This window comes from Coptis chinensis, chromosome 7 (assembly GCF_015680905.1).
Source record: "Coptis chinensis isolate HL-2020 chromosome 7, ASM1568090v1, whole genome shotgun sequence".
Lineage (NCBI taxonomy): Eukaryota > Viridiplantae > Streptophyta > Magnoliopsida > Ranunculales > Ranunculaceae > Coptis > Coptis chinensis.
The window spans coordinates 78,937,635-79,007,969 of record NC_141462.1 but is presented as its reverse complement, the minus strand read 5'-3'; the positions used below and the strand labels follow the sequence as shown (position 1 = coordinate 79,007,969).

The 70,335-nt window shown below is 37.9% G+C and overlaps 7 protein-coding genes and 1 long non-coding RNA gene across 13 annotated transcripts; 4 read left to right on the top strand and 4 right to left on the bottom strand.

Moving 5' to 3' along the window:
* Positions 1-11,977: 11,977 nt before the first annotated feature.
* Positions 11,978-16,570, top strand: LOC147489128 (NAD(P)-linked oxidoreductase superfamily protein). Of its 2 annotated transcripts, XM_086570014.1 has the most exons (10): positions 11,978-12,368; positions 13,238-13,322; positions 13,783-13,899; positions 14,552-14,616; positions 14,707-14,795; positions 14,894-14,973; positions 15,625-15,736; positions 15,808-15,927; positions 16,019-16,194; positions 16,334-16,570. In XM_086570014.1, exons 1-10 carry the CDS (start codon positions 11,996-11,998, stop codon positions 16,335-16,337), a joined length of 1,221 nt encoding a protein of 406 aa, XP_086426140.1. In that variant the 5' UTR covers positions 11,978-11,995; the 3' UTR covers positions 16,338-16,570. The 2 variants fall into 2 exon arrangements, with proteins under 2 accessions (XP_086426140.1, XP_086426139.1); XM_086570013.1 differs by lacking the exon at positions 16,334-16,570 and having other exon boundaries at positions 12,025-12,368; positions 16,019-16,307.
* A 485-nt stretch (positions 16,571-17,055) lies between these two features.
* Positions 17,056-21,731, top strand: LOC147489127 (uncharacterized). Of its 2 annotated transcripts, none has more exons than XM_086570016.1 (7): positions 17,056-17,161; positions 17,610-17,657; positions 18,510-18,659; positions 19,115-19,188; positions 20,011-20,129; positions 21,150-21,233; positions 21,325-21,731. In XM_086570016.1, exons 2-7 carry the CDS (start codon positions 17,651-17,653, stop codon positions 21,416-21,418), a joined length of 528 nt encoding a protein of 175 aa, XP_086426142.1. In that variant the 5' UTR covers positions 17,056-17,161; positions 17,610-17,650; the 3' UTR covers positions 21,419-21,731. The 2 variants fall into 2 exon arrangements, with proteins under 2 accessions (XP_086426142.1, XP_086426141.1); XM_086570015.1 differs by having other exon boundaries at positions 17,088-17,452.
* Positions 21,732-22,148: 417 nt separating this feature from the next.
* Positions 22,149-23,222, top strand: LOC147489126 (uncharacterized). The gene is made up of 3 exons (XM_086570017.1): positions 22,149-22,305; positions 22,735-22,970; positions 23,053-23,222. The coding sequence occupies exons 1-3, from the start codon at positions 22,218-22,220 to the stop codon at positions 23,077-23,079; spliced, it is 351 nt and encodes a 116-aa protein (XP_086426143.1). The 5' UTR covers positions 22,149-22,217; the 3' UTR covers positions 23,080-23,222.
* Positions 23,223-24,470: 1,248 nt separating this feature from the next.
* LOC147489125 (monodehydroascorbate reductase-like) lies at positions 24,471-28,513 on the bottom strand. Its single transcript, XM_086570460.1, has 10 exons — positions 28,173-28,513; positions 27,983-28,054; positions 27,791-27,842; positions 27,307-27,387; positions 27,031-27,149; positions 26,659-26,878; positions 26,205-26,323; positions 26,009-26,134; positions 25,056-25,196; positions 24,471-24,885 (listed from the first exon to the last, which is right to left on the bottom strand). Exons 1-10 carry the CDS (start codon positions 28,221-28,223, stop codon positions 24,562-24,564), a joined length of 1,305 nt encoding a protein of 434 aa, XP_086426586.1. The 5' UTR covers positions 28,224-28,513; the 3' UTR covers positions 24,471-24,561.
* A 1,693-nt stretch (positions 28,514-30,206) lies between these two features.
* On the bottom strand, positions 30,207-39,233 carry CYP71 (cyclophilin71). Of its 4 annotated transcripts, none has more exons than XR_015201084.1 (14): positions 39,013-39,232; positions 38,849-38,934; positions 38,675-38,763; positions 37,694-37,933; positions 37,471-37,592; positions 36,457-36,532; positions 36,122-36,229; positions 35,856-36,032; positions 35,414-35,631; positions 34,380-34,512; positions 33,630-33,853; positions 33,251-33,404; positions 33,000-33,158; positions 30,207-30,538 (listed from the first exon to the last, which is right to left on the bottom strand). XR_015201084.1 is itself a non-coding variant. In XM_086570781.1 (14 exons), exons 1-13 carry the CDS (start codon positions 39,159-39,161, stop codon positions 33,075-33,077), a joined length of 1,860 nt encoding a protein of 619 aa, XP_086426907.1. In that variant the 5' UTR covers positions 39,162-39,233; the 3' UTR covers positions 30,207-30,538; positions 33,033-33,074. The 4 variants fall into 4 exon arrangements, 2 of the variants coding, with proteins under 2 accessions (XP_086426907.1, XP_086426908.1); XR_015201085.1 differs by having other exon boundaries at positions 37,694-37,941; positions 39,013-39,205; XM_086570781.1 differs by having other exon boundaries at positions 33,033-33,158; positions 39,013-39,233.
* Positions 39,234-44,174: 4,941 nt separating this feature from the next.
* On the top strand, positions 44,175-44,989 carry LOC147489123 (uncharacterized). The gene is made up of 3 exons (XR_015202082.1): positions 44,175-44,330; positions 44,528-44,615; positions 44,749-44,989. It is a non-coding gene; the product is annotated as an uncharacterized LOC147489123 (long non-coding RNA).
* A 6,193-nt stretch (positions 44,990-51,182) lies between these two features.
* Positions 51,183-52,865, bottom strand: LOC147489122 (uncharacterized). Its single transcript, XM_086574576.1, has 2 exons — positions 51,694-52,865; positions 51,183-51,582 (listed from the first exon to the last, which is right to left on the bottom strand). Exons 1-2 carry the CDS (start codon positions 52,863-52,865, stop codon positions 51,183-51,185), a joined length of 1,572 nt encoding a protein of 523 aa, XP_086430702.1.
* Positions 52,866-55,325: 2,460 nt separating this feature from the next.
* LOC147489121 (uncharacterized) lies at positions 55,326-55,808 on the bottom strand. The gene has a single exon (XM_086574575.1). It carries the CDS (start codon positions 55,806-55,808, stop codon positions 55,326-55,328), a length of 483 nt encoding a protein of 160 aa, XP_086430701.1.
* Positions 55,809-70,335: the final 14,527 nt, after the last annotated feature.

Sequence of the window (70,335 nt, the reverse complement as noted above, 5' to 3'; positions counted from 1 at the left end):
GCAACTCTAGAATGTCCCGGTTACTATCAACATGCATCGGTTGGAGAGTACAATGTGAACTCATTTCGAGGAGGCCCAACCAAGGTGGTAATAACTTTCAAGGTAATTATTGGAGACAATAACTGGACCCCGTGTTCTCAAGATCAAAGTTATATTCCACGAGACAAGTCAAGCTTCACGGTTGGTTCCTCAACAACAGCGGTTATACTCTCAAAGCCAAAATTCAAATACAAGTGGAGAGTTAGTGCCCGATCCTAGGAGAAATTATGCCAAGACCTGGAGAATGCAATTACTTTGCTATCACGAAAAAATCAGAAGTTTGAAAGTGTTCTAGAGCTTCTTGCAGAGTCTCACTCAATCTCCAGCAATCTCAGGCAAGTCAATGTTCTAGAATGGAGTCTCTAGAGGCTAAGGTCGACCAACTCACCACTGCTTTGTCTGTAAAGACACAAGCCACTCAACCTAGCTTATTGGAACCAATATTGAAGAGTGAAGATGTATGCCACATTGGGACAACTTCTAGTACTGATCACCTCCATAATCATGTTAGCTCAGTTACTACTCTTAGATCAGGATTGAAGATAGACAACAAGGTTGACTTACCTTCTCATGATGACATTGCTACAGAGTAATTGGTCAAGATTTCAAATGAAGTTCAAAAGGAAGTGGGGGAAATCCTTTCCACTCCCATTTGTCAAGACAACCAAGACAAGATATGCAAGAATGCCAAAAAGAGAAAGAAGAGCGACATTATCTTGATGTGTGTTTGTACCGAAGGCACCTTTTCCTATATTTTTGCTCAAAGCAAAAAGGACAAGCAATTTTTAGAGATGAAGGAGGCATTTGAGAAAGATAACATCAATATCCCCTTTCTCAAAGCGATCAAGCAGTTGCCATCATATGCCAAATTCTTGAAGGATGCATGCAACATAAAGAGAAGTACTCATGTTCCAAAGCGAGCATTTCTAGCTAGACAAACAACATCTATTATCCATCAGCAAGCTCCAGTCAAGCTCAAAGATCCAGGAAGTCCTACAATATCATGCAAGATAGGAGAAAAATTCACGGGTAATGCTCTCTTAGACCTTGGTGCTAGTGTTAATCTCTTGCCATATCATTTGTACCAAGCGTTGGGCCTGGAGAACCTAAAGCCTACACAAGTCAAATTGAAGTTAGCTGACCGTTCTACCAAGATTCCAAGAGGCATAGTTGAGGATGTTCTTGTTCAAGTAGCCGATTTCTACTATCCGATGGATTTCATTGTGATAGACACCCGGAAGCCTTTGATAAAATACCAATTATTCTAGGCCGACCTTTTCTCGCCACCGCGAAAAGCTTTGATAAATTGTCACAACGGTGAAATGAAGATCAACTTTGGTAAGATGTCCATGGATATAAATATCTTTCACCTATTGCATAAGGATTGTGATGAAGCCGAAGGTGGAGAGGTGTACTTCCTTGATAGTATGATACAAGAATTCGTCCCATTCGATGATACAATTGAAAGTGCTCAATCTACAGAAAACTGTGATGAACCTGAGAACCCCACCACAGAGGCGTTACTAGCCATGTTATTGGAATCTCTCGCAGAGAAAATTCAGAATTTAAGTGAGCGGAGAATGGAAAATTGGCGCAGAGAGAGTATCATATCTTGAGAAGATGAACTCTACATTTCAAGATGAACAAACGGACTTCTACCCGGAAAAATCGGTTACTAGAGAATCAGCTTAAAGAAGTTTTGGAAAAACAACGTAATCTAGAAACCTGAAATGAGTCTTCCGGGCGAGAAAGTGGACCATATTGATAAGAAGAATTTGATTGAAGCCTCTTCTACACCATTATTGTCCGAACGAGAAGATGTGATGTGAAACCTTGCCCACCCCGAGTAGTCACCCGGACATCCATTATCATCCTTTGTGGTGGTAAAGGGCACATCAGATACTATTGTCCTATTAGAAAGGAAGATTTTCATCAATCTTCTACACAGAGGAACCACAAGGCCTATCACACAATCATCAGACCTGAAATAGTTCAAGGTAGAGAAGTAACTTCACCAGTAATCTTTCCAGCATATCAAGGAGTATTTTTAACAACCCACAAGGTGAGACCTCCTTGTCCTCCAAACATTCATCAGATTTGGGTAAGAAAATCTGATCTCCTCACTCCAAATTGATAATACATTACGTCTTGGGGATCTGACGTAAAAAGACCTAAAAATTCGTCATCAATGGTAATATCCTACCTTTTTCTCATCCATTTCATTTACTTCTTTATACATTGAGGTCAATGCATGCATAAGTAGGGGGAGGGTGTACTTGAGAAATGAATTTCGAAAATTAGTTTTCAAAAACTAAAATATTTTTGTTTCTATATCAGCAGCATGAGAAAAATGAATTTTAATGATGAGTCTGGGATATAGATTCTATACTGCTTAGTGTAGTGTTGAGTTTGATAGATAGTTGATATTATTGATTTCATTACCGCTTAGACTATTTATTATGCTCGGACATAGTTCTTATTGATAGAATTCTTTATCAAGGCACCACCATAATACTTGGTCAATTTTGTGTACTTTTGCTAGAAGAGAGATTTAAACCCCTAGTAAACTGGAAGTAGAATTTTTAGACTTAGCCCGTAAGACTTAAGCTTTGTACCCATTCTTTGGAGAGTTCTTACGAAAAATCCGAGTCTTAGTGACTCAACATCTTTCAGTTCTTTATGTCGTTGTAATATAGTCTCATTATTTTGTTGATTTGGTTAATCACGAAGTGACATCAACTGGGGAGATAGCCATTAGGTCTTGTAGTCTATTCGAAACAGAGTATCATACTGATAAGCCAAGTAGTGAACCCATTCAGCCTTTATCCCACCTAGTAGGACCATCATGTTAAACTTTTTTGCGCCTTACAATAAGCCATTTTCTTTCATAAAACCCCCTACCCTTCACCCAACTCCAGACAAGGAGTATAGCCAAAATCTTTATCAGCCATACCCATATGTTTCTGAGAATACGAAGGGCACAAGGAGGAAGAAAGACCACAAAAGGAAGATTACAAGGAAATATCAGAGAGATACAATGAAGTCCATCATTCTGTTCAAAGTGAAAGAAGCTAGTGGAAAACAAGCATATCCAGTACTAATCAAGGATATACCAATCGAAGTCTTAAAAAAAAAAAAAAAAAAAAAAAAAAAGCAGAATGGATGGAAAAGCTAAAACTAAACAAAGGAAGAATTTTTCTCGCAATACAGAATTTGAAGAAATCTTCCAAAGAAAGAAGCAAAACCCTTAGTGTTTTTGAAACAACCTTAGAATCTTTTTACCTTTCCTTCATAAACCAATACCCAAGCCAAGTTACAACCCATGACTTATCACTACGGTATAGTGGAAGTAAGTCTAGAATAGGTGAGAGGATGCTAAAGTGAAGGACCCGACACTTCATATGTGATTGACATTCTTTCCATGAGACTACTTTTATTTAGAAGTCTATTTTTCAAGGTAGTATGTGGGATGTTCGTATGCATTATTCTTTTCCCCACATACATGAGGTAAAATAGTAGACCATCTTCTGAGAGATTATTTTCTGAGAGTATGACCGGTGAGGATTGAAAGTCGAGATTATCTACCTATGGTAAACTAGGGATTCCGTTTCTTGGATAGGAGAGTATAGGAGATTGACTAAGTACACACATAAGCCTTGATTGAGAATTTTGTCAATTTTTACTATCTCCCATCATAATCTATGAGTCTTTGTAGAAATGTAGTTAGCAATGGAGATTTTCTATTGGGGTAAGCACTAAGTGGGTAAGGAATTTCTCTCTCTGAAAAATACTATCATTCTTAAACATGCTATTGATTGATTTTGTGGGTATATCACCTGAAAACCCTCACGAGACTATAACTCGTCCTTTTTGGGGAACTTAAAGGTTTAAAGCCTTGTTGCATATGGTAAATGCAATCGCGATGCCTGCGAAAATGAGTTAGGATTTTATTTTTGTTATTAGGATATGATTTTGATCACTTATCTATTTTTTATCTTATTTGCTAAGAGACTAGCAAAAGGCTAGTTGGGAGTTGTGATAAGTGCTCAAAAAGTGCTATTTAACCCTCGATTATGCCTCTTGTTTAGCCATCTTAGTGGACTAATAGTGTTTATAAGTTGTGTTTTAAGATTCTACAGGTGAAAAAGAGAGTTTTGTAGAATATTAGAGAAAATGGGGTAAAACAAAGCAATTCGGAGCATTAATGATCACATGGGAGGTCCGTGGACAATCATGGAGAAGGCCAAGGAATTGGAGCTATTAAATATGCGACTTGGACCTATTTTAAAGTCTATTTGGAAGCCCAAGGCCAAAGGATTCGTTGCTTGGACCAAAACCCGCAAAAGAGGATAGAAGGATAGAAGCGTAAGAGAGAAAAATCGGCTTATCGTGCGGGGATATGGATCGAGCGTCCAGACGCATTGATTGCGTCTGGGACGCATAGATCGAGCGTCCAGACGCATTGATTAAGTCTGGGACTCATGGATAATGCGTCCAGACGCATGAATCGACACTGTAGCCAATTCCTTCTCAGTTTTGAAGACGAAGTCGGACTCTGAAAGAAACCTATTTGTATTAGGAAACAAATGACGGTTTGGAATGCTTCTAGAACTCATTGTAACCCCTATAAATAGAGGACCTAAGTGCCTCATGTAATTTGCCAATTCACCTATATTCTTGTCTCCAGAACTTGAAGCAGAGAGTCTTAATAAATTAGTCTTTCTAGTCTTATGTTCTTCAACTCTTCTTCTTCTCGTTCTTCGTGTTCTTCCTTCTTTATGGAAGGCTAATTGATAAGAGCCCAAAACTGTAGTTTTAACCCCTTAATAATCATACTGTTAGACCAATTATGTGAATAATAAGTAAGAGTTAATACTGATTACGTGTTTTTATGCATTTCAGGCTTGAAAGTCCATTATGTGCGAGAAATGTGCCACTTTAGCGAGATAAAGGAGCAAAAGTCGTGAGAACTTCGAATGTCATATCTTTGGACTCAGACCTCGGAATGAGGCCTACCTTATGTCAAAACGACCGGCTCGGAAAGAGCTTTCCAATGGTCCAAGCCTTGACCCAATCAGAGGAGCAGAAGTGGACGAAAAGTCTGTGGAAGCCAACTGCAGCTGAATAGGCCTTTTTGGACTGAAAGAATTGGGTTTTGGGCCTGATTCTCTGGCCCAAAACATGGCTCCAAGCCCATGCACGATTTTTGGATCTGGATGTATAAAAACAAAAGCTTGACTCATTGTTAATGGCAGTTAGGTTAGGAAGCTAATGTTAATGGAGTTTAGGGTTAGAAAAAGATAGTTAGATCTAGATTAGTTAATTACTTAGTTTTCATTCCATTAATTAGTTTCATTCTTTGTTTTAGATTAGTTATTTAAATCATTGAATATCATTCATTAGATAAATAAAATAGTTGTTATTCATTCAATCATATCTTGTTCTTATTGTTCTATTAGATAAATAAAGTTAATTAGTTATCCATAATCTAGTTTCATTTTCATTTATTTATTAGCTTAAATCCTTAGATTTACTTATTTGTCATTATTAGTTTAATTTAATTATTGCATGAGTAGTTTCGAATTGAGTTTAAACAAATAAAGTTCAAATCTTTATATTATGTCTTGTTTAGATTCAATTGTTGGGAATGGTAGAATAGAAATTTCACATCAAATCATTACTCTCACCATTGTTCCTTTTGGGTTTGATTAGTTGAATTCAATTTAAGTCTTGAGAGTTTAAGAGTGGAACGAATTCCTTACTCATTATATTGCATGAATATGTTTTGAGAGTAAGAAGAATTGATTTAAACGTAAGAACGGTAGGATTACGTATTAGTGTTCTTGTAGCATTAATATTTAGGATTCTATTGTTTTTAAGGTTATCACTAATCTTCTCCTTCAAGGGAGGAGATGAAGCCAGTGCTTAAGGGTTAATGATTCTTCTGGTTCATGATGTTCTTCAATCAAGTTAGTTCTTTATGTTTTTAGTTATTAGTTCCATTGCCCTTTTGGGGGATGGAAGTATAGATTAAAGTTTTTATTTATTACAATTGAATATCATGCTAGTTTAGGGTTTTATTTATTGCAATTGAATATTTGCTAGTAACATGCTTTTATTTATTGCAATTGAATATAATGCTAGAATAGAGTTTTATTTATTGTAATTGAATATTATACTGTTACTCTCTACTTTTCTTCTAATTGTGTAGTGTTTTAGAGTAAGGGAAGTATTCCTTGTGTTTGCCTTAGATGGTGATTCATTGAATAGCTGCCCAAGCTCACATAAAAGGAAAGAAGATACTAGTAACATGAACATAGGAACAACCTTAAGTAGAGTTAATTGTTTAACGATGTTTCACCCAAAAAGGCATCAACACTTGCTTGATTGCCCGATTGTAGTCTACTTGGAGAACAACATGAAGCAAAAGGTCATTGAATCAAAAGCATTGGTGGATTCTAATCTCTTGAATTCCCTCTCTTATAAATTCTCAATAGTTTAGTTAGTTTAACTTAGTTTAGTATCTACAATCTCTACAATATTAGTTTTTAATCCCTCAAACCCCCTTTCCAGTCATGTCCTTCATATAAACATACACTTAAAAGTGGAACGATACCCTACTCATCCTTTACTTATTGAGGGATAATTAGGTTTTGATATGCTTCTTTTTTGTTCAACGACCATACCACATCTCACACACAAAAAGAGGCAGTGTCATCTTTCCAGATGGTCTGACATGATATACCAATTCCTTCTATTTTTGTTGTATTTCGATGACACCATATTTCATATAAGAGATAGTAACAGTAAAGACTTTTTAATCTTTTAACTTCCTCAGAGCAGTTGAGCCACTCCATAAGAATGTCTATAACCTCCTTGCAAGTGTTCACATTTAGGCTTTCTATCCTTACAGATGCTAAGGAGCCAAACTAGACAACTCTGGTCCAATCACATTGTATGAACAGATGAGTGTCTATCTCTACAGCTTTCCCACAGAAGATACAGGTTGCATCCCTTTTGAAATTCTTTTTCATCAGACATTCCCCAGTGGGCAGGGCATATCTATACATTTTCCAGAGAAACAATTGTATTTTTGCTGCAGCTTTCAAATTCTAGATCCTTTTAAGGGTGAGGGGGTTTAAAGTGGAGCTTTGACCATGACTCTCTAGTAAGCTAATATTATAGTGTGCAAATTTAACAGAAAAAATGCCTTTTCTAGAATCCAACCAAATAAGCCTATCTCTAATAACATCAAGTCTGATTGTGATAGATGTGATGAGGTTTTGAATTGGGTTAGGAAACAACTCACCCTGATAGAATCCCAAGAGTTAGTTCCTAGAATGAGGAAGTGGTTGACTTTGACATCTAAGAGATTTGGTTTGTAATGGTGGTCCAAGAGTAGGAAAGATTTGTTGCTGAAGGATAGCCATGGACCAGTAAGAATGGATATAGAGGATCCATCTCCCACTGCCCAGAGAGAGTTATCTTGAACAAACTGAAGCTGCTTACAGATGCCTCTCCAGAAATAGGAGCAATCCCTTGGTAGCTGATATATATCCTTGTGTTGCCACCATTTCATATAAACTAACTTGAAAAAACAAGCCCAAGATGAGCTATTGTTAGTGAGCAATCTCCACATGTGTTTTGCTAAAAGAGTAGAGTTCATATTCCTTGAAGATCTGAAACCAAGTCCACCCATGGACTTGTGAGTAGCAATGTTATTCCAACTCACAGTGTGATAGGCCTTAGAGTCTGTGGTGCCATGCCACCAAAAATCTCTAGCCATCTTGTCCAAACAATCACAGGTTTTGAGGGGTAACCTATAGGTACTCATGGCATAAATAGGGATGGCCTGAGCAATTGCTTTAATAAGGATAGTTATTCCTACTTGGGATAAAACATTTGCCTTCCAGCCAGCTAGTTTTCTCTAAACTTTATCAATAATATATTCAAAGCAAACACTCTTCTTACTAGATATGAGAATGGGCACTCCTAGATATTTCTCCTGCTCAACAAAAGCATTTACCTTCCAAAGCTTTTTCAACATCTTTTAGTGTTTTGAGTGTACATTAGAGCTGACATAGATACTAAATTTATTCCAATTTATGGCTTGACCTGATGCTTGGTAGTACTTGAGAAGAATATTCTTCATATTATTTGATTCTTCAAAAGTAGCTTTGCAAAAAATGATTAGATCATCAACATAGAGGAGATGGGATATGGGATATGAGTATAGCTTCAACTTGATGCCATGAATAGCTTGAGATTGTTCAGCCTGAGCTAAAAGTCTAGATATTACTTTTGAAGCAAGGATAAACAGGTAAGGGGATAAATGATCCCCTTTTTTTCGCTAAAAGGTAATTGATTCAAAAAATTTAAAAGGTTACAAGAAAAAAGAATATGAAGCGTGAGACCTGTATAGTATGGGTTTCATCATATGTGAATCCACCTATTACATCCAAAATTTAGCTTATGAATCAGAAATAAGTAGTAAAATAGTTTTCCAAGTTCCTCACAAATGGAGGCTTATTATCCCACCATTTACTTTCTCCATTTTGTAAAGCAGCACCATGTCTCGCACAACTGTCTGCTCCTGAATTTGTTTCTCTCCATGTAGTTGATATATTGATCCATACTGCTTTCTCTCTTTGTTGCTTCCATTTTGATCTTACTCTCCAATGCACTTTATCCTTCTGGAATGTTTGAACCATTGAGGATGAATCTGATTCCACCCATATATATCTCTAGTCTTGATCCAGTGCTCTCTAAATTCCTTCTATAATAGCAAAGGTTTCTGTCATATAGTTTGTTGTTATCCTAAGTCCTCCTGCTGCGGCACCCAATATATGCTCCATATGATCCCGGAGAATCACTCCCCAACTTGCCATGCTTGGATTTCCCATGGAACTTCCATCAATATTTATTTTTATAATGCTCGGTGGTGGAAGAAGCCAGTAGCATTCCAAAATTTTGGGGGCACTTCTAAGCTTGTGCTGGAGATTAAATATGTGAAGGGTTTTCACATCTATCATCGAGTTGTTCATGGAACCTGATGATTTATGGTGGTTTTCGATGATGGCTCTTCTAGTCAGGAAACAAATGTTAGAGAAACTAGATGTCTTCTGATCATAGAGAACCTTATTCCTGTTCTTCCATAAGCTTACCAGACTTGTCATTGAGTAGGCTTTCCACATGTCTAGAATCAAAGAGCTGTGGTGCTTCCCCTGTTGCATTATATCATTGAAGGAGTCGATATTTGATTGGATGCTGAAAATATGCCTAGCATGGTTCCAGACTCTCTTAGACAAATCACATTGATAGAGGATATGATCGAGACTCTCTTCTTCCTTCCTACACACACAACATCGAGAGGCCAACTGTGTCTTCCTTTTTTTCAACCTATCATCTATTCTCAAAGCCCCCCGAAGTAATTTCCATGTTATGCCCTGTGTCTTGGGTAAGATTTTCGAGCTCCAAATGAATTGGCATCCCTTATGCTTAGTCGCTTTTCTTCTGATATCTTCATGCGCTGCTGCAACTGAAAATTTACCTTTGCCGTCTGATAACCAAATTCGCTCATCCTCTTTTGAAGAATCCGGTAGTTGCAGCAAGTTGAGATTGATACCAATTAATTGCAACAACTGTGAAGACTTTTGGTAAAGGGGATCCATTTAAGAGAACATTATATGAAACAGTACGTAGAGATACACGTTTTTTATCATCTCTCTCCATTTGGTACAGAAACCCAAGTGCTGGAAAATATCATCCAAAAAGCTCCATTCTAATCTATCAAAAGCCTTGGCCATGTCTAATTTAACAGCCATCTAGCCTTGCTTCTTTCTCTTCATCTTTTTCATATTGTGAAATATCTCACTAGCCAAACTAGTATTATCCCCAATGGATCTTCCTTTGAAAAAAAAAACTCCTTGGAATGGTGAGATGATTTTATGAAGTGGGGGTTTGAATCTATTAGCTATAATCTTTGATATGATCTTGTAACTGAAATTACTTAGGCTTATGGGCCTAAATTTTGAGATGTGGCCAGGATTTGTAATTTTAGGGATTAGAGTGATAAAAGTTTCATTTAAAAAGGGTGAAAGGTCCCCATAGATAAAGAACTTTTGAACAGCTAATATTACAGTATGGGAGATGATATCCCAATATTGTTTGTAAAAAATACCCTGAAAGCTATCTAGTCTAGGTGACTTCAAACTTCCAAACTTTTTGATGACAACATTCCAAATTTCAGAGTTTGTTGGTACTTTGGTGAGGAGAGTGTTTTCATTTTGAGTAACAATAGGTTTGAAGAGGTTTAGAATGGTTTGATCTAGATTAAGATTTTCCGAGGTGAACAGGTTTGAAAAGTATGAGTTTATAGTTTCTTCAATATCTTTCCTTCCCTCCTGCTAATCACCATTGTCATCCATAAGTTTGGTAATATGATTTTTCCTTCTTCTAAACACAGTAGAGAGGTGGAAATTTTTTGTGTTTCTGCCACCCTCCTTCACCCAATTGAAGCAAGCCTTTTGTTTCCAAAAACTTTCTTCTTTTTCCACAAGGCTTTCTAGCTCCTGCCTTAAGATTTCAGCAGCATTATAATTTTCCTCAGAATGGTTCATCAGAAAACATTTTTCAAGATCATCCTTTGTCTTTTTTATTCTCTGAAAAATATTTCCAAAAACCTCTTTATTCCAGATTATAAGGTCCTTTTTAGTATTATGGAGTTTCCTTGGTAAGGTAGCATCATTCCATAGATATTCATGCTTCCAGGCATTATCGACAACACCTCTACAAGTTGGGTCATCACACCACATACTAAAAAATTTGAAAGGTTTTGGTGGACAGGGGTCCACATGATTGAAGTTGATGAAAAAGGAGAGATGGTTAGAAAAAGAATTTACCAAGGTCTTAACACTTGCCACATGGAAAAAAGTTATCCAAGATGTGGTAGCAACAGCCCTATCAAGTCTTTCCAAAATATGATTTTGATACCTTCTATGATTGCTCCAAGTAAAACGGGGGCCTTTTGATCCAAGGTCGAACAGACCCAAGTCATTAAGAAAATCATTGAAATCCGACATACTTTTGGTAAGAATAGAATTTCCTCCAATATTTTCATCAGGAGAACTGATGGCATTAAAGTCCCCAAAAAGTAACTAGGGACCATGCATAAGGGGAGCAAAAGAATGAATCTCATCCCAGACTCGCTTTCTTTTACAAGCACTAGGATCCCCATAGACAAAAGTAAAGTACTATGCAGAATTAATACCAATATTATTAATTTTAACTGAAATATGGTTTGAAGTTGCTCCTAAGATTTCAAGTTTGCATCCATCTTTCCACATCACAGCAAGACCATCTTTTGCTCCAACAATAGCTGATACAAAACAACTACCTGACTTAATTGTAAGTTCTTTATTCAAAGTAAAATTGTACATTTTTTTAGAGCATTCCCAATGCCTGTGAAAAAGAGGGGGATGTGAAAATTTTCACCTCCTTTTGGTGCAAAACCAGTGCCCAATGCAGAGGTGAAAAAGATGGTGACTATTTTCCCAAGTCATTCTCAGGGTGAAACCTTCAACCGAGATAGTGGCTGACTTGTGAACTTCATATGGGATGTTGGATTCCGTCTCGTGTGTGTGTTTTTTTTACGGACGGAATGTTTCATTCCGTCTCGCACGATTTTTCGATTCTTTTTTAAAATTTCAGACGGGATGTTTCATTCCGTTCGGAGCGTTTTTTCGATTTTTACGTCCAGACGGAATCCAACATCCCGTCCGAGATTTTTTTTCACCTTTACATTGCGCAACTTCACCTTGCTTTTCACCAAAACGGTGATAAGAAGGAGAAAAACTGCCTTCGTAGAGGTGATAAGAGAGGGAAAAAATTGACGGGCATTGGGAATGCTCTTATGGTTATTGTTTTGGTGAAGGGTATAATAGTCATTTTAGCGTAAATGTTAAATGCTATAAATGGAAGGAAGGCTCTGTTTTCTTTAGGCGCCAAACACCTTATCTCTCTAAAAATGTCCACTTCTGTAATAAACAAGCATAATTTTTACAACCTTGAAGCATTGAAATCGATCAGAAACAGTAAAACTGAGTTGAGGAGACTGGGTACGAAGAGGGGGATTCGATGTGATGGAAGTGGAGAGAGTGAGCGAGTTACAGTAGTGAAGAATGGGAACGACTCATTGGAAATATGCAGAGTCTTGAATGGAATGTGGCAAACGAGTGGAGGCTGGGGGAGAATTGAACGTGATGATGCTGTTAATGCTATGCTTAGATATGCTGATTCTGGTTTGTCAACGTTTGATATGGCCGATCATTGTGAGTTAACTCACTTCTTATTTAGACCTAACTCACATTTCCCAATTTGCTTTTTTTTAGAACCACAATTAAACGTAACAAATATCATGTGTTGGTCACTTGGTCCAAAGTGCAACCACATGCACCACACTTTTTCAAGGAGTTCAGAGTGCCAACTGCCAAGCTTCCAGGTTACGGAGAATACGAAGTAACTTAATTAAGAAAGAAAGGAACGAATATTGACTCATTAAATAGGCTCGGTTTATTTGCTCTAAAGAGATAATTTTTAGGACAAAAACGACCTTTCAGTTTCAACCACTTCCCGACTTTCTATTTGCATTTTTACATGATATAAAAGGGCTTTATTGTCAACTTATGTGGCCTATTAATCTGAATCTTTTCTTCCACATAGCTGCCATGGCAGTTTCTCTACAACTCCTGTCTAACTTCACCTTCAGCACAACTAAACCCGAAACCAAAACCAAAACCAAATGCCATTTTCGTAAACCTGGTTTGAATCGCATTCGTTGTGAGCAAACTGTCCAGAACAAAAGAGTCATAGAGGTGAAGAATGGAAAAGATTCTTTAGAGATATGTAGAGTGGTGAATGGATTGTGGCAGACAACTGGTGGTTGGGGGAATATTGATCGCGACAATGCTGTTAATGCAATGCTTCGATATGCTGATGCTGGATTCACTACTTTCGATATGGCTGATATCTGTTAAACCTCCATCCATAAACTCTTTTCATTTACTCTTTAAATTTTATCAGTTTTAAACATTTTAGTCATATACTTTTTATTGTGCGCATGTGCCTGTTCTGTGTTAGTTTATTGATTTTGTTATGTCCAATATTTGAGAGCAAATTTTCAGTTTATTTAGTTGTGCAGATGGTCCAGCTGAAGATCTGTATGGGATTTTTATCAACAGAGTGCGTCGAGAGCGTCCACCAGAGTTCTTGGAACAGATTAAAGGGTGAGTTCAACGTCACAAGTAGAATTTAATTTAGAAATCATTTTCTTGGCATCCACTTAACCGTCAGGGGAAAGGGTTACAACTGATATTGTACTATATATTGTAATTCTTAAAAATGTGAATTAGGCTGGAAGTCTGGAACTGTTGATTGCTATTTTATGTCCTTTATTTGTTTCTGTCGGTTATATTAGTGGCAATCGGCTTCACTCAAATTATGAATTTAGCGGTGTCAGAGACTAGTATTGATCTATTTCCTTTTCTTTAGTGATTTTCATTTACTGGAACAGACTAATTTATGGGCATTCTTGTCAGAGAAGGTGTTTATGAAAATGTGTATTGGCCTGTGCATGTTCTATGAATATATACTCCTTTACTGGTGAAAAATAGAATAAGCTGTATTAAATTTGTTCTTTAATTGACATAAAATTTGTACTTATCTGTTTTCTATTGTGATGTACAGTCTTACCAAATGGGTCCCACCTCCAGTTAAAATGACAAGTAGCTATGTGCGCGAGAGCATCAATGTATCACGGAAGAGAATGGATGTTGCTTCATTGGACATGCTTCAGTTTCATTGGTAGTTACTCCTTGCCCTCCCAGTTAGTCATGGATAGAATTGTCTAGTCTGTATATTGCATCGTGTCAACACAGAACCTATGAGCAGCCATATTGACATTGTCTGAAAGTTTGAACTTACACATATTATAATTTATAAGTGCAATGTTTTCCTGACTAACTTAATGTGCTGCTTGTTTTGCAAGCAGTTTATACTTTGTATTTGTAGTAATTCACGTCTGAAATCTAAATGAGTTCAAGATTTTGGATAAGCGTTAAAACAACTTGAGAGTTCAGGCTGTCGAAACCCACAAAATCTTTAACTTCAGTTCGCCTTCAGTATTTTAAGCTTTTAAAACTTGATCTTCTATCTTGTGTAAAAACAGAAACACGTTTCAAAAGGATCACCGAATACGTGTTTTAGACACTGTTAAGCTAGAAGACAGATTGTTATTTTTTTGAGTAAATTATTTATGTATTCTTGTTTCAACAGTTAAATTTTAGTTAAAAGAAAATTAAAAAGGGAAATGGTTGCTCTCTATTTTAGTTTTTTTGAGTGTAACTTCTTCTCCGAATGCTTTCCTATATGAGTGGCTTTGATTAACTTCATATTTTTACTCTTTTCTCCCTGTGGTGTGTTTTTCATTCTAATTATTTAATCATACTGGAAACAGGTGGGATTACTCAAACTCTGGCTACCTTGATGCATTAAAACATCTCACAGATCTGAAAGAGGAAGGTTGGTATTATTTCTGTGGATATATAATGTGTCTAGAATTTCAAAGATACATTTCTTGATTAAATATATTTGTAAGGAAAAATTATGCAGGAAAGATTAAGACAGTAGCCTTGACAAACTTTGATACTGAGAGGTTACAGATAATCCTCGAAAATGGCATCCCAGTCGTGAGCAATCAGGTCAGCAAGTGGAAAATGGCATCCCGTATCTTTTTCAAAAGTTTATCTTCGTGTGTGGTGATTTGGTTGCTAATGGAATTATTTTGGGACTTCTCTAGGTGCAACATTCTATTGTTGATATGCGTCCTCAGCAGAAAATGGCGGAGCTTTGTCAGCACACAGGAGTCAAACTAATAACGTATCTCTCTCTCTCTAAGAGTGAATGTCTTGGCTTCTTTCATACTCTTAATAGCCGTTTCAGTTTTAGCATGATCAACATTACCTTTTACATATGATTCCCATGAGTTGAAAGTGAAATTGTGTGGTACATGGATAACTGTGTCAGTTGGACTAAAGCAAGGATGTATATACACTAGGTATCACCCTTCAACCCTTCGAGCTAAGCTGTTGTGAGGTGCTTCACTGCCATTGATTGATTTGAATTGAAACTGAAATAACATGTTGAGCATAAGAAGAAATTATGTATAAAAAGGAAAAAGATGAAAGAAAACAGGAATAACGATAAGAAAGAAATAAAAGACAAAATAATAATAAGAAAACATTATGTCTTCAGCAAAAGATCCCCCCCCGGTACAACATCCTTTGACCACACGGTGTATGAACCTTGAAGATGTTACATAGAATGTGCATCTACCATCATTTATGTGTGTGCTGTGTTTTGGACAACGTCGTCATACCACCAATATGCTTTTTTGCAAATTACCAGATACAATTCCAGTTGGGAAGACTGACAGTAATTTATTATCTTGGGAAAAAAAATCATATGCTTCGTTAGTTATTCCATAATGCTTTTTTTTTTATAACTTCTGACTGTATTTGACAACTGCAGATACGGAACGGTGATGGGTGGTCTGCTTTCAGAGAAGTTCCTTGACACAAATTTGTCCATTCCTTTTGCTGGCCCCCCTCTAAACACTCCTTCCCTCCAGAAGTATAAAAGGGTATGAATATCGCGTCAGACCTATCATTTCAATCATTACAGTCATAAATTTATACTTGTCATATGTTGCAGATGGTGGATGCCTGGGGTGGATGGAGTCTCTTCCAGGCTCTGCTTAAAACCTTAAACCAGGTAGCTATAAAACATGGGGTATCCATACCAACTGTTGCTGTGAGATACGTACTGGACCAGGTGAAGTCTTCTTACCAAACTATTCAACATCATATGCCTTGATTGAACATATAATTTAACAGTGATGTTGATGCTTCAATGCAAACTGCAGCCATCAGTAGCAGGATCTATGGTAGGTGTTAGACTTGGTCTATCAGAGCATATCAAAGACTGCAAAGCTGTGTTTGCACTTATTCTTGATGAGGATGACATAAACAACATTCAAGAAGTATCAAAGAAAGGAAAAGATTTGTTGAGAGTAATCGGTGACTGTGGAGATGAATACAGGCGAGCATAAATAGTTACTTTCTTTTTTTTTTAATCTTGGCATCAGTGTGAAGAACTTTGGACTTGGCATAAATGACGTATTTGGTTAATTATACCCTGCAAAATTACTGAAATTCGAAAGTTTTTTTTTTTTTTTCAGGTGAAGTGTACATGTTTCTGATGGTTCTGTTACTTCATTTTCATCCAGTAGAAGTCATTGGGTTATCTCTCATCTTCCAAAAACAAAATAAATGGTCCATATTATCTTCGTAACTCTTAGCATCGTACATATGATATGAACTCTTTTTGGACATTCTGAGCCAGTCAGATTACATCACTTGTATCTTATTGAAATACACTAGTCTGGTTTCTATATCATGAGTTTTTTTAGGAGAAACTTAGAGGGAGAGAGTTGGACGAACTGAGAGACCGCATTGAAGCAACTTTAAACAAACGCTTCCGTATTTCTTGTATACCAATAGTAATATTTGGAATCGGCTACATTACCGCCTCACTGATTCTTCTCTAACACCGCATCAGTGATATACAGTTCAACTAGAGCAGGAACTAAGTGAATTAGTCAGCATTATATATGGAGTGAAGGATCCATGATTGGGATCTTTTATTTATTACACATACCGTAATCAAATCAGCAACAAAACTAACATTTTAGTGTGATTACCAAGTAATGCAAGACATCTTTGATAAGATCTATGAACTTTTTTCAAGTCAAGTTCAAGCTCACCCAAATTATGAACTCGAAACCCCTTCATTCACAATGGTAATACTACACGAAATCACAGCTTCATTATTCCGAGGACAAAATTTTATAGAATCTTTAAACTCAATTTCATTACTTCCTCACTACACCATTTTTTATATGCTAAGCGTTCCTAAAATGATGGCACATATTTGGTGCGTTCCCATTTAAAATTTCGGAATGGACTACACGTCCCGGGACATAACACAGCTTTTTCAAATTTAAAAGGTAGAACACTCTTTAAGCGTTCCAATATTGTTGCAGAGAAACTAGAGCTACGACACATAAACAAGCGCAAGTAGTCAAAATTATCCAGAAACAAAAACAAAAATTTCGGGTGTTCCAATATTGAAAAACATGGTGTAGTGTAAACAGACTATAAAAGGCAATATTTTGTGAGCCCAACCATTGCAACTCATTTAAACCCATTCACACAATCACTGTTCTTCATCCCCACTAACATTTGTTCTATTTGTCCTCTATAGTAGTCATAGTACCACACCAACGATTACATTTGAAGTAAGTAGTAGGACTTTTCTTTTTCTTATACACACACACCACTTACTTGATGAAATGTCTCATACGTTATTACTACTCTTTTCAGAAATGCAATACTAGTAATGAGACATTTGTCTTCTTTTTCTTCTTATTAATTAATAATTTACAATGTTTTCAGGTGTGACACTCTTTTTGCCAAGTTTCTTCTTATTAGCAATCATGGATGGTATTTTCTCTTTTTCCTTATACTGCTGACTTCTTCTTCTTTGTTGCTCGTGTGTTGTATATGATCTGACTCATCTACATGTATATATGATTCCGAGTCACTTGTGGGTTCATCCATTGTTTGTATATATATAGTTTTACTAGTTGATGACTGCTTTTGTCAATTTCTGAAGTGGTATAAATATTCAACGTTCCTACCGTTTCCTTGATAATTATATTGGTATACGCAACACTTTAAATTGATAGAAGGGGATGGATGTATGGATATCTCCTTGCATCTTTTTCTACATATCACTTTTAGAGATAAACCTACACAACAAAACGGAGGGTTGAATTTTTTTTTTGTGGAGATGATCCCCACCCGAAATTAGCTCATTTGAAAATGGTTAACTTGGTCAAAGGTTGCAACGAAAGTTGAATTGTCCACAACTTATCTGCAAACATTTTTTGATCAAGTTAGATATTTTCAATGGAGCTAATGTTCTTTTTCGGGGATGATTCCCCTACTGAGCAGTTCGTCTCCAGAAAACCCTCCTTTCATCGTGTAGGTTTATCCTTTAAAAGCGAGACACGGACAAAGATGTATAAAGAGATGATGATATTTCCGTTTGCTGGCCGTTCATAAAAGAAAAAGTATTAATTCTCTTGACGGAAAGTAGCAGAAAATCATAATACTGATATACTAAGATGTGTGGTGTTAGAAAAGTAAGGGTCATGAATTTAATACCTTATTCGTATCTAATACTAATGGGTTGTGCTTGTGATTTTTTCCTTTTCTTTTTCTTTTTTATTATCTTTTTTTGTATATCTATTGGCAACTTTACTTATGGGTTTTATTTTTTGTTGGATTCAGTTGATTCACAGCCGAATATGGAGGAAACAATCCTGGTCGGTGATGACCTAATGCTGGGCCCACCTTCACCTCTAATACCCCCGGAAATCGCTTCACATGTGCTGGAAAATGTTGAACTATGTGATGGGATTTTGAGGAATTTGTTTTTTTGTAAGTGATGCTTACATTTATCGTTGGAATATAAAATGCTTTCTTCTTTGTTTGTATGCCTGTAAGGGAGTTTCTGGAGCATCTTAGCATAAATTTGACGTAGTTATATCATATGTTTGAAGAAATTTGAATTCCTTGTGGTAAATGAAGATATGTTATTGCAGTGGTCTAACTATATGCATTTTGAACAATTGTAGTTTGTCTAAGATAATCTCATTGAAGCATATAGCAGTCTCGAAGTGACACTAGAGTGTTTCCCTATGGTTTTGACTTTTGATTACTGTACTTGTTACCTAATCTTTCAGAATCCATTGGTTGGTCCAGATTCCTTAAAGATGTGCCAAACTAAAAACTTAACTGCTAAAAACTTTTAGTTACTTTCTAACAAAGTGAGAATTGGATTTCCTTATAATCTTGTATGCGACCATAGTAGTGACTGTAAACTGTGTTTCTAGGTTTGCAAGTTAATGACATCGAACCATTCTGTCAGGACGAGATTGTTATGTACCGACAGTGTGCTGAAAGTCGGGTGAGATTGGTTTTTTCATCTACAATTGTGTTTATATATCACTTTAGTTATTATTATTGAAATTTTTTGTCAGTGTTGCCTTAACCCAGTGGCGGAGCCAGCCCCCCCCCCTAAAACCAACTTGTGCTAAAAGAAAAAATAGTAGTACTGTATATGTTTCTTTTAGCCCACAGACCACACTTTGTGAGGAAAAACAAATATTAGTTAATAATGAGGCCTTCCTAGGTAGATTATTTCTATACTTATTTTTGTTAATTGGGTAATCTTTTCTATTAATGTGTTATTTTCTAATATGTTTATTATATATTTTTTCGATAAATCACATCTTTTACTTAAATTGAAATAGGCACTAGGGCTAGGATCTCTAGGAGACTATCCAAATCTAACTCCTTGAACTCCCTGTGAGCAAGATCATGAGAATCTCCAATTGGCCATTCTACTTATCTACTCAAATTCTCAAAATAACATTACTTAAAACTAGAAGAAATCCTACTAATGTAAACAACAACATATACTAATATGTTGATTATGTATTTTGTAATGGTTGTTTTTCTATTAATTTGTTGACTTGTCGTCACTGTGCTAGGCCCCCCTCTGGAGAAAATCCTTGGCTCCGCAACTGCCTTAACCCCTATCCTGTCTCCCGAACCACTTCTCCTCTATTAGGAGCTTCAGGCCACTAATTGAAGCGAAAGCACAACATTATAAACTTCAAGTTGTTTCTGGAATTCTGGCAGTTATTTAATTGACTCATGTATCATCCCAAATATGCTTCTGTAGTACATCAACGCTTTGTTTCATAATTTTAAATCTAAATTGCAGGATAAGGAACTCAGGGAGCGACTCAATGATAGTGAACGTAAATTGGGATTATCAATGCCTTTAGAGGAAGCAAAGGATAGAGCTACTCAACTTCAATCGGCAGTCACCTCATTGGAGAGGTAGATACCTTTGGTTTTCTTTTCTTTTATTTTTCTTTTATTCTTTTATTGTTATTTTTTCGCTAAAGTATACCTTAGGTTGATTAAGTATATATGATATAGGTTATTGTATTCTTTTTGGTTGACTTTACAATGACATTGTTATTTAAAATCATAACATGACAGTAGTTTGATGCATCTGCAATGATTTGGTAGGCTGGTAGCAAGTGTATGATTCCATCTTGAAGATATACTAACCAAGATTTGAGTACTAGTAACCTGATCTTTATGTTCTTTTGGAATTACAAAAGTATAGGGCCCCGAACGTAAGTCCTAAAGTCCATCAACTAAATGGTTACAGTTATCCTAGCTATGCTATCATGGTTGATATAACTTAGCCTAACTGTCTCGGTAAATGGAACCGGTGGGTATTAATATATTGGAGGTTGTATTGGACTGGTAGAGTTACATACACTGTGTTACTGATCCCCTGTGGACATATTAATGGCTGATATTAACCACCTTGATGTGTACGGAGTTTGTAGGAATCATGGAGAATGGTACTACCTATAGACTAAGATACTAATCATTACAGTCTCATGGAGAATGGTTACAGTGATTCGTGTTGAAGAGTCCTAGACCGCTGCCATCAACAAAGAACACGATTAGGAGAAGAAGTTGAAAAATCTAGAATATTAGTAGCTCCCTCAACACTTACAGAGTCAGTTGAGACTTCTTGTGTCAAAAATGTCTTTGGAATTGCAAAGTAGTGTTAGTGACATGCGATCTTTTCTTTGGTAAGCATGCTGAATAAGTTGTCCACTTTATGGATTACCTCTGTGGTGAGGTTGAGGTGAATTGATTGTGGGGGTTGAGGCAAGTCAAATTCTTTTTATTTCGTAAAACAAAATAAAAAGGCTGTTATTTCAGTAGAAGCTAAAAATAGCATCATAACCCTTAAATTTATTCATATCTGGGGTTATTGGTCCATACTTGATGGCTATTCCAAAACTAGTATTTTCTTGTCTTACACTTCTGTAGGCGCTTCATTCTCGCAAGTGGAATTGAAGGCATGGAAGGATTTCGCCAAAGATGGAGTTTGCATGGACGTCTTCAAGACACCAAGTAATCCTTGCTCTTCCTCCAAGTCATTTGTAGGCTGGAGTGCTGAGTTATTATTCTCTGCTAATATTTGTCCATTGTGAGTTTGGTGCAGAAATCGATTACAGTCTTTGAACGAAGGAATTGAGAAAAGGAAAAAGGAGGAGCCCCAAAAAGTTTCAGCCACCAAGAGATGGTTCTTTTGGTAACAATCAGAACATCCTAGTAGTCATCTCATTATTTATAGAAACTTTGAAGCCTCCAACAGTCTGCAAGCAGTGGCACTTGCTGGGTGTTCCTATCTTTCTGTGATTTTTTTTTTCAAAGGCTTTTATATCTATGAACCGGGCTACTTATTTGCCTGTTTGTGCGTCCAACACCATTGGGTGAAGTTGTATGGGTATGCATCTTAAGAGCAACATGAACAAAACGTTTAGGCATACTTTATTTGTACCATATATTGTTGAAAATGTATCTGAAATCTGAACAGTCAGAGAAAATCTATTCAGTTTAAGATAGAAAGTGTACGTTTTCACATGCAAATTGGTATAAGAACATTTACAGAGTGTTGATGACGTAAATCAATTTGCGTCAAGAATTTATTTTGTATCAAAGTTGGAATGGTATGATAGTAACTATTTTTCTAGCTACATAACGAACTTATTATCGAAGAAATATAGATTCAAAACTCAGCATCACATCTCCTATTGTTGTACATGATATTCTTGAACTCATCTTTTCATCTGCTCCCACCTCAATAAAACTCTTTGGGTAATGTAGGCCAGACAAAGGTGTCTTCCTTGAGCTTCAGGCTTCTCATTTGTTTTCCATTGAATCAACATTAGGCAAAATATGACAGCCTAACTTTCTGGATCGGGCCTGCAAATGAAAATGTAGCCCAGGCCCAAGGATAGAATGGGAAAACGATCTCCTATATAAACACAAGTAAACCCTAAAACCATAATAGAATCAGCAACCCTAAAAAAAAAATCAATTTTGCAGGGAAACATGAAGGTTGTCGCTGCATATTTACTCGCCTTGTTGGGTGGCAAATCTCAACCTTCCGCTACTGACCTCAAATCCATTCTCGGCTCTGGTTCGTTTTGTTTTTTTAATCGATACAATACAATACAATACTTTAGTTGTTGTAGAATGCCGATGAGAGATCATGGTGTGCTCATTCTTTAACCGCCACTATGTTCCGTTGCAGGCATATAAACAAATCCTTAAACTTTTTCTGCGTAGCGGGATAGATCTTCATTTCTCTGTCTTGCTGTGAAATGGTTTTTGAAATTTATTAATTTCTTTCTTTTTAATCAAATATTTTGATATGGGTTAACAGTAATTTGTTTATTTTAAAACTCTTTTTCTTTCTTTCGCAAACTCATTTTTATATTTATTATATTAAATGCTGATTCAAGGTCTTTGTTTTATTGCCAATTTTTTTCTCCTGTTTTTGGGTTTTGTGACCATGTGTCCAAGATTCCAAACTAGTCTAACATGAATGCGATTTATGCTATTTCAGTTGGGGCTGAAGCTGATGATGATAAGATCGAATTGCTCTTGTCCCAAGTCAAGGGTAAAGACATAACAGAGCTTATTGCTTCTGGAAGGGAGAAGCTGGCTTCTGTTCCATCCGGTGGTGGAGGTGCCGCTGTGGCAGTTGCAGCATCTGCTGCTGGTGGTGCAGCAGCACCTGCACCTGCACCTGCAGAAGCAAAGAAGGAGGAAAAAGTTGAAGAGAAAGAGGAGTCCGATGAGGTAAGAAATGTTCTGTCTAATCACATAATTTTTTTTGTGTTTTGCTTCTTGTACTTGGGTTGATTTCCTTTGCTTTTTGCAGGATATGGGCTTTGGTCTCTTTGACTAAGAGGTTGAGATGCTTTTCTCTGTGCATGCAAGTTCGCTATCAAACTATGCCAGTCAAATTGTTCGAGCCTTTTAGTGTTTTGTTTTCCATTAGTTATGGCGATGTAACGACATTAATATTAAAATGAGGATTGATTTCATCGAGTTGGGTGTTAGTAGAGCTAACCTAACTGTTTCCTCTAGTACTTACTGGTTTGATTGACTTTGTGATCTGTGCACTCTATTTTCTTCGCATGTAGTAGCGGGCTGTTTGGCTCTACTTTGGTTATTGTGGAATGTTTAGATATACTGAGTTAATAGTTTTTATTATATTTTTATTTTTTTCGATGATAAATTTTTATCAGTATAACTTAGTCCGAAGGGCACCCAAAATCATAGCCACTAAAAGATTTTGCGAGTTATAGTTGGAGCACCAACTGGTTTGTGGTTGTATCCGCAGCAACAAATTTTGGTGATCCCCTGCTAAGGTTATTTGTGGTATTGAAAGTTTGAAACTAGCATACACATTTAGTGGCAGAGGGAGATATCTTCCGAGGAATAATGATTTTCCTTTTACTTATTCTAGTCGTGGATGGTTTAGGAATGAAGGAAAGATGATTTTACTTACTCTAGTCGTGGTTGGTTTTAGCTACCCACAGATTGGCCTATTATAGGGAATGAATATTAGAGAATGAAATTGGTAACAATTCCGTCTACTTCTTTACTCCAACATCTTTTATGATTTAGAGTTGGTATATGAAATGGAAGGTTAAGATGGGCATATTTTGTAACTTATAAGTCCACGTATTGGATAGGATTTCAGAAATCGGAACGCAAATGCCAGTGCCAAATTTGGAAATATTTTGGATTGGTTATTGGAAAAATTGAAATTTCTGAAAAAAGTGGGCACCGGTGACCGGCCTTTCAAATGTTTAAAAATGCTGGCCAAGCAGCTTCAACTTGGTAATTTGTTGAGTTGCATTTTAAGGAGTGCTGTTTATGATTATTTTTTGAGGATGTGTAGAGGCTCGTTGTCGCTTTTATGTATGAGGCAAGTTTCGCAGATGCGGAAATGGCGGGCGTGTTGTTATGAATCTGCCGACTAATCACCAGTTGCAATGAAATTTAAATCAATCCAGTTGCAACTCACAGTGAAAGTCCAACGCACTCAATAGAATCCAAATGATTGACTACGAGTCCAGCAGAGCCAATGGCAAATTCATGCTGGACTTGTAATGTCCTTCTCATTTGGCAACCGCGCTGAGGCACTAACCATTACCAGAATTTCAGGTTTTAAAAAAGTACAGTACCTGTGACATGTCATTTCTGTAGAAGTGGTGTGTGCAACTGTAAAGAGGTGATATGAACTGATTAACAAACTTTGTAGAGGTTAGTACCAAATAACAAACGATGAATTCGTAAATCCGTATGCTAATTATTAGAATCATTCATCAAATGGTAATTCCACATAACACCATTATTATTATTGTGGCTTTCTAAGTTCTCAAATCTTACATGCAAAACCAATCCCTTCTTTAGTCAGCTGATCAACACTGGTGACTGGAGGTTGGAGCTTTGCAACTTTAGCAATTGCCTTGTTTTCTTCAGCTGATCCGCTCTCCAGGAATACTCCAACTACCTTCCCGTCTTTGATCCAATATGATCCAAATTTCGCTTTCGGTGTTTCTGGATTACTGTCGCCAAACAGTACTGCCTCCCCAACATTGTCTCCGTAGAATTGCCATGACAGATCAAATGAGCGAGAGTAGAAAAATGGAAGATAGTCGTACTCATCAATTGTCTTCCCTTCTTCACTAGCTTTAACAGCCTGTACAGATTAAGAAATGTGAGAACAAGTTCAACAGGAGACTGCAGACAAACATTGTCAGAGCGGAGTAACTGTTAATTAGCCCATGTCATGTGATACACGATGCCGTTATGATTAATCAAATGGATAAGTGGTAATATCATAAAATGTATAGACCAGAAGTATTAGACCTTCACAGCTTGTTCTGCTGATTTCCTGGCATGATCAACATGTTCCACTCTCCTTATCTCCTCGTACATCTTCAAAGGGAATGTAACAACATCACCCACAGCATAGACATTTGACACACTTGTTCTGAAGAATGCATCAGTCTGTAATACAAGAAAAACCAATCAATATACTCACAGAATCACTGATCAAAGATGACAAAGAATAAACGTGCAGACAGCAAATAATTTCATCAAACTAGATAGATTGCTTTTCTTTTAAGCACATCTTCATGTAATCTGATTACTTGGCAGAAATAATTTTGGCCGCTCGAAGACTATTTGGTGGCACAGAAATACAATTCAAATTTGAATAAAATACAACTTCTATATTATAGGTAAACAGCTTTAGCAAAACTTTGCTAGGCAAAGCACAGGCTAAAGTATGTCATTTATGAATCTAATTGTGTCTTGGAAGGCCAAAGAATGTCTTTGGTAGTGGTATTCTTTGTGCGAGGATGGGAAAGGCAATGGAGAAATATATGAGCAATTGGAAAGGAAAGGACTAGCTCATTTTGTAGGTCCATGTGATCATTGTAATGGTGAGAGTGGGATTTTAGTCCAAATGGTCCACTGGATTCAACCACCTAATAATCTACCCAACACAGTTTAGGCCTTTAGGGACATCTCCATGAGACCAAAATCTGCTTGATATCATGAAGATAATGTCTATGTAACAACAAACAAATAACAGGTAAAGCAGGTGCCAACTAGCAAAGTTGGTAAAGTCTTTGGGTGATGATACTAGAGGTCTGGAGTTCAAACCCCGCCGCATCAATGAGTTACTGATCTTGTTTAAAACAGACTTGCCAATAAAAAAAAACAATAACAGGTCAAGAGCAAAACCAACAGAAATACATGACAAAATAAGAGATTGAACATTCATTCATGTTGGACATGACTCACATGAGCCTTACCTTAATTCCACCCTTGTCCTCTTCAACCTGACCCTTGAAGAGAGTTGTCAGTGGTTTCGCACCAACTCCAACAACAACAATGTCAGCATCCAACACTCTCCCGTCCTTCAGCTTTACTGCTTTTACCTGAAAAATATTAACAACATAAGTATAAAAGGTGATACTATTAATAGATTTTGGGATCTCAGTAACTTGCCTCTCCATTTGAGTTGGAGTCAAACCCTGCTGCAACTGTTCCCTTAATAATTTTAACTCCTTTCTTAGCATAATAACCCTCATAGAAGGCGGCTATCTCAGGGGTGAAGAGACGGGGCACTGAAAGAGAAAGATTTGTACTTCAGAAACATCTTACATTTGGCTAATAATTCAAGAAAGCGTATTCCAAAGATCGAGAGCTCATGTTTCAGTTTATGTATTTAAGAAATCAAAAACAAAACTTTGTATTGTTAAGTTTCAAAAACCAAGGACTCCATGGGAAAAATGTGTATGGTAGACTACAAAGGTCTGTGTAAATCTGGTGAAATACATTATTAAGGAGCAAGCAAATACGAATTACTCTGATTCACTTCAGATAACTTAGATGCATGTCTATTCAATTTTGAGCTTAAGAATAAATTCAGAAGAAGAATATGAAAGGATATGGGACTTACTGCACCATGGCTCTGGGTAAACCATAGTAACATCATAATTGTTAATTTTCATAACTGCTGCAAGCTCAAGACCGATGTATCCTCCTCCAACAATCACAGCCTTTCCAGCCTTCTTGGCTTTGATTGCCTCATTGAGCTTATCAGCATCATCAATTTCTCTCAAATAGAAGATGTTCTTGGCATCAGCTCCTGGGATGCCAAAGTCTGTCAACCTAAAGACCTGCAAAGCAGTAAGCAATAAATTAGTTTCGTGGAAGTTGAGTAGATAGTCACCCAATACTATCGCCCAGTTAGAAAAGAAAGTACAGGATCTGATTATTCTCGATTAATGCACACCACAATACAAAGAGGCGTTCCTATAGAACTATATACCGTGGAACCAGTTGCAATGATCAAAATGTCAAACTTGAAGGTTGCTCCAGCTGCACTTGTGAGAGTATTGGAAGCAAGATCCGCTTTTACTATTTCAGTGTTAAGAATCAATTCTATGCCTGTAAACACGCGTATTAAATGTGAGATAAAGAGATTAAATCAATAAGTTTAAAAAAGTATTAGGTAGATCAAAGCAACTGGCAACGGATTAGTATTATATATCATTGGAGAACAAGCCAATTTATTCCAGGGAAAAAAAAACAACACACATATTACCTTTCTCAGTGTACCACTCGGGCAGTAATCTCTCGCCACCACTCCCAACACATACATGAAATCCCGGTAGTCTTGCAGGAGCTGCAAAACCAATGTTGTCATGAGGGACCTTGATAAGCAGGAATTTCACCAAGAAAAATCAATCTTAAAAGTATAGGATATGAGGTTTTCAAAAATTCCAGTCCCTAAAAACTGACAACAAAAACTTATAACAATCACAGATGAAGAAGTCCAGTCGATGACTAACGGTAGTACTTGTTAAAAAAAAGGAAGGAAGATGACAGTCAACGAAATGGTATACTGGCTATGCAGGCAGATAAAAAAGAGTATAACATCTTCAATGAAAATAACACAGTAAACTGCATGTTCACTAGGGTTTTATGGTGAATTACTCAGATAATTTGGTCCAAATGCAGGGAATGACGCTCTATTCATTTTTTTTTTTTTTTAAAAAAAAAACAAACAATATTTTGTGTAGACTCACCCTCAGGGAAAAGGTATGCCTTGCTGAGAGCTGGACGTTCATATGGTGCCACCTAAAACAGAACCATGTCAGTGCATACAATTGTATAATATAATGTTTATCTATTTGTTACAACCGAAAAAGGATATACGTTCCCCATGACATGCTTTGTGAAACATAAAACGCAAAAAGGAATTGAAATTAAAATCATACCGCCTCTTTGGAAATAAGAGCAAGTTCACCAGGCTTAACACCTTGTTTAGCAAATTCTCTAGCCGCATATCCCTGCACTCAACAAACAATAACTAAATAACGATCTGAAATCCAATTCAATTATAACTAAATGACACGTCATCAATCAAATGTTAAGAACACAATAACAGATCTAATCATCCCAACTTACAGCAGAAACTCCACCACCAATAATCACGTACTTGAAATGCTTTTCCGCCATTTTCTTCGCTCACGATATTTTGATGATTAGATTAGATTAGATTAGATTGGGTTTATAACTTTAAATATATAGCAGAGAAAAATGTCCGAATAAATTATTTGACTTGGCACGTGCTCCACGCGTTCATTTCTTTCACCACAGAGACTTGCGCAATCTTTTTATATACTCGTGGCAGCGTGGTTTTCGAGACATCACGGGTATTCGTATGCTTTGGGATATCATGGCATTTGAATGCCAAAACTGTAAAGCTGTGCTATGAGATGTGAGAACCCACGACAACTCACTGCTGTAGAATGTAGAATATGGGACTACCAGGCAGGTTGGGGTGTGAAAGGACATTTAGGGAATAACGATTATTATTGTGGCGTAAATATTTTTTATTTTTCCTAAATTTTGAATACTATTCATCCGAGTGGATAGCAATTATTTAGTCATAAGACATTATTTACCTATAACAAGAATCTCCCAAGGAACAAAGAGAAGAAGATGAAGGAGTAGTTGCTGACTGGTTCCAAGTTGTTAATACTTTCTGTTATTTAGTTAATAATGTCCTAGTATCTAGGATTAACGTTACTAGTTGATTCATTCAAAATTTGTTACCACATTGCATTGTAGGGCTTTTAATTCATTCAAAATTTGTTACCACATTGCATTGTATGGCTATTTAAAAGCCAGAGTTGTTATTCAGAAATATAGTATTTTACTAATAGAAGTTCTTGTTTTCTTTTACATTCTCAACAGAATAAAGGTCCAGTGAACTCATTGTTATTGTTTACTAGTTACTACTACACTCTGAATAATTTGATCTAGCTGACTCTTAAAATGTCACGCCAACGCATAAAACAAAACCACCATGCAAATACACACCACGTAGATGAAGAGTTTGGAGACGATTTTAGTGGTGCTCCAAAAGAAGTTGGAGTTGGGAAGTTTTGTCAATCTCTGGAGATGAGAAGAGAGTTGGCAAAGATGCGTGCGTTGAGTTTTTTCTTCAATACTCAAACTGTCCCTATTAGGATTCTTTGGGTCAAGAAAATAGATCCCATGCGTTGGATAATTCACGATTGGACAGTCAGGATTTGGCCTTATTAGATTGAAGTCACAATAGATGGAGTTCGTTCACATAACAATAGTGTGTTACAATTTTATTTCCAAAAGAGTCATCTATGAGATCTACATAACAAGAATGTTAGGAGTTAAAAGAATGTTTTTGTATTGACTACTTTATTATTATACAAAGTCCCATTTCATTAATAAGGAGAAGAATTCACTGCCGTTAATTTTATCCATCATCTACTGCACACTCATTCTAATCATAAATTATCCCATGACTTGACCATGAAGTTGGCAATCAGATTAGGGTAGGAAATGGAGTAGGTTCGGGTCGGATTCTCACTCAAAACTCTTTACCATATCCGGATCCATCCGGATTCGGGTCGGATTTTGGATATCCATATCCACTAAAAACACACAAAAAAATACACTATTTTAATAATTTTCATATATAAATGTAAAATATAAATTATTTTTAGACATCAAAATATAAATCTTGTTAAAATAGTTCGGGTTTTTGGATATTCGGGTCGGATAATTTAGATTCGGATATAGTCTATTCGGATAAAAATGAATTTGGATATAGGTCGGATTCGGGTTGATCTCCTACCATTCCCAGCCCTAAATCAGATCTTACAATGACTAGCACCATTCATTGGATTTTCAAGCAAACAAGCAAATGCTATAATTTTTTATTTACGGCCTGCATTTTGCTTTAGCATACGTCCATTTCACAATTTGGATAACATATTTAACAAAGTCCAGCTCGAAGTAGAAGGTGACACATTGACCCCCTAAATGACGAAGGTACATAGCCTGTTGCTCTCCTTCGAATTATTTAAGTACCTAAGATAAAGAAATAATCAACATAAAGTATAATTTGTAAAATGGGGATATCTTTTCAATTCTGAAAAAACTTGAGACAGGAAATACACAAAAATCATTTCTTTTCCCGGAGACTTCACATCAAAGTTCTTTCTCAACATGTCAGTAACAAAAACCAGAAAGGGAGATCAAATCGAAATGGACATTAAAAGATGTCCAGGAAGTATAAGGGCAATATGTCATTTCTGTAAGAGGCAAATACAGAGTTCCACTGACAAGTACATTACACTGTATTTCTTGTAAACAGAGAGCCGCACCGAAAGCAGATTTAAGTACACCATCCACATTGTCCTTTCTTTTTCTTATTTCTATTTTGTGATAAGGTGATCTGGTGAGAACAAGAAATCACAGTCCGCAGCTAACTTCTTATCGCCACTCTGTAAAAACAAAGCACACATAATCAAATATCTCGGCATACAAAACCAGCTAATCCATTTAAAGTAAATTCAGTAATAACTAATAATATAGTGTTTTTAGGGACTTTTAGAAGTGGGAGTTCCAGTGTTTCTAGGTGTTTTGGTTTCTAACTTGTTTAGAGTTTTTTTAGACTAGATATCTGTTTTGGAAGTTGTAATAGCTTCTAAATTGAGTTGTCAGCCTTTCTCTGTGTGAATTCTAGAGTAAGAGTTCTGTCTTTTTCGCGAGGAACAAGGCTGTCGAACCCCGAAATCGACGTAGCTTTGGAATTATGTTCCAAAGTCATACCTATCTTCGGACACTCATGTCTACCAACTTATCTCAGTAATACCACTGAAAAGAAATATCTCCTGCACATATAATAGAACAAATGGCGATTCAAAAAGGTATATACTTATGGCTCGATTCTGTACCAACCTATTTCTGTTACGGTTCTCTCCGAATGTGCATACTGTTGGTAGATATTGCATTAATCTCAAGAGCCATCAAGGATTCGACAGTTCAGGCACTGAGAACCGATGTTATTTCATAAGGCCTACCTGACTCGATAGAAGTTCAATGAAATTTACTTTGGTATTTTTATAATGACAACCAATTGCTTGGTTAGTCACCAAAGTTTGGCTCAAGTGTTAAGAAATGCAGAAAATGAGGGACGGTAACACTCCCGACAGTGCTCAAAGCTGATCAACAAGGCTGATCCATTAAAATCCACACCAACCGCAGCAAGGCTCATAACATTGGTGGACCACCGAAATTCCGGTCAATAATTGAGATATTGGAGAAAATGTCCAGTCAAGGTAAAATTTGGGAGTTAAAAAAGGGATGAAATCAGTGGTAAAATACCAGAAATAACGGCTCCAGGTTCCCAAATTTCATTTTATCATCAATAATTTGCCACGGAACAGAGCTATTTCTAAACAAGAACGCTAGTGGCGCTCACAAAAATGGACTCTACAGCACCAGACTATGGTCCTTCTCCACTTAAAATGTCAGAAGAATTATTGAGCCCTTTCATGATCGGGGAGTTGGGATTGTCTATTATGCCAACAGCACAAATTTAAACAGAATGAGAATACCTTCTAAATAACCAATGCTATCCCAACCTAAGTACCTCCATTGCAGGTCTGGGGTTTTCAACCAAAAAGTCTCAGTACAAAATAAAAATTGACGATAAAGAACCTTTGGTCTTGGAAACACCTAACCAATGTGGCGACCAAACTCCAAGCGAAACCTTCACCCCTTTGGCCTTGAGCCATTCCAGTTCACCGTTAGTATAAGCTCTCCTAAGCGGCTGTGATATGACTCTTTGTCAAGAGATTATCACTTAGTAGAGGCCTTTTGAGATAAAATTGGACACAGGAATAGGCTCTTGCGTGACACTTCTAATTTTCTCTTTTCTTGTTGAGATCATTAATCCCACATTGGGAGTCTTAAGCCTAGCTAACCAATTATATAAATCATGGGGACACTCCACTCATCACCAATTGGTTTTGAGTTGGATACCCATCTTTACTATGGTATCAAAGTGGGTTATTCTTTTTTTTTGCACAAAGGCTTGTTTGTACTCCGTGTCACCCATTAATCAAAGCCCACGTGTTAGGCTTCACGCTACACATGACAGGGCGTGTTGAGCATAATAATCCCACATTGAGAGTCGATAACCTAGCTAATCAATATATAAATCCTGGGACCACTCCACGAATCACCAATTGGTTTTGAGTTGGATGTCTATCTTAATATGATATTAGAGAAGGCTATTTCTCTTTGGCCCAAAGGGGTTGTTTGTACTCCGTGTCACCCATTAATCAAAGTCAATGTGTTAGGCTTAAGTCATAGCAGACATAAGAGGAGGTGTGTTCGAGATTATTAATCCCACACCAGGAGTTTAGAGCCTAGCTAATCAATATACAAATCTTGGAGCCGGAGCATTCATTACCAATTTGTTTTGAGTTGGACTGCATCTTTAGTACTTCCAATTTAGATTTCTTTACTGTCCGGCGCCTTCAATTAATTTATTATTCACACCTAGTATATACAAACTGCTAAATTCAAAATACCTAGTATAATCCTTCCTCACACAACAAAACTTTCTATTCAATATTTATTCTTACTAGAGACTTAAATATATTTTTTAGTATTAAATTGGCACTTAATGCTTAAGTACACTAACATGTAAGTTTCACATGGGTGACTCAAATTTTAAAAAAATGAGTCGTTATGCATATTTCAGGTACGTCTTTGTATCACTTTTTCTTTCTTCCTTCCTTTCATTCTTTCCTTCTGTCCTTTTATTCTTTTATGGATAGGTTCTTCTTTCTATTATACAATCCAAAATGATAGTTCAGAATATCTACAAAAATGACACAAGGAAAAACTCGATCGTATTTACAACGTATTATCGGATAAATTAAATGACAGTACCCGAAGTGAAGTCAATGGCAAACCAATAGTCACCTCTGGAGGTGCACCACGCAAGTACCAAAGGAGAAACAATCTTCAGGATTTGGGAACCGTCACATTCAAGATCTTCACATCCTGGTATGGCGTGTCAGTCTTGTCCGTCTTCACCTTCTCTATACCCTGGTAACAGAGAGGCGAAATCAGAATCAGAGAACCCAACAAAGAAGGGGAAAAAGAAGAAAGAACTGGGTGCCATTGAAAGTTCCACATACCTGTACGACATCCATACCCTTTACAACCCTACCAAATACCGTGTGCTTACTATCAAGCCATGGTGTAGCAACAGTGGTAATAAAGAACTGGGAGCCATTGGTGTTTGGCCCTGCATTGGCCATAGAGACAGTGAAAGGTCTATCGTGCCGTAAGCTGCAGAAAAGAAATGCTCAGTCAGGTTTTTATTGTGAATATCTTCCGAAACAAGTAAATGACTGGGCCAACGTTCTCAGTTCTAACGATGTGGTGCATCTAATGGGTTAGTAATAGGAGTCTTTTATTTTGTCACCAACATTATATCAAAATAGACAAAGAAGAGTACAAGATGAACCAAGAAGCCAGAGATGGAAATAAGAGAAAATAGGAGCACAGTAAAACCTTTTATGGAACTCATCTTCAAATTCCCTTCCCCATATAGACTGCCCACCAGTGCCGTCTCCCAATGGATCTCCTGTTTGTACCATAAAACCTTTGATAACACGGTGGAAAATTAAATTATCATAATAACCATTTCGGCAGTGTGTCGTAAAATTCTCCACAGTCTTTGGACATTCTTCTGGGTACAATCTCATGTGAATATCACCCATCGTAGTGTGAAAGATCTGATTCAACAACAGGAGAAAAAGAAGACAGAGTTAACCAAACAAAACAACATACTACTACCGTGTCCAAAACATGAATCCCACTGCCCAGGACCAAAGTCATATTTCCTCCAACAATAACATACAACCCATCCGATCATAAGCTTATATATAGGTCTTCTAGAAGACAGGCCAAATAACAAAAACTCGCACTTGACCAGAACAAAAGGAGTATATGTCAAATTATCATAATACCCTTGTACTCTTAATAAGCTACGAAACAAGAAAAAGACTAGATTGAAAAGTAATTATGTAAGAGAAAGTAGTACTGAAGAACTGAAGAAGTCTGCCTGCCCTGCATCACCAAGGGAACCTACTCAACTGCCGGAAAGTGATTGTGACAAAATATAAACATATGCTGATCATAATTTTGGGAAATTGGGAAAGTGAGTGCACAAGCCAGGAAAACATTTACTTGGTTCAAGTTACGGTACCACACAAGGACCTCAGAAGTAGAAAAATTTGTGAACCCACACAGTAAACTCACCACACTGTCTGGAAGAGATGTAGTTACAGACTTTCCTATATCTGATACAGCCAAAAGTTCATCAGGAGGCGGCTTTTCATTAAATACGTCCCTTCCCTTAGAAGCATCCTCAGGTTCCTCTGGTTCTCTCTGACTGTTCAAACCACAGGGATAACAATCAGACTTCAGATTGCATTATAATATGAGAATATGAGTTTTCCTGTAAAATTAATGCCCATTTACCTATGAATCATTATTATTTCTTAATGTTTATGAAAACTCAAATTCAATTGGATCAAATTTCTGAATCTGAACATGAAATATGTTTGTATAGGTGGGCATACAAGCAAACACGTGAGTATGCAAATTCATATGTTATTCATATTCTCCAATCTTAACGATGTAGAAATATATTTTATCTAATGTTGAATGGAATTAAGCAATAACAAAGTGGTTATTTGGCGAACGGTGCAATATGTGATGCTATAGAGTAGAGCAGTTGAAGACTATTCAGAGATTTTAAAGGTTATCATGGCTCCATTTTGCCATGGAAGTTTGGGAATCATGAATCCACAAATTCTGTAGGGTGAAAAATGGCGGCTTAGACCAGTAAATTATTTCATAATCACATTGAGTTTAATACTAATTGTCTCTTAACTACCCATTATTACGAAAATTTCCGAGTTTGAAGATGGAGGGATAAACAATAACCCAAGGGTAATTTAACTGGAAAAAAGTGTAATTTGTCATTGTACTTTGGGCCAACCCTGATCGGATTTCCTGGCTCTGCCCAATGATGTATTCTAAACAAAAAAGTGCTATTCTACAAATTAGAAATTTCATTAGGAAACAAATACCACAAAACCACAAAATCGTACCATCCTAAAAACCCGAACAAAAGCTAAAAATAATATGACTGGGACATTGATGTCAAATGGCATAGTGTCGAAGACACGGGCAATTTCTAGTTACCAACAACACATGATCGCTAGCAACAGTTGAGTAGAATAGAAAAACCAAATACCTTAGCATAATGAAAGAACAATATTAAGTACCTGAATAGATAAATTCTGTGCTTCTTGAAAGCGCAACACAAGAGAGTCGGATCTGTCAAAGGCTCTTTGCTCTCATTGACATTTGCTTGAGCGGCAGGAACTTTTCGTAATTTTTTACTGTTTTTGTCACCTTGATACAAAGCAATTCTCAAGAATCTGTCATTGTTCTCAACCTTTCCGAGAATTCTAGCAACTTTGTTTGTGTGCAAATTTACTATCTGTAGATAAATGAACGGGTGCCTTCTTAGAGACGAAGTAAAGTAGTTTGCAAATAATATTGGCTATAAATCGACTGAAAAAACGTGAAACTTTCATTAATAAATAATAATCAATTGCACTTATTTGCATTCAGTAGGCACGCATTATTATTGTAAACTCATTTGACTGATAACAACGTTTTAACCGACCATAGAAGATAATGGACAAGAACAAGAGACCGTACTTTTATACCAAGGAGAGTTGCATAAATTAGGAAGTTAGAGCTTTCATCAAATACTGCATTAGGCTGCGGTACATTTTCTGTTTTCTCAATTTCCTTCTCAACAGCCATTCTTCTCCCAAAATCAATTGCTTCAAGCCTATAAAGAGGAGCGTCACTTCTTTGGAGATCCTGGGCGACCTAATGAAAAGCGAAAAAATATACATATTGCAAAGTGTTCAATAACGATTTTCGCACCACTAGCAATCAGCAAAAAAAAAATGTTTTACCTCAAGTGATTCATCATAAACTCGTCTTAGTTTACCCGTTTTAAACCAAAATACACGTATCCTACGATCAGGAGATGTGATGACAAATTGCTTGCCATCCAGGCTGACCTGGAGAAGGAAATATCATATCAGTTAGGAGAGGGGCGTAAAAAAGAAGAACATAACTGAGTTTCTTTTCAACTACAACAAGTATCTAGCAGATAGGAAAAGAAGGGATCCCCAATCCCCCATGCTTACTACGAATTTAACAAAGTGGTTAGTCGTGTAAGCTTCATACAGATCAAGCAACAGAAGCAAGAATTAAACAGGGTATTACTGAACTTGCTAGACCATACCTCAATTGCTGAAACTGTTGTTTTGCACTTGACGATTTCAAAGAGATTCGTATCACTCATCATTCTAAATTTCACTCTGCATGCAAAAAACAACAAAAAATTAACTTTCTAGGAGATACATGCACCCAGAAAGTATTTTAAACACAAAGGCTACAATGCTGTATTCCTTTCACATCAGTTAATTTCAAACACACGGGCTATAACTTTTGGTTGCAGTATTAAGTCAAAAGATTTTTCACACATTGAATAACCCATATATTTCGGAGGATATGTTTCTCTATTAAGAGAAACAGAGTACATTGTGGACGAGCATTCTAAAGGTACCACCAAGTGCAAATGACTGAGATGAAAAGATATAAAATCATACACCAACACTCAACTTACAAGCCAGCACCGGAAATGACAGACAAGGGATGAAAACACACACGCACATGAACACAGAAACACACATGAATGGAAATTTGAAAAGTCCAACTATCTCTCTCCACTACATGTGCACCATCTCTACCTTCCACACATGCATATTGCTTTCGACTTCCCTTTTTCTTCGTGTTTAACCTAATAGAATAAAATGAAATATCCTGATTTTGCAATACTTCTGACTTTGCAGTGACCAGCATAATCATTTCGTTCTATTTAAATTTTATCGGCAAATCCTTAATGGCAATGGCAACGCAGAAGTCAAAATGCCAGCTTTATCTGCCAAGATTTTAGGGATAAATTCTTTGACAAATCCGCAATTTGTTTTATGTCACTGAGTGGGACAATTAACCCAAAAACCAAGATATATGATTGACTTATATCCAAGGCCCTTTTAGTGTATGCATGCTACATAATCTAAACAGGACAGTAACTTTTTTTTCCTCTAGCATTGTCATAATATGCTATATAGAAGCATAGAGCTGAATTTCAACTGCAACCTAGGACCCCTTCATAAGTCACTGCAATTAAAACTACATAGGTAATTTACTTATATTTAACACATACTACGCTTATATATCTTGAAGCACAAACCTGTCTTCTGGGAATTGAAGTGTAGCTGGGCACCAGTACTCAATGAGGCCTTTGCCATCTGCCGAGACCACAGTGTCAAATACATGATTGTATTTCATAACTTTTACTGGGCTCATATGTATCTGCAGAGAAGAACACGGGCAAAAACAATGTCAAAAGGAAAATCCAAGTGAAGCTCCTAAATTTAGAAAATTTACATCTTCAGGCCAGGTGTTTGCAGAACCTCTTTAGAGATGATGGGATCATTTGAACCAGACCGTGCATCATATATGTGCACATTTGCGGAGTCCCGATCACCAATAGCCAGTTTTGCTTTGACATCTCCTTGCTGGTAAACCCATTCAACTGAACCAGGAATATATGGCAGGCGTATCATGACCATCATATCATAGTTGACAACATCATAAATTTTGACAGAATGGTCGCTCGATATTGTCGCACAAAGTAGGCCATCAACACTTACCTGCATTACTGAGTCACATTATGGTTGATGACTGCTGTGTATAAAGAACAAGTGTCTTAACGAGAAAATATGTATAGAAGCAGCTGAAAGACAGGATAAGTTCAATAGTGTATTTGCTCGTTACAGGGGACTTCAGAATTTGTGTGAATGGGATTCTATTGTGTTGTAAATGTTGATTGTCTATAGTTCCAGTCGGGATGTTTTGTAGTTGACTAAGCTTCTTGCAAAGATGTATAATACCCTAGGGAAGGAAAGAAACTTGAGGGTCTTTTTAGATAACGAAATAGAGGAGCATAAGTTGGTAAAAGAAGTCCAAGAGTGTCATTTTAACCGGGCAAGTGCTAGTTGGGGATTTACGTGCAATTAGAATGAGCTCATAAGACGAAGGATCTATTGTAACTTGGGCCTTGGAGAGCTTCAGTGTGGTTGACAATTGTAATCTTGTAAATTTTCTTCTATTATAGATACCCAGTGAATTTTACCAATAAAAAAAAATCTTGCTAAGATGTTGCTGCCTTCACACAAATGCTATAGCTTATGGAATGAGAAGTAGTTCAACTAATCAAAGAAAAAAATAACAGATCCGAACAACGAGAAACTCACCTTCCAAACAAAATATGAAGTATAAACACCAATTTAAAATATCCTGAATAGTGTGCAATTACATTCGCACGGAAATCTTCAGGCCAACATGCAAATAACTTAAAATAATTGGTTAGTATAGTGTAGCCAAGAACTCACAGCTAGTCCTTCAATAGGCCCAAGGTGCGATCTGAAATGCTTAGCAAACTCAATGCCAACAGGCTTTTTCTTCCAAAACTTTAAATGCCCTATTATTAAGTAGAGAAAAAGCACAAGATCAATTATTTTCTTGAGGCAGCATACAAATAAAACACCTTAGCCAAGTCAAGTTACCATCAGAGCTCCCAGTTATGAAGAAGTCGACTGCTGAGATAGAAACATGTGTGACGACATCACGATGCATATAGCTTTTCTCGTACCTATCAAGAATCATTGTTTAATTATCTCAATTCTTATCTGAAATACATAATAGAAAAACGTCCTAGTTAATAAATTACATATTAGCCCAAGGAAGAGAATCGAGAAAAGCTTGTTCGAACTGCAAAGGACGTTTCAGTCGAGAACGAGCTGGACCGGGGCCCACTAGTATTGCTTCTTCTTCGATCTCCAGCGTTATTGTTGTTGGAGTTGAACTCTCATTTTCCATTTTTTTTTTTAAAAAAATTGATGATGGTAACAAACCCTAGCGCCAAGTTTTTAAAGCTTTTCCACTGCCGATATATGATGCGGAATTTTGTTCTATCTGCCGAGATCTACTCCACTTTCGTCGGTCCATCATTTTTTGGCTGTTGTGACGGGTCGAAAATAATTTAGAGCATCTCTAGGTGACAGTATCACCTCCAACGTTGGTCGATTCTTTTACCGTTCTTGAACAAATATCATCTTATACTAAGAAAACTTGAAGAACAACCTCCAAGCAAGTGGGGATGCGAAGACATTGTAAGATTTATTTCTACTTCGTTTTCTTTATGTTTTTACTATAATACTACATGATATTTTTTTTTTTTTTTTTTTTTTATAAACGTAGCTTACCGTCGCGGCAACAACTTATGTGGATACTACTGGAAAACCATGGATATGGCAAGATTGTTACAATCTAGTCAAACATACGCCAAAGTGGCAAAGAACACAATTATGCAACGAAACGCTTGCTCCAATACCAAAGAAGAAAGCAAGATCCAGAGATCTTGAAGACTTCGATTCTTCACCATCAACCCCTTCAACGCCTCACTCTAACCCTTCACATTCACTATACTCGGAATACGATCCTAGCAGTACCGAAGATTTTTTGGAGAGGTCAATTGGTAGGAAGCAGAGCAAAGAAATCGAGAAGAATAGGAAAATTACTTCTATTGTCGAGGGTAATGTTGCATCCATTACTAAACATATAGATAAAATTTTTCAGGCTTTTAAAGAAAGCCGAAGACATAGAGAAGAGATTCTAGATGTGTAATTTCAAGCTATGATGAAATTGAAGCAAGAGCAGACACAAAAAAAGTTTTTTTGAAGCATTTTTTGAAGCAAGAAAAACTCCGTGTTAGAGAGGAGAAAAATGAGACTAGGTTGTTGGCAATATCACTCGACAAACTCAATCCTCATGTGCAAAGGGTTTTAGAGCTAAAACAATAAGCAATTGTAGCTAAATATGAAAAAAAGGGCTAGATCAAGTAGTACAAATGATGCTTCCGAGGACGAAGGAGTCAATGATGAAAAAAATGATGACTGGCTTGATAACTAATAGTAACTCTAGTAGTATCTAATAAGAGAGTAATAGTTGTCTTTTATTTATTTATTTATTTATTTTTATTTTATATTTTCGCAATCATGTATTAGTTGTGTTATATTAATAAAAAGTGCAATTCATTTACTAAATCAAATTGATCAAATGAAGTAAATTAGAACTTACCAAAATAATTAAATGAACAATTCTAAATCACACAACATAATAATAATCGTCATACAACAAACTTAATATTATAAATCATCCAATCCTCACTTCCTACATACGCCTCCTTTGCCGTGAACTCCTTCTTGACTGTCCTTGTGCTGAACTCTCCGTCTGTCCATGTGATGAACTCTCATGATGTACCGTAGTGCGATCAAGCTGAACCTGTAACTCATCAACTTGGCGTTGCAAATTGTCATAATCTATATGAGCTTGGGAAAGAAGTCTATCTCTATTAACACTATAGGCGAATACTGAGGAGCGCATGCCATCATTTACATGAATGTTTGTCTCATATCTCCTGTGTAGCTCATCCTAAAATAATTATTCATTAATAATTTATGACATTTTCATAATAAACAAAAATAAACCAAAACTAATAAAAATAATTACCAGAGGTAGATGTTCAATGTCAGGTTCTAACTGTACGACGCGAGTGTCATCAATAGAAAAAATGGAATGGTAAATCGTCTGGCCACTCGGATCGCTCAAACTGAAAACCCAAGGCCACTCTAACTGAAGGGGATCTGGTGCTAGAACAAATGTGTGTACAGGTCCCTGCTAAAACGTCGGCTGTGACGGCTGGCCAATATGATATTCATGTATGACACCCATTATGTTAACCGTATGAATGTTGCCTATACGACCCACAATTGGGAGCAAATGACCAATAGATACTTTAAACTAATAACGATAATACTGCTCATAAGTCTACAATGTAATTAGGTCAGAAGCTACTGGCCAACTCCAATCCACATTTCTTTCGATGACTTGATTTAAGGTCATGTTCTTAGCCTCTGATACATGGGTAGGTGGATCAGTGGGGATACCAAAGCATGGTGTGAACTGTCTGTAACATCTATCCCCTAAATACCACTCCATATCACTCCTGCAAGTGAATACCATCCTCCTATGAGAAATGAACAATGTGTATCTACAGTCATTCACGTCAACGTGCACAGATGTCTTCCAAAACCTCCAAACAATAGAAGACTGTGTGCTAAGCTCGATCTGGGTTCGGACAAAAGTAATGTTATGACTGATCTCACTGGTTAGACGAGGTCTGTGACAAGCCCTGAGCCTAGGCCTTTTATCGGTGTACTCTGTGAGGATAGGATTTGTAGCACGTAAATACTCATAAAACCATACCTTTAAGAGAATGACAAACCCACCAAGCTGGGGACTAGTGACAACACCAGTCTGCCGAGAAGCCCTATCTAAACAACGCAACAAATTGCAGTATATGACTCCACCAAAATCAATACCACCCAACTCATGCAAATGCTCAAAGTTGGCTAGAAGTTAATCGTGGAATGGCCAGAAGAAAGAAACAAGATGCCCATCAAATACATATAGAAAGATCTTACATACTTATCCACATGTGCTCGACCATCATCAGAATCAAGTGACAAATAGTTTATTAAAAACTGGAACCCATTATCATTAGTCAATGGCGTAATGTATGCAGCCTTGATGCCATAAATCCTAACACTAGCACTGTCATATGACTCCTCGGTCAGACAAGGGAAGAAAGTCATCATTTGGACACAACTCTAGAATTAAGTGCTACATCTCAATGGATGACCTAATCCTATACTCAAACCAGATATCATACAAAAATCTAGTGGAGTGAGGCCCAACTCTCCCTAAGGGAAGTAAAAAGTATGTGTACTATCTCACTATCTCTCAACTAAACCATTGATAACTCCCTGAATGTCAGTCTTATTGTAAGGTATGTCAACTAGATGACTGAAGGAATTCGCTATATTTGCATCTCTAACATGGTCAAGTGCACCAACTTTTTTAATATCATTCCACCACGTCTTAAACGCACGTGGAGTGCACCGAACCTAATACATAACACATCTATGATGTACGTAAAATGAAACTAAAATTAAAAAAATAAAAATAAAAATGTACGTATTAACTACTAAAGTTAAACACTACTGCTAATATATAAAATTAAAATACATACATGTTGTTCAATAACAACTCTTGAGACATGTTTATCATACCACCTCCTAGACATCGGTTTAAGATGGCTGAAATCCATAGGATCAGCAGGAAATTCAAAATCAACTTGCTGATACTGAAGCAATAATGGATCGTCTGGCTTAGCAGGAAATTCAAAATTGACTTTGGCGATAGAAGCAATAATGGAAATGGCTCAAAATTTGACTCCGGAAGTTTCTAGTTCATCATCTAGATCACTCATGGAATTGCTCCAAATCAATAATGGATCGTTTTGATCTTCCTTCGTCACCACTCCATCTTGTTTGGTTATTATAGACCGTTGAAATCAATTTTTTAGAACTAGAGAAACTATGTTCATCATCTAGATCACTCATGCGCCCTAAACAATCGGATGCTCCAAATCTAAATCTCAAGCCCTCGACCCGACCTCTAGCCCTCTTTAAAAGGCTTTAGGGTCGGGCTTTAGGGCCGGCCTATATATTTTCTTTTTTTTTTACTACATCGGTTTTAAAACTCATTTATATTACAAAAATGTATAATAATCTACAAACTCAAAGTCCAACCAATCTAGTAATAATCTGTATAAGTCCAAAAATTTAAAATGCACATCCACAATCTAATGAATCAAGTACATCGAGAGTTCGAATTTGTTCTTCCTTGTACTCAAACCTCACTAAAATTACATTTAACATTGAAATTAGACAAATAATTATATTATCATTTTAAAGGAAGAGTAATAGATATAAAGAAGAAACATAATAGTTTTGGTTGAAAGGGTCAATTTGTTAAACTATTTGTAATATCATAAATTATTTCTATAATAGATTCAAACAAATATAAAACAAATTTTGATTCAAGCTTTGTATATGGAAATGAAAATATTGGCTTTTGAACAAGTGATGGAGAAATGTTTGAGATTACAAATGTCATTTTTCCGACAAAGGGTGTTTTTGGTTTCTATGTTACAAATGTATGCTCAGTATTTTTGCTTTTAATGGTGTGGAAGGAAACCTTTAGTTTTAGACTTGGTTTGGATGTGAATAAAAATATAATTTATAAGAAATAAGTGAGAAAAGAAATTGAGAATAATAAGTTATGGACTTTGACTTGATGATCAAAGGAATAAAGTCTTATTTTTTATTAGGCTAGTGCTCATTGTTCTTCATGGTACATTAAGTTGACAGTTTTTGTTATATAAAACAAGTTATTGGAAGTACCCTTGGGTGTAAGTGATAAATTCCAAAGGACAATGTTATTTTTTGAAAATATTTAACAAAGAGTTGGACAATTATGGTATGTGTATTTATTGAAAGTAAGGGCTTGGTTACCTATGTTTTAGAATCTTTGGTCAAACTTCTGTGAGGGCTTTATTTTGGTTAGAGGTCGTTAGGGCCAAATACTAGCAGCGTGGTATCATTCAAATTTGATATTTGCAACTACCTAGAATTGGTCAAAATTTGAGGATACTTTCTTCAAATTTCGCCCTCAAATTTCCAGGTGATACTACCACAACCTAGAGATGCTCTTAGATTTTAAATGTCTCGGCATTCCATTATCTTATTAATTATCGATCATATCATATATGATATATATATATATATATATATATATATATATATATATATATATATATATATATATATATATATATATATATATATATATATATATATATATATAGAGCACCGCTCTTAGATGGACATCATTTACGGACTTTACTTAAAAACCAAAATTTCAAAATACGAAATAGACTCTCACACAGGGTTTTCTCATGACTCGCTCCTTCTCTCTCCGAAGTCCAAACTTAACTATTTCCTTGAAGAGCTTGTTTTCTTGAATTGTCGATGGTTGAAGATGAAGGCTATCAACATTTCTGCTCCCGTCCTGAAGAGACTGGTAATACTTGATATTTTAGAGCATAAGGATAGTTTTCATGATTGTGAGATAAAGGTGCATAAGGATAGTTTTCATGATTGTGAGATAAAGGTTTATGCAGAGAGTCTTGTATCCTTGGAGTTGGATTGCAATATGGCGTATGAGTTATCATTATACAACATGTTCTCTCTATTCAATGCATCTATTGATATCTGTAGCACCCGAAAAATTGGCCAGCGTGTGGATAAGCTTCTTAAAGCGATCTGTGATGTAAAGGATCTTAGGTTATCTGATGATTCAATTGAGGTAGGTTCTTTGCTCTTTTTGTCTTTTTTAGTTTACATGCATGTCAGATAACCTCATTGTTGTTGCCAATACTTTTTATACCCTTTGGATACCTGATTCCTGATAAATGTTGTAACATGGTTTGATATTCAAGACGCTCTCTAAAGCAGGTCTCACAGAAAATTTACTAAAATTTTCAAACTTGAAATATGTGAGATTGAGCATGGGTGTGGATTTGTTTAATGGTGAATATTTGACGGAGTTGCTTCACTACTTTCCTAACATGGAATGTCTTTTAATTGACTATGTAAGTTTCCAGTATATTAGTATATAGTTCTCTTCATTTATTCCTTTATTACTAGTATTTGTATTCGCCCGTCTAAAGTTTGGTGTGATTTTAACCTAGGGACTTGGTGTATGTGAATTTGAAGAAGATGGTGTGACAGATCAGGCGACTCCTCGAGATTTTCTGTCTAACCTTAAGTCAGTTGAAGTCTGGGAATTTAGTGGAAGTAAGAATGAGCTATGTTTCCTTAAATTTTTGCTGAAGAATACAAGAGCCTTGGAAACAATGACTACCATTTCCTCTTCTGAATTACTGTCAGATCCAGATAAGCAATTGGAGGTTACTAAAAAATTGCTAATGGTTCCTAAAGGCTCCATGCATAGTGTAATTGACATCTCTTAAAGCAGTCCCAAGATTTATGAGATTTGGGCATGTAAGTGTTATTGCCTTTTTCATTCTCAACAAAAGCTAACTTCGACACTACTCTGGTTATATTTTCTAACACTAGTGCATTCTGGCTGATTATTAGGAATGTTGGAGGTGAAAATCTGAAAGAAACTAAGTTCATCAAGTCAACGAACAGGGAAGCTTGTGACGGTTGAGCATCTGAGAGAAATAGGCATGTTCAAAGAAACACTCCATCCGATTCGAGGATGATTCATCGGATTTCGGAATAGTCTCCAGCAAAGAAGCAAGTCTTACTTTTTGGGGCCATAAGCTGAAGTTGTACTACAAACTAACATTTAGAAGCTTGCTTTGTTTGTCAGAATTGGATTTCTCCGCATTACGAAATTACACTTCTGAAGCTTTTTCTTTCATTTAAATGTTGCAATTGCATGCATATTAAACTTTTCTCTTAGGTGTTCTCCTTTCATTGATATATCTTTATCAAGCACTTACCAAATCATCATTAATCATTACAGAGTGAAAATGAAAGAATGTTTTCTTCATGGAGTTTAACCGACCCAATACAGCCGAACGAAACGCCTAATGACCATATGGATTTAGCCCATCTACCATCCTTCATGGATTTAAACTCGCAATGCTTGGAAGAATTGCGAGTTTGTTGATTTGTGGATTGATGAAATGGAAGAGTATAAGAAAGATTCTGCGTCGAAGAAGCTGGTTAAATGAAGATGAACAAGTGCAGTATGATATAGTTCTGGAGATGATAGTACTAGGCATTTTTTAGGTGATGATGATGGTATTCTTTTCCCTAATCTGTTGGGTGTATTTGTTCTTAATTTGTATCTCTGATTAACTGGAGAATACATTTTTCTAGATAACCTGTATTTGCTATTGTTCTATTTTCCACTGGACCATCAGTAAAACTGTAGTGGAATAACGACGCTCTGTAGACATCTAATGCCATGCTGTTTAGATACAACAATTAATAAACATTATCCGAGGAAATATTGAATCTAAAATTGCTTAGAATGTTGTGTTACATGGATAACATTAAACACTGCCATAATTTGGACAATGTATTTGGAAAAATTGGTTAATCACCTCCTAGAATGTAAAAGCGGTACTCGATGACAAAGGACTAACATCTGATCGAGAACAGTTTCAAAATGAGAACGACCAGGCAATTTCTATAATACTTCCAAATGTCAGTATCCCTTGTATATATACACAAAGAATATAAAGGCTCTCCACAGTTTAACATTCTGCTAATGGCAGAGTATAATAAGGGACTAGGAAAAAAAAAAACTCCTATTCCATATGAGATGACTAAACCCTTCTTTCTTCTTTTTTTCTTTTCTTTTTCCCACCTTCTGGACTGTAGGCAACTTTAAGCCGTGTAAAGGAAATGATAAAACATAAATAAAAAGCATGTTTTGAACTTTAAACAATATCCACTGTATGAACACTAAAACTCTCTCTCTCACACAATCTTCTCTCCCTCTTTTTTCCTCTCTCTTACTGTTTCCTCTCCTAACTTTTCTCTTGCGGCCCCCCTCTTTTTCTCCTCATCTTCTCCTTTTTATATCCTTCTTCATCTCATCTGGTCCGTCCATCTGTCTTGTCTTCCTACGACTATCCTGCCGACCATACACCTACCACCCCGTGGACTAGGGTTCCGCGGTCTTGATTCGCTTCTCCTCCTTGTTCTTGCTTATGTTGCCTCCTATTCTCTACATCGCGGACTTAGTCCAATCTTTGCATATCAGGCTACTACAAATGCCCCTTCTCGACTCCGCGATCTCGTTAAGGGATCCGGGGTCGAGAACCCTCACCGTTATCCTCTTTCTGCCGCCCCATACCCTTTTTTCTTGGTTTGCGTGTGAACCTTACTACAATCATCATGCGCATTTTTAGCCATCCCTCGTTCTTTGTGCTTCCATGTGTCCAGCGCTGGCTGGGTTACTCAACTAACTCCTCGAGCTCCACAACCCATGAAGTTACATTTTTGCCCTTTCCCTCTTCCTCATTTCACTTTCACTCTCCCTTGGTTTTCCACTGCTCTCTCCTTCACTCCCCTCCGATCAACCGCTGGTTTGCGTGCACTCCGTTGGTTTCTTGGCGGTTCTTTCATTCTTTCGGACCTCACCTCAGGCGTATCCACTCTCCTTGCTCCCTTTGGTACGTTTTCTAGGCTTGTTTTACTTTTGATCAAACTAAATAGTGAGTTCTTTCCATATTCTGCGCTTGTCTCTCCGTTTTTCTGATGTCGGGCTCTAACTCCGGTGACTCTTCCACTTCTTGTTCACCCCCAATAGCATCCCCGCCTCCTCTTGCCCCTACAGTGGCCCCATCCACCTTCGGGTGCCCAGTCTCTTTGCTACCTGCACCTTCACGATGCCGCCGTCTTAATTTAGACGCAATTAGGGCTGCTTATGGCATTCCAGCCAACATAACCCTAGAACACGTGCCATCCCTCTCCCACTACCCTCAACTGGTTCCCCATCGTCCCCCGTCACTCTCTTGGATGTCGAGGTGTGCAACCACTTCAACATCCCCCCCTACCAAGGTATAGGAAACTTTTGGAGAACTATGTATGCTGCGAATGCTTACAATAGAACCGGCGAGCCCAAAATCACCAGCCACGATATCTTCTCCCACTACTTCCTTAAGAAAAGCACCAAAGATGTCGGTGTGGGATACCAGTCATTCTGTGTACATCCTCAGAAGCTACCCCTTTTCTCCGTACTACCTCCTCAGACAAAGTATGGCACCATTACCCTTTATATGTATCAGGACAATTTCTGTCTGTGGACCTTCCTTCAGATTTAACTCTTAACCACCTCGCCTTCATTACCCGTGGTGAGTGTCTTCGTACTTCCCTTCTTTCTTATTGTATTATTACCGTTATGCTCTAACTCGCTGTTCTTCTCCGTTCTGTAGGTTGGCGGCCAGACTCCAAATCCCAACTCTATTCAGGCGAATCTTGTCCTATTTTTCAAAGATCCCGCGATCTCAGACACAATCAAGCCAGTTACTTAGGCATCAATCCTACAACCGCCACTCCCGTTACAAATCCCCAGTCTGCACACTTTCCGTGGCTTCTCAGCTCCCTCCATCCTCCTCCTCCCAAAAAGCGGAAACCCAGAGCATCTCCCCCCACCCGGAAAAGATCCCGCATCTCGTCCTCCCACCGCCGTCATCCTCGCATCTCCTCTTAACCCTTTAGTTCCCGTGACTCTCCTACCACCTCCGCGCCCGAAGACATCCCCTCTTATCGCTCCATTTCCAACTGGGACGACCAGTATACCTCTCCCACCTCCCCTACCAACGACATGGATGTTCGTAAGCAGAAATTTTTTGACAATGACTCTGAGGAAGATGAAGTGACTAAAGTTTCCCCGCCCGAGATGAGGGCTCCTGCCGAAATGCCCCCGTCCAAGAGGCAGCGGACCTCAACTTCTTAAAGGTCCGTCTGTTGTTCGGTTGTTCCGCGAACCTCTGTGTCTGAAGCACCTGCCCCCCTCAATTCTTTGCTTCCCTCTGCAGTCTCTTCCCCAAGCGCTCGCCGGCCTGGCAAGGAACCGATTCTACTGGCCGCCCCTGTTTCTGACTTGGCCCCTGCAGAAGACTTCTGCCCCATCTTCAACGTGCGCAACCGCCGAGTATCCACTGCTGACTCCGCCCTAGACAATGCAGTGGTAGCCGCTTCCCTGTTTTACAACTCCCATCTGCCCAGAGACATTGCCTACGCCGATGGGGGTTCATTTGATACCCACCACACTTCCTTTTATACTAACTGGGAATGGGTACGTTCCATTCTCTCATCAATTTTTTTTTACTCTCTCTATTTCTGTCTCCAGGTGAGCTTAGACATTTCTTTCATGATCCGCGGTCTTCTCAGCACCAAGAACAAATTGGCTGCCTTGGAGAAAGAGATCAACGACCCTTGTGGACTAAAGGCCGCCCATGCAGGGCTTCAATCCGAATTAGCTGCTGCTAACATGGCCAAACTCAAGGCCCAGAATGAACTGCATTCCACGGAGTCATCTTATCAGACCTACATGGATTCGGTGAATGCTCCTTGAAATGCTCCTTGAACATCAGCTCAACCTATCTGAATTAGCCCAACAACACCAAGCTGCCGTCGACTCCCTCCGTCAAGAACAGGAAGCTGCTACCGCCGTTCTACTTCAGCAACACCAAGATGACATGGCTACTCTTCGTGAAAGCTTTAAGACTCTTGCTGACAAACGGGTAACCAAGAAGATCCAGGAAGAGCTTGCCCGACTTACCCAGGAAGGACGACTTCTACCTGAAAAGCCTTACACCCCAGCTGCAGCCCCTTCCGGAGATGCCCATGAAGAAGTGACCACCACTGAGACACTTCCCCGCTCCCCGGTGCATGAAGAGAACTCCCTCCCCGCCGTGGTTACCGAAGAGACCCATATTGGGACCCCGGAGAATGTTACTGCAGCCCTCACCACCACACCCTCTGAAGAAGTTTCTAATGTCCTACTTGCCACTGACTCCCCATCTGAGAAGCAATAGAACTACTCTTTGTCTTTTGTACATCGTTGTAATAAGTCCCTTTGTCCCATCTAAGCCATTTATTGCATTACACTTGTTTTCTAGCTTCTGTTTATGTTTGAATATTAACGGATGTTCCCATCCGTATATATGTTTAGGTTTATGTTTGAATACTAATCTCTTTCCTGTGAAGTTTGATTTTGTTCAGCATGTTTGTCATCTCTTCCTCTCTTGATTTTGCTATTTGCCTAAGTCATCCTGCACCTTTTGTCCATCAGTTTCACCTTTTTCTTGTCTTTCTGTAGCCCTTGCCTTGTCTTTTCCTCTAAGTCTGGATATTCCCTCAATTGTGATCCAGCCTCCGTGCTCCGCGACGAATTCCTTGTATTGGTGATAGGCTTGTCCCTCTTGCTGTTTTCGCGATGGTAGAGTATATCTGTGAAGGACTCTAACTCCCTTCTATTTCTCTCTATGTTTGGCCTCATGCCTCACATGGTGTTAGTCTCTATAATCCGCAAAGGGCTCCTCCCGCTCCGCGGACTTTATAACCTCGGTGAGTCGAATGGGGCAACTCCTCTTGCCTTCAACTCCCTTTAGCCTCTTGTCAGCGAAGGGCTCTTCCCCTCCGCTGTCTCCCTCCACGCTGGGGTTTCATGCCCCATGTGTGATTTGCTCCCCCACGAAGGGTTCATCCTACTCCGCGGGTTCTGTATTCTCAGCACTTCCTTTGGGGCCTCTTGCCCCTGGCTCATCTCTAGCCTCGTATCAGCGAAGGGCTCATCCCCTCCGCTGTCTCTCTCCACCTTCAGGCTCTATGCCCCTATGATATTATTGGCCTCTGCGCTGGCTCTGCTCTGGGATTCATAGCTTCCGAAAGCCATTGGGGCCTCGCCTTGCCCCAGGTCCAAATTTGACCTTGTGTCAGCGAAGGGCTCATCCCTCCGCGGTCTCGTTGGCATTTCACGTCTTGTAGTTATTTTGGGCTCCTACCTCTATAAACAATGATTTCTTCTCAAAAGTGTTGTTGCATTATATGTTTACATACAGCCCCAGATTCAGGCAATATGTTTCCATTAGATTCAAGTGTGAATTTTTTTTAACATTCTCACATTCCACTGCTTCCCTATCAGTTTGGCGTCCTGTGTCTACAATTTGTAGGTGCCCGCCCCTCTGATATCCACCACCGTATAAGGCCCCTCCCAGTTTGGACCCAGCTTTCCATCTTTCTCTTTCCTGGTACTAGGTGTCACTCGGCGGAGCACCAGGTCACCTATTTGGAACTGCCTTGGCTTGACCCTCCTGTTATACTGTCTTTGCAACCTCCGGTGGTACTCCTCCAGCCTTATACAGGCAATGTCTCTTCTCTCCTATGCTAGATTCATATCTACTGCTAAGATTCTCCAGTTTGAACCCTCCTCCACGACCTTTGTCCGTGTTGTAGCTGCCACCATCTCTGACAGGATCACGGCCTCCACCCCATAAGCCAACGAAAATGGAGTCTCTTGGGAGGACGACCGAGGTGTGGTCCGGTAGGCCCACAATACATAATTAAACTCGTCGGCCCACGCCCCCTTCTTATCCTTTAACTTCCTCTTTAAGTTGTTTATGATGGTCTTGTTGGAGGACTCTGCCTGTCCGTTGCCCTCGGGGTTGTAAGGGGCCGAGAACCCCTGTCTTACGTTGTAGGCTTGCAAGAATCTGGCCACCTTTGCTCCCTCAGAACCGAAGTTCCATTTATGCGCTATGATGGCGTACGACATCCCAAACCTGCATATGATATTCTCCCATAAAAACTTGATGACTTGCGCTTCCTTCACCTGCTACAGGGGCACGACTTCAATCCATTTTGTGAAATAATCTGTGACCGCGAGCATGAACCTCCTTTTACCACTGGCCATGGGCAGCAGTCCCACTATATCCATTGCCCACATAGCGAAAGGCCACGGACTTGAGACATTGTGAAGGGGTTCAGGGGCGAATATCAACTGTGCAAATCTCTGACATTTGTCACACCTCTTAGCAAATTCCATAGCATCCCTCTTCATGTGGGGCCAGAAATACCTCTGTGTTAGTAGTCGGTGTGCCGTTATCCTTCCCGCAGAATGACTCCCACAATCTCCCTCGTGTAATTCTGCCAACACCTCCTGGGATAGTGGCGGACCCAAACATTTTAGAAGTGGTCCACTGAAGTTTTTCTGATATAACTCTCCTTCCAGTAGAACGTATCTCCGAGAAGTCTGCTCCCATCTCCTTCTTTCCCTTTTATCTGTGACTTCCTTTCCCGCCAAAAAGTCCTTAATAGGCTCCATCCAACCCTCCTTCTCTTCTGCGACATGACAAATTTCCATCTCATCCTCGGTACTCGATTTCTCCAACCTTCCCACATGTATTATTCTCTCCTCCGATCCGGGAATTGCAGCTGCTACATATGCTAGGGCATCGGCGTGTCTGTTCTCTCCTCGGCCCAAGTGAAGGAAACAGATTTTCGTGAATTTCTCAACTCGTTTACGCACCACATTCAAATATCTTGCCATCCTGGGACATCGAGCTGCGAACCCTCCGTTCACTTGACAGACCACTAAGTTTGAATCAGAATAGACTGTCAGCTCCTTCACTCCCAAATCTTCGACCATTCTCAATCCGGCGATCACCGCTTCGTACTCCGCCTCATTGCTAGATGCCGCGAACCCGAGTTTCATGGTTTGCTCTATTCTGCTATTATCAGGTGTAACCAACACGATTCCTATGCCGCTGCATGCATCGGTAGCCGATCTATCCGCGAACACCCTCCACCCATTCCTCTTATCCCACGGGTCTAGAAGGTCTGGCTCGCTCTCCCGCTCCGGCTCCATAATCATCTCCTCTCCCCACGTGGGATCCTCTGTAGGAAACTCTGCCAGAAATTCAGCCACCGCCTGCGCCTTCTTCGCGGTTCTTATCTGATACTGTATCTCATAGGAACTCAGCATCACTACCCACTTCAACATCTTACCAGATTTTTCCGTTCTCAGTGCTTGTCTCAGAGGCAAATTTGTTACCAACACCACCATATGTGCTTCAAAATAGGGCTTTAGCTTCAGGGCTGAAAATACCAATGCCAAGGCATACCTCTCGATTCTACTATATCGCGTCTCCGCGTCTAACAAAGTCTTGCTCTGAAAATATACCGGCTTCTCCACCTTGTCTACCACCCGAACTAGAACCGAGCTGACTGCATACTCCGTGGCCCCCAAGTACAAATATAAGTTCTCCCCAGTCTCGGGCCGCGATAACAAAGGTGCTTTGCCCAAATTTTTTTTTTCAATTCTTGGAATGCCTCTTCACACTCTGCGGTCCATATAAAATCCGGTGTGCTCTTCAACAGTCGGTACAGTGGTCTGCACTTGTCAGCTGACTTGGAGATGAATCTATTCAGAGCTGCGACTCTTCCTGCTAACCGCACTTGTCAGCTGACTTGGAGATGAATCTATTCAGAGCTGCGACTCTTCCTGCTAACCGCTGTACTTCCTTCACATTCTGCGGAGATGACATCTCTATCAAGGACCTGATTTGCTTGGGGTTAGCTTCGATTCCCCTATGAGTAACAATATACTCCAAAAACTTTCCTGTAGTCACCCCGAAAGTACACTTCTCTGGGTTCAGTTTCAAGTTGTATTTACGTAGTATCCCGAACGTTTCTCGCAACCCCTCTATATGTTCCTCTTCTGACATACTTTTCTCCACTATGTCGTCTATATAAATCTCAATATATTCCCCTTCGAATCTTGCTTTCGAACATTTTCTCACCCAACCGTTGGAAGGTTGCCCCTGCATTTTTCAAACCAAACGACATCCTCGTATAGCAGGAGTAAGTACTGCCCTCCACCACAAATGAAGTCTTCTCCTGATCGGGCCCATATATCGCGACCTGATTATACCCCATTGACGCGTCCATGAAGGAAAAGATCTTAAACCCGGCCGTCCTGTCCACCAACTTATCTGCTCGCGGCATGGGATAGCTGTCCTTTGGACACTCTAGATTCACATCCGTAAAGTCCACGCACATACACACTTTCCCATTCTTTTTTGGTACCGCGACTATATTAGATAACCAGTCTGTGAACTCTACCTCTCGGATTATTCCCGCCCTTTTCAATCTGGCGACCTCTTCCCAGATCCCTTCAGCATATTTTGGCCTAATATTGCGCATCTTTTGCCTCACGGGTTTGGCGTTCTCTTTCATATGCACGTGATGACATGCGAACTCGGGGTCCAACCCAGTAACATCTTCTATTGTCTAAGCGAAGACATTTCTATTTTCTGACAAGAACTATATCAATTTACCCCTCCACTCCTCAGGCAAGCTAGATCCTATCGACGTGAACTTCTCCTCTTCCCCTATCCCAATATTCACCACCTCTATCTCATCGAGCATCTTTGGACCCGACGCGGTCTCACCCTCCTCTTCCCCCGAGGTGCACTATAATTGCTATGCCAGCCTTTTCCTAGGATTGGAAGCCTCTCTTTCTGATCCACCTATCAGCCTTTTCACGGTTCCTCGATGACTGTTTTTTGCCGTAACCTGATCACTGTAGACCTCATACATGCTAGTAGGGGTGGGGAATCGTATTACCTGATAATACATTGATGGGACCGCCTTCATCTCGTGAATCCACCGCCTTCCCAAGATTGCATTATATTGCGATGCCGAATCCACCACCATGAAATGGGCGAACACTGTCACCGGCCTTGTTGTCACTGGCAGTAGGAGTTCCCCCATGGGCTTGGTCATACTTCCGTTAAATCCATACAAATTAGTTTGCGAAGGACGCAGCTGCTTAGGATCAACTCCCATTTCCTCCAAAGCACCTCTGAACAATAGATCTACCGCATTTCCACAATCAATCAATACCCTTTTCACCATGAAATTCCCCATTGCCACTGTAATGACCAATGCGTCTTCATGTGGTAAGTCCACTGCTCTTAGGTTCGCATCGCTAAACACGATTCTATCCTTTTCTGCCGCTGTCCCAGCTCCCTGCCGAGGCCTATCCATTCTCTCATTTATCTGCTGGATGCTCGCAGTCTGCCGTATCTTGTCTCTATGAGCGTTATGACTCATAACCTCCCCGCTGTAAATCACGTTGATGGTTCGATTATCCTTCCCTGCGGCGGCATCGCTCCTCATTCCGACCGTCTCTCACAAATTCTCCCATCCTCCCTTTTTCCACCATTCTCTGAACCAACCATTTTAGAGCGTAACAGTCATTCGTCTCATGATTCCTTATCTGATGATATGCACAAAAGGGCTTCTCCGGTATCTCCATTGGCATGGTTCGCGGTCCTTCATACCCCGGGCGATCCTTTATTAGGAGCAAAATCTCACTGAGCAGCTTGTTCAATGGAGTCTGTTCCATCTCGCGGTATGGCTTCCTCTCTCTGTACTCTCTTCGGATTCCTTCCCGGCTTCCCTCTGCTCGCGCTCCGTATCTGCGGTATCTCCCACTTTCTTTCTCCGATGTCCCCACTTTCTAGCGTTCCCGATCCTCCTCCAAGGACAACACGACCTTCCCCGTTCTCTTGGAATCTTTCTGCATAGAATCTTCATATCTTATATATTTTTCCACTCGTGGATACAGCTCATGTAGTGTCGCAATCTCATTCTTGGCCACGGATTGGTGCACTCCTGTCCCCAGGAGCAAGCCTCTCTCAAAGGTTATCACTGCTATCCTCTCATTCAGATTTTCAACTTTCAGGGTCTCTGCCTTGAACCGACATAGAAATTCCCTAACTGATTCTATGGACCTTTGTCGCACATTGAATAGAGCCGCGATGTCCACCACTAGCTTTTTCTGATGTATGAAGTGATCTATGAACGCCTGCTCCAACTCCTGGAAACTCTTGATGCTCCCCGCCGGCAATCGGTAATACCAATCCGATGCCCCTCCCTTAAGACTAGCTGGGAATATCATACACCATAAACCGTCATACCTAGCCTCTTGCCAGAGTGGCATCTGTTGCCGAAAATGATGAATGTGGTCCGCTGGATCCCCTTTGCCGTCATACCTCTCAAACCTTGGTTGGGCGAACCGCTTTGGGACCACTGAGGCCCATATGTCATCTGCTAATGGGTTGCGAATCAACCCGACCACCACCGTTCCCCGCTCTCAGACGTTCGCCGGTTTGCCTCCCTATCATTGTCCGGTCTCCTCCTCATCTTGATTTCATTTTGGGACTTGGCCTCCTCCTCCATTGCTCATCGTTTCCCTCTCTCTCAATTTTCTACGTGTTTCTTATTGCTCATCCTTCTAATAATTCTCCTCCTCATCTTCATGAACCCTAACCTTCTTTGGCTTACCCACCCCCGGTGCCATTTCTAAGTTGCCTTTCTCTAGTCCCCCTCCAAATGTATGAACTTCTCTCTCTCTCACACAATCTTCTAAGTTGCTATCTATGATTAGTGGATCATAGCCACAAATTATTAGACCTTAACTCATTTTGTAGGAGTGTGTGGTATAAACTATGGCATAAAAAGTATGGTAAATGGAACTTGCTCATATGTTTGTCAGTAAGCCATATCTCTCATTTAAAATTGTTTTTTTCATTGTGTTATGTAGCAAATTGTGTTATGGTTTAATCTCTTTAATCAATTCATTGTTTTGATCCAAGGCCAAATATTTTGATCCTCGAACCAATCCAAAACCAATATATATCGGATATATCATCAATATATCCCAAAACCGATATATGTTGGTGATATATCTGAAATATCAACGATATTTTCTTCCTTGGGTTAATCTCTTTTATTGTTTGACTATTTGCAGTTGGTATAGTCGATATTATAATAGTATAGTATATTCAAATGATGCTCTACCAGATAGAGACCAAATGTGCTTTCTTTTTTCCTTCTTAATATATATATGGTTGAAAGAGCTGGGGTATTTTCTAAAGAGATGGCGTACTATAATTATATATTGGCATGTTCTTATTGTAGAATGACACTTAATGTGTTAATGTGTAGAGGAGGTTTCTCTAAAACCTTTCAGTCATGTTGTTGCTGAGACTTTCACTACAGAGACTGCACAAAGATTGGGTTGTCCAACAGTGAAGTTTATCAAGGAGATGAAGGTTTCAGTGAAACAAACAATATTATTTGTGTGGGGAATTAATGATACCCCCCATATCCCCACATTTGAAGATCTCTTTTGCGATACCCTCACATTTTCAACTTCCGTCAGTCAACAGTTAGTTGACCGAGTTAAACCGTTAGAAAAAAAACTCAAAAAAAAAAACAACATAATTTAATAGTGGAAGTTACCAAAATACCCCTCCACCAGTGGCGGAGCCACATGGTGGTTACATGGGACACGTGCCAGACAGAAATCAGTTTGTCGTTACTGCCAATGTGTGTTAGTGACGCCATAGACTTACGCCCACCCTTTAAGTTAAAGCACAATTAGTCAATTACTGAAGGACTCCAGGTGAATTATCTAGTACAATTACCCAAAACACATTTTAACCATGCTGTTATACATAAACAACTTTGCACTACGATCGATTCACAACTAGGATTTCAAGGGAAACATGTCTACAGACTCAAAGGTTCTTAGTATATATTATCCCCGATCTAAGTTTACCACATTTTTCAATGAAAATGTAATACTTAATGGTTAGGCCATTAAAATAAAAATCCCTATTTGGATGTTTAGTGGCATAATAATAAGCTTTTATTGCTTATATATGGTTAACCAAATCAAGGCATTTTTTCCCCAGTAAGGTATCCAAGTGCCCCATGTGCCGGTGATTCTTGGCTCCGCCACTGTCCTCCACTATTTAATTAGGTCGATTTTTCAATTGCTGTAAACTCACGACCACTCTTTTTCCTTTTTTTTGTTTGTTTTTCTTTTAGTGGAGGTTACCAAAATACCCTCCACTATTTAATTATGTAGATTTTTTGGTAGTAAACTCTCCACTCTTTTTCTTTTTTTTGTTTGTTTTTTTTTAGTGGAGGGTATTTTTGGTAATTTTTTCATTTTTTCAGTTTTTTTTCTAATGGTTTGACTCGGTCAACTAATGTTGACTGACGGAAGTTGAAAATGTGGGGGTATCGCAAATGATCTTCAAATGTGGTGGGTATCGCAAAAGAGATCTTCAAATGTGGGGTATCGCTAATTCCCCCTATTATTTGTGTTGTACTTCAGTATTTGTAAGGCGTTGAGTAAACACAGGTTTTATGTTCAGCACAATTACAACCTCCCCCCTCAATCTGATAATACTTGAAAACATAATAACAAAAGAGAAAATCTAGTGTGCACACGATAACAAAATCATGTCATCGTCATTTTTAAACATCAACATCGTGAGAAAGAACTCAGAAAGAGGCTTCCACACTATTTAGTAATGTGGGAACTGCTGCAGGGGAAAAATTCCTATGTAGGCCTAACACTATTTTCATGTGCATGTTTGAACGGGTAGCCAAAGGGCTATGGAAGACATAAATGAGGCTTTCTTCAATGCACACATATATTTGCCACTCGTTTTTCAGTTTTTCAATCTTAAAGGAAAAAAAAAGACCGACTTGTCAACAGTACCCAAAAACATTTGTACCATATTTGTCTTCAGTATTGTCTACCATTTTTTTCTCTAACTGACTCGCGAACTTGTTCTTCGCTCTACTGTCAACGAAACATAAAGGCGAGTTCATATCTTCTCTTCTTCGCTCCTCTCTCAAATTTGTATGTTGTTTCTCCACCTGGTATCTCTCACGTACTCCACTCATTCTCTCTCTTTTTTCAATTTTTTATCTTTTCAAGTGCATGGGTATGATCTTCTTCCTCTATTGTTTTTTTTTTTTTTTTTTTTTTTTAATTTCAGTTTCTTAGGATTTTTAGAAGCCCAATTTTTTCACCCAATACATTTTGTATGAATTTAGTTTGTTTCTATATGTTTACTGTTGGGGTTTATACTAATACCAATCGATTCCCCCACTACACAGATAACTTAATTGTATTTGAACTCAATTCAACTCCAAACAAATTCTAAATATCAACTACAACCTATACTAACATGCCCAACTCGCTAAACAACTATTAACAACAGATAATAATGTAAAACAGAATTAAATGCATACCACAACACAAAGATATACCGTGGTTCGGCCAATGGTGTATACTTTCACAAGAGCTAGTTCTTTATAAAGTGGGAAAGAAGATTACAATCTCTCCTTTCAGTCTCTCACCTTACTAGATCACTCTTATCTCTTTACAGGGTTGTCTCTCTGTAAATGTTATCTCTCAATCTTGATAGCTTTCAAGATTCGGTTTTTTTTTTCGACTTTTGTGGTGCCTCTTGTGTCTCTTCTGGGTGTTAGGTTTTGCCAAAACTCTAACTCTTATTGCAAACTCGTGGTCCCAATTTTCTTTTGAAAATAGACTTGGGCGCGGGTTGCGCCTCGGACAAGACCAAGTCGAGCGTGGGTCACGCTGAAGGTATTGGAAGTCTTCCATGGCATGGGCGCGGGTCACGTCTTGGTCAAGGCCAATCTGAGCGCGGGTTGCACTCAAATATTTTCACACAGAATGAACTCCTTTTCTCTCTCCTCATATGAGGGATAAAGCCAACATTTACGACAATGTAGATTGATTGTTTTGCGCACTTAATTTATATCCAATTGAGCATTTGCTTTGGACTTTAGTTAATTCATCTAACCCAAGTTTGAGATTCGGATAGTTAGTATAAAGAACCAATTAGTTAGAAGTTATAGTTGTATAGTTTTCATGTAGTGTTCACCACCTCTTATTAAAAAGACTTTTGTTCGCTCATGTTCATGAAGTGTTCTGAAGAAGTGTTTGAACAAAAATGGAAGGATTTGTTAGAAGCACACCGAGTCAATGACCACGAGTGGGTGAAGGAGATATACAGGAAAAAGATGAGGTGGGGCAGAGGCATATCTCCATGGCACATTCTTTGGTGGTTGTAGAACCAACCAATGTTGTGAAAGCATAAACTCTGTTATTCAACATCACGTGAAGCCCGATATGAGAATGGTTAAACTCTATAATAAATTGGAATTGGCACTTGAAAAGATTCGTCACCGTGAGCACGAAGAGGAAGTGATTACTTTGACAACCAAGCCAATAATTAAGACCCACTTGATTGGGTATTTAAATTAGGTAGAATCATTGTACACACGGGCGGCTTTTGATGTGTTTAATAAGCAATTGTACATTGTAGATTCGAAAAGGGATCTAGTTGACAATATTCTTTCCTACATTTCACGTCTTCATTTGAGTAAGGGCCGCAAGTCCATTGTGCATTACAATGTTGTTGATCAAAGCGCCAAATGTTCTTGTGGACTATTTGAATCTTGGGGTTTTCCATGCAAACACATCATCTCTGTTTTCAAAAATGAAGATGTCTGCAAAATGCCCTCTAGTTGCATATTAAGGAGGTGGACGCGCGCAACATGTGAAATCGGCTATTCCAGTTGTTCTTTCTAATATTGTACACAGGGAAGCTGCTTATGTTATGCGCTACAGTGAGCTTACGGGGATTTGCAAGAACATATGTATGGGGGCTGCCGAATCTGAAGGAGCTAGTGGAGAATGAGATCCCATTAAGTCATGAAAGAAACACTCAAGTTCCCATTTTGGAGCCATTAGATACTCCGGGAGATACCACCCAGTTTGAGCTGATTAGGGATCCACCCCATGTAGCACCTAAGGGTCGACAGAAGAAAAGACTTAAAGCCCACAATGAGACAACAAAGAACATTTGTGGCCTTTGTGGTGTTAATTAAAGGGCAGACAAGACTCACATGCCCAGTAGTAGAGGGTAAACATCGCTTTAAGTTTTTCAATAATAGTATTAATATATTCAAGAACTCTAGATGTAAATGTGTTACACTCATAGTAATTCTTGATTTTATTAACTACAATTTTATTTGTGTGTTTGTTTAGGTCCAAGTACAAACTTAGACCATTTGGGGAAATGTGTTCGATCGGCCGATTTGAGTGACGAAGAGGAGGTACATTCCATGAGTGGTAAGTACTGCCTTTTGCTTAATTTTGGTTTCCAGTCCTTAATATAGTTCACAATTTCTTTTTCTAATATAGGTGCATGTGGTTTTGTTGCTATGGCGAATTCAGATAAAAAGAAAGGACGAGCTCGAATCAACAGGTGTGGAAACTGCCATGAACCAAGGCATACGAAGCGTAAGTGTCCATGGCCTAAACCTCAATCACAAGGTTGTGCCCATGCTCTTTGATATCCTGAACTATGTATATATTTCTTTCAATATTAGTATTTTCAAAAAGCTTTGTATTTCATTATCTAATTTATTGCATGAATTCTTTTCAAACAACTTATGTTCCAACAACTCCACCTTCTAAGGTAATTGCATTTATGGTTATATTCTTCCCCGTAGGATCCATGAATTATGGTGTTTTTTTTTTATCTGTTGTCTTGTGTTTGTTGAAATCTTTGTTAAACATTGGAGTAAATAAAAATGTTGACTATGTATCGTAATTGTTTATCAATTGCTTTTTGGCACGTAAACATAATGTGATGTGTGGGACTTGCGCATTATTCAGAATTTGTGAGTGTATGCATTTCACATTTACTAGGTTTAAAAGGTTGATTGTGAAAGTATGTGTGGATGTTAATGGGAGTTCTAGATTTGGTTCACATTTTGGCCATTCGGTTTCGACACCGAAAAAAACTCTTCTAATTATGAGGTTAGTTCTTATTTGACTGGGCTTCATCAACTTGATATTGAAACGGGGAGGATGGTTTCCGAATGGAATTTTGAGAAAAAGTGGACTGATATTAGCAATAGTAAGGGGTCTCAGTTGGACCCTTCAGCATCGACATTCCTGGATTTGGATGATAATGGGCTTTGTAGGTGGGATAAGCATGATCAAAAATATATGGTTCAAAATCTCGCAAGTGAGAGTACAATGGCCTTGAATTGGACTTAAGGTCATCAATTTTCTAGAGGGATGAACTTTCAGCGGCAATTTGTTGCTTTATATCCCTAAAGTCTGCTTCATTTCTATGGAGATTCTATGCTACTATTCTTTCCAAATGATTTGCAGGTTGAATAAAGCTTGGATGATGTTTAGTACATAGAGAGGTAATAAGCATCTAAGTAATTTTCCCCCTTCAAGCAGTACAATTTGAATTTATTTCTTTTTAAGCAAGCGATTCTAAGTTACACGATTTAACTGCAAAAATCAATGTTCTTCATGCTGATTATGTTCTTAAATTTGGGTTTCTATTCTTTAAATTTTATAGTCATTATGGAAACAAATGGTAGTTGAAATTCATTGGGAGTGGGTATGATATTAATTTCGCAATTGAATTGCGGAAGATGCTCAGGTATGTAACATGTTATTTCTTCAATTGAGATTACATTATGATATGTGAATTAAGAAAACTTCTTGAGTTGATTTAGGACTGACCACATAAGAGCATCTATAAAAGAGCATCTATAAAGATTTCGCTATGAGATTTATTCAAATTTTGCTACCCATATGAAGAAATTTTGGGCACAAAGACTTGTCATCTATATCGTGGTAGTTAATATGATATATAGTGGAAGATTTAACATGTTATTTCTTTTTTAATTAGTTATGTTTGGGAAATCTATATAGTATTTATTCAAATTTTGCTACCCATATGAAATTTTAGTTAGTATATAGTATTTCAGTTTTTAATTAGTTATGTTTTCTATTAGTACTTTGATAGAAATCTTTGGGTTCAACACAAAGACTTGTCATCTATATCGTTTTGTGCGGTTATCCTCTTTCTGCTCTGGGTTTTTCACTATTTCCACAATTGGTAATTCATCACATGATTAACGTCTATGGATTTCTTGTTTAATCGATTATCGTTTTCTGTGCAGAGGGCACAACGTAAAGCGCTGGACACCCTTAACATGATTGGGCTCTCAAACTCTGTCTTGAAACTTATTGAAAAGCGGCATCATGTTGACAAGTGGATTGCATACACAGGCATGGCCGTGACTATCATCTTAGTGAACGTTTTTTGGAGACCTACTCCACTAAAACTCCACTAAATGATTTGCTTTAAAAAAGATGCTTAGGGGTGCCAAATTTGGCTAGGCAAGCTAAAAGGTCTATGTGGCACTTTTTAGCATCCCAATTTAGCAGCTCTCCATTGGACTTGCTCTTAGGCCTGTGATGTTTAGTATTTGGCGAGGGATATCGAACACGCTCAAACCAAGTGGAAAAGAAATCAAGTTGAAGACAAATAGTTAGGGATGATATAATGATTTTTTTTTTGTGGTTTGTTTTTTACTACTTTAAACTACAAAGATAATAAATATAATTAGTAAAAAAATAAATAAAAGAATGTGGTTTAGATTATGGAAGGTGATAGAGATTAGAGAAATTAAACTCCACCTCAAGATTCTTTCAAATGCAATAAATGTTACTAATTTGATTTCAATAACTAATCATAGACAACTAATTATAATTGATCCCTTGTAGTTGTGTTATCATCTCTACTAACTAACTACAAGCATATGGAACTCTATTAACATCATAGTTATATGTATGCAATGAAATCCCTAACATTTCTATGAGTAAAATAAAATCTCTTTTAGTTCCAAACATAAAAATGCCATAATTCCTAATGAAATCAAACTAGCTAAATCTATTACATCAAACTTTCTCTTGGGGTTTTATTTAACTCTCCAATTGAGAGTATTACCCCATTGTCATTGGAAGTTAATCAATAACAAATGAGTAAACATGAAAAGAGAATGAGAATGGAAGAAAAAGAAGTGAGTTTTATTACTAAAATTACAACTACTTCTACAACTAATTTAATCCTACTCCTACTTGCTAATTTAGAGAAAGAGAATAATGAGAGAAGATTTGGTTACAAGGCCTTAAGTGAATTGACAAGTTTATTTAGAGCACCACCCCTCCTATTTATAGTTTCAAAGGAGTGAAATGGGTGGCCAAGATTATATCTTACATTTTCAATCCAAAGGTTACAAATTAATCTACTTTTATAATAGAATTTATTTAATATAAGTGGAGAAAGTGGGTGAATAGTAATTCCCATTACAAGATAAATAATTAGGAGTGGTTTGTGCACTTATTAAATAGAGAAAGTGGGTGATTACATAAGCTTTCACTTAATGACATCATGATGAATAGTAATTAGATTTTTACATTGTCTTAGTTCGGACCTATTTTATTTCCTAGTCCAGTAAATTGATAGAACCTGTATACCATTGTGTAAAGCTTGTTATGCTGATCGTTTTGACAGGTCATACACCCAAAACGGAGTTCAGAGTCAAAAGATATGATTTTCTGAAGTTTCGTTGACTTTTCTGCAAGATTTGACCAGGGTTGACCCGGAATTGACTATTTTGACCAGGCTTTATGGGCTCGATTATGATCTTTTTTCAGCTTCCAATGGGCTTCTTTTGGACTTGATAAAAAAGCTTTGTTTTCAATTAGCATATTCACCTTGTTTCCATGCCAAAATGCCGATTTTATTGAAATTTCATCGTTTACGTGTCGAAACCTACAAAAGCATAGAAATATAATTAATTTGCATTTATTACACACATAATTAACTAATATGTAATGTCTCTACAAGGTTTATATTACATTTTTGGGTGCTTATCAGCCTGCAACTGCACTTTTGCTATTTTTGAGGTATGAGAATAATAGCTTTATTTTTGAGTTTACTCTATTTGGCTAGGTCATTGGCAATTGACTATAAGATTGGATATCCTTATCTTTTTGTATGGTGTGTGTTGTGAAAAGGTGTTTGGAAGCACACTCAAGAGTAACTTAATATCTTCATAACAGAAGATATGGGTTTTGCATCCTCGAATTTTTATTGAATGAGATTATAGCAGTTGGTCAACTTACCGCAGCTTTCCCTACATTGATCATGAATATTATGTTGTTTTGGGGATGTGCTTTGGATTCTAGTAAGGTTAAGTTGAAGTTGCATGAAAATGCACGTATTTATCTGGAGTGTATTCAGAAGGAGTGGAATTTGCTTGAAGTTTTAGCTGCTGAGATGGAATCGAAGGAGGAAGAGGAGGAAGATTTAGCTTATTTTGATGCAGGAGCTTTGGAAATGGCTACTACGGAGATAGCTCGTTTCTTATTACTTCATATGGCATGCGAACTCTCCATAACTAGTATGAGATGATTTGTATAGGCTAACGTTCTCTTAGTGACCTCTGTGAGGCTATCCAGACTAGGCAAGGTACCATTCTCCGTAACCAAGAGAAGCTTCAGTCTAATTTTGAGTTGCTTAGTGATAGTCACGAGGATCTCCAGGCTAACATGGAGACTCTCGCTTGTACTCATACTGAGCGTTGAGAAGCCATAGATGTTGTATTGGAACAATAGCGCACGTTTCAAGATAAAGTTCTACGACGCCTGTCATCTCATGATGGTTCTTCCTCTACTGACTCTGGAAGGCATGAACGTTGTCGACGTAGGACGGATGGCTCTGGCCCTTCCTCATCTCGTGGCTAGTTCCTTTGTATTATTTTTAAGAATATTTCCCTATTTTAGTAGATTTATTATTCCCAGTTGTTAGTTTAAGTAGTTAATATTAGATTATGTAAGTGATTGTTATTTGAATTTCAAGTTGGTTTAATTTTTGTCCACACATGCTATCTATTTTTCATGAATCCCACCCTTCCGACTTGTTTGGGGGTGGCGTTATTTGTTTAGCACTGTATTTTACTATATCCACATAATTTTGGAATTAATATTGCACTGCTTAAGGAATATAGTTTATATGAGCATCCTGCTAATATAGTGTAGCTAGAATTAACTACTGTTGTTTGGTGCAACCTCAAAGGTTAGAATCATTAAGATTGCTATTTTGATTCCATATTTAAAACCATATAGATTTGGTGCTGAGTATACTTTCGGCTGTTTCTATTTTGGTTTTAGAAGCCTTTTTCTTATTCCATCTCTTTCCTTATCAATTTGGGAACCTTGGTTTAAGAAACTAGTGCTCTATAAATACATGGCACGCCATGTACTTCACTCTGCACCTCTCAAATTCATATCATAGGTCTTGCTCAGAGCGCGCATACCCTTATATTGCATTAACATAGAGCGGCCCACGCTGTAATTCCAGTATCACAGAATTTTCTTTTGTCAGAAGAGAGCCCGCCCGCCCTTGAACATAGACCATTCTGAGCGTGTCCTTACTTCAACATACCTCCAGTTCTTTTTTCTGGGGTTTTCTGCAGTCACTTCTAGGAGTTCATTAGTGTGTTTTTTTTGTTATGAAATCTCCTCAAATCATACCAAAGTAGTCCTTTGAAGAATTGCTCGAGAGTGACACCTATGGGTTTTGGTTCCGCAACATGATTGTGTAGTCGAGATGGCAGCCTCTAATGGTAAGTGCTGATGAATCTTATTCACCTACACTTACTGCTTATTTCTATGATAATTGTAGGTTCTTTTATCGACCAAATAGGGAACAAGTGTTCTCTGTCACCATTGATGATGTAACAGTGGATTTAAGCAAGTTTTTGTTAGCCTATGCTATTGGACTTTCTATGTCTGTTGCCCAAAACTTATGGGGCTATATGGCTGATAATATGTATATCTACAACTATGAGTATTTCCATGAGACCTATGGGGCGGGGATTTTTCGTGTAGAGGACCAAGGGCAATATAACGTAGCCCTTGGTAGCCTGTCCCTTAATTTAGGCACTATTATGTTCTTTATTATGTTGAATATTTTTAAGGGAATGACATTTTTCTTCTGTGAATAATGCCACTTGTGACGTCTTCCTTGCTCTAGCTGAGGGATGTATGCTATATGACTTTCCCAGACCTTAGTGTCTAGTTTAGCACGAGCCCATAGTATGAAGCATAAGTATCTTCTTATGCCTGTCTTGGTTTGCCGCATAATGCTATATGACCTTCTGTACCCGTTTCATGGATTGGGTTAGGGTTGACATTATGTGACCCACCAATTGCATTGTATGCTCTTTTCGTGTTATGATTTGGCCAGGGTGGCAGTTACAACCTAATTGGGTTGCCCCTTACACCACATCCGACCAAGTGGTGCTTAATAGGTAAGAAAAGGTAGATGATAAATGACGTGAGGCCTGACAGATTATCATGGCTTGGCAAGACGTAAAGAAACCTCACTTTTTTATAGGAGGGGATGACAACGCGTAGTGCGAGATATAAGGCAAGTTTTGCTTTCTGTTAGTGCCTGCTTATGCCCAAGTAATTTAATTCTTGTTATTCCCATAACGGGTGGAACTCATATAGGAGTTGCCGTCTGTTTTCTTTACCTATATATATTAGTATGTTCTAAATTTGTTTTGTAGATGCTCTAAAATTTTCACGCGTTTCCATGGTATTTTTTATCCTTCATATTTATATACTTTGAGGACAAAACATATTTTTGTTTGGGGGTGGCATAGAAACATGCGGAATTTAAGGCACATTATATATATATATAAAATATGCACTTGCTTTCTAGTAAAAAAAATTAAAAAATATAAATAAAAAGTAGTCATTGCATCTTTCCATAAATATATTGCATGAGCATTTATGTTTGTATTGGCAATAAGTTTATGAAATCTAGGCTAGAATACTTATTCTACAAATCCTGTGAGAATATAGCCTAAAAGCTTTATATGAGTGAAATATCTGAGTAATGACACAAGGGATAAGTAAATTCCGAATAGAGAAATCACACATCTACTTGCTTGATCACTATACCATATCCCAAGTGAGAATTTAAGCCTATTTTGGATTGATATAGCAAGCAATTCAAACCTATATGAAATTATTTTCCGCTAGTCGCCCCTTTGAGCCTTTCTTTAGCATTTTCATAAACCACAAATCTTTTACCCTTTTATAAAAACAAAATAAAAATAAAATCAACCTACCTATTTTTGAATGAGTCTGAGAAGTAGGATGAAATGGAAGAAAAGAAAAGAGAAAGACCTGTTGCATGGAAAACCAAGAATTTGTTAGTTGCTTCAAATAACAAAAGAAAAGAAAGTTTCCATCTAAAGAAAAGAAATAAATAAATAAATAAAATAAAAAGTTAAAACTCCAAAAACAGAATCAAATGAGTCAAAAGCCAAAAGAAAAAGAAAAAAATGGCTAAGGATGGAAACAAAGTGTAGAAGCAAAGTAAGAATAAGGTTTTCTCTAGTTACATAATATGAAGACCCTATTTTCTCAGACTTGTCCTTTTGAATATTCATTTCCTTCCTTCTTAAACCGTTGCCTAATCCCCACAACTCCTAATAAAGACCTCTAACTCAATTAGGAATAGGTTGGTGTGATAGTAAGTGACAAATGTGTTTGATCGACCTTGGCTACCTTGTACGTCATTGAGATTGTGAGGAAAAGTGTGCCCACTGCACACTGGAGCTAGCGAAACTTGAGTGGAAAAATCAGAGTATTTTTGTCTTGACATATTTGTGAGGACCTACTTAAGGACGTTATTCCAAAGTTTCATAAACGGATTTGTTATTGCATTTCATAGCATAATTTATTATATATATGTTTTTCCGTAGATGATTGATTATTATGCACGTATTATCTTAGGTTTCGAATTGATTATTCTTTATTCATTGCTAGTGAGATGTATATATATCTGAGAATAAATAAGGAAACATTAATTTTATTTCTTAGTCATTGTAGTATAGATTAAGTTTGTGAGTGTCTTCTCTGTAAAACTCTCACGAGGTTATAACTCGTCCACTAGGGAATTCCTAGTGGTTTAAGGTCTCATTGTATATGGTCAATGCAATCGCACTCGGCGAAACGAAATTAGTTAGAACTCCGTTTTTGGTCACTTATTTTAATTTCTCATCTTTGCTTGAGGGCAAACAAAATGCTGTTTGGGGGTGGTTTGATAAGAGTCCAAAACTGTAGTTTTAACCCCTTAATAATATTACATACATATAAACCAATTATGTTTATAATAAATAAGAGTTAGTACTGTTTACGTACTTTTGTGTATTTCAGGTCTTGGAGTCAATTATGTAAAAAAATATGTCACTTTTGCAAGAGAAAGGAGCAAAGGTTGGTTGCTAAGAAGTTCTATGGTTAAAGCCTAAGTTTCAAGGGGAAAAAACATTTTTAAAGCCCAGTCAAAGCTGAAAAGTCAAAGTCAACGCTGACAGAAATAGAGCATAAAAGTCAATAGAACTTCCACAGGCTGTATCTTTAGACTCAGATTTCAGAATTGGGCCTATTATATGTCAAAACGACCGGCTCGGAAAGAGCTTTCTAATGGTTTAGGTCTTGATCCAATCAGAGAAGTAAAAGTAGACAAAAAGTCTGTTGCAATAATTTATAGTAGAGAAACCCTTTTTGGACTTAAGTAATTAGGTTTTGGGCTTGATTTAGTGGCCCAAAATATAGCTCCAAAGCCCATGCACGAAATTGTAAATCTAGCCCTCTCCTATATAAAGAGGTCTAAGGCAAAACTCTAAAGATCTCTTACCTCTCTCTTTAGTTTAACCTAGTTTATGTTTTATTAGCCTAGCCACCATTAATACAATTCAAGTTATTTTTAATCAAGTAGTACTTTAATTATGTCTTATTATTTATTTCATAATAGTCTAATGAACCATAACTAAACCTCCATTAGAGGGGTTTGATTGAAGTTTTGATGAAGACTTGATGTGTTAGTATAGAATAATTGTATTAAATAGCTTCAAGTCTAAAGGGTAGTTCATTCACCATGAGAATGGGTTTCAACTTCCTCTCATGCTAATTATTAGTTGGCTAGAGATACCATGAATAATTAGGGATAAAAAGGCCTGACCTTTATGTTGAACTTTGTGTGAAAACATAAAGATTAGGGGTGCAACAAACTATATAATAGCATGTTAGAGATTAATCAAGGTGGATTTCAAATCTCCCTAATTCCTTCTTCATATTCACATCTTATTATTTAATTGTCATAGTTTGAGTTAGAATATATTCAATATTAGTTATAGTTAGAATCTTTACTCTCGTATTGTTTAATTGTTAATCACGAATTGAATTAGTATTTTCTAAGCAACTAGGAGTGGAACGAATTCTTACTATAGTTTTATTGCATGATAATTGAAAGTAGAAATTTGATATAAAAGAATATAAATTATAGTTTACTTCTTCCTAGTATAATTAGCGTAAGTAGGAGAAAGCGATAAATTAGAATTTATCAGCAAGCAAGCAAGAATAATATACACCCAAACGGACATGGTCCATTACTACTTGATTACATTCACATGTCAAACAAACAAAAAAAAAAAAGTAATGAAAAAGAAATTTCACACGAAACACAGAGGTTAGAAAAAAAAATGTTACAACACATACCAACTCATCATAGGTAGGTCGAGCAACCACTGAAGCGTGTTTGAACAATCTAGAACACCTAACAGGATTTTGAACATGAGTGTGGCTAACACTGTAATACCACTCGATATATTTGGGATCGCAGTCTGAAGAATCAACAACAGTCGTTCCACACATTGTCTCGTTTAAGACATGG

Bases quoted from the DNA above. Each gene is read 5' to 3' on its own strand.
- LOC147489128 (XM_086570014.1), top strand. From the start codon at position 11,996: ATGTTAAATGCTATAAATGGAAGGAAGGCTCTGTTTTCTTTAGGCGCC. The intron at 13,323-13,782 runs GTGAGTTCAACG...TGTGATGTACAG, and splicing joins TTCTTGGAACAGATTAAAGG to TCTTACCAAATGGGTCCCAC. The intron at 15,737-15,807 runs GTATGAATATCG...CATATGTTGCAG, and splicing joins CCCTCCAGAAGTATAAAAGG to ATGGTGGATGCCTGGGGTGG.
- LOC147489127 (XM_086570016.1), top strand. The intron at 18,660-19,114 runs GTAAGTGATGCT...CTGTGTTTCTAG, and splicing joins TTTGAGGAATTTGTTTTTTT to GTTTGCAAGTTAATGACATC. The intron at 21,234-21,324 runs GTAATCCTTGCT...AGTTTGGTGCAG, and splicing joins GGACGTCTTCAAGACACCAA to AAATCGATTACAGTCTTTGA.
- LOC147489126 (XM_086570017.1), top strand. From the start codon at position 22,218: ATGAAGGTTGTCGCTGCATATTTACTCGCCTTGTTGGGTGGCAAATCT. The intron at 22,306-22,734 runs GTTCGTTTTGTT...ATGCTATTTCAG, and splicing joins CAAATCCATTCTCGGCTCTG to TTGGGGCTGAAGCTGATGAT. The intron at 22,971-23,052 runs GTAAGAAATGTT...TGCTTTTTGCAG, and splicing joins AGAAAGAGGAGTCCGATGAG to GATATGGGCTTTGGTCTCTT.
- LOC147489125 (XM_086570460.1), bottom strand. From the start codon at position 28,223: ATGGCGGAAAAGCATTTCAAGTACGTGATTATTGGTGGTGGAGTTTCT. The intron at 26,135-26,204 runs GCAAGTTACTGA...AATATTTTTCAG, and splicing joins ACTCCAACTCAAATGGAGAG to GTAAAAGCAGTAAAGCTGAA. The intron at 24,886-25,055 runs GTCTAATACTTC...TAATCTGTACAG, and splicing joins CAGCAGAACAAGCTGTGAAG to GCTGTTAAAGCTAGTGAAGA.
- CYP71 (XM_086570781.1), bottom strand. From the start codon at position 39,161: ATGGAAAATGAGAGTTCAACTCCAACAACAATAACGCTGGAGATCGAA. The intron at 36,533-37,470 runs GTTTGTGCTTCA...TTTTGCATGCAG, and splicing joins CTTCAATTCCCAGAAGACAG to AGTGAAATTTAGAATGATGA. The intron at 33,405-33,629 runs GTTTTACTGTGC...TCTTTTCTGCAG, and splicing joins GAAGATGAGTTCCATAAAAG to CTTACGGCACGATAGACCTT.
- LOC147489122 (XM_086574576.1), bottom strand. From the start codon at position 52,865: ATGGTGGTGTTGGTAACAAATTTGCCTCTGAGACAAGCACTGAGAACG. The intron at 51,583-51,693 runs GTTCATGCTCGC...TATCATATGCAG, and splicing joins ATGGCCAGTGGTAAAAGGAG to GTTTGGGATGTCGTACGCCA.
- LOC147489121 (XM_086574575.1), bottom strand. From the start codon at position 55,808: ATGCCACTCTGGCAAGAGGCTAGGTATGACGGTTTATGGTGTATGATA.